The sequence below is a fragment of the Triturus cristatus genome, chromosome 10 (genome assembly GCF_964204655.1).
Source record: "Triturus cristatus chromosome 10, aTriCri1.1, whole genome shotgun sequence".
In the NCBI taxonomy this organism is placed as follows: Eukaryota; Metazoa; Chordata; class Amphibia; order Caudata; family Salamandridae; genus Triturus; species Triturus cristatus.
Window position 1 is genome coordinate 658,294,191 of NC_140593.1, and position 72,089 is coordinate 658,366,279.

Below are 72,089 nucleotides of genomic sequence, written 5' to 3' on the forward strand. Positions count from 1 at the left end.
ACAATGCACCCTGCCCTTGGGCCTACCAGAGGGGTGACTAATATGTAGTTAAGGGAAGGTTTAGGGACTGGCAAGTGGGTGCACTTGCGCAGTCAGCGCGACGGTACCAGACCGCACGCAGGTTCTGCAGTGGCAGATCCTAGACACATTTTACTAGGCCGCTTCTGTGGGTGGCACAACCAGTGCTGCAAGCCCACTAGCGGCATTTGTATTTACAAGCCCTGGCACTCCTGGTGCACTCTACTAGGGGCTGACAGTAAACCAAATGAACCAATCATGGACACCAATCAATGTATACATTTTACCATAGGGAGAGCATATGCACCTTAGCACTGGTCAGCAGTGGTAAGGTGCCCAGAGTCATAAATCAGCCAACACCAGGTCAGAAAAAATACAGGAGGAAGGCAAAAAGTTTAGGGATGACCCTTCAAAAAGGGCCAGGTCCAACACAACCCCCTTCCAGCCAAAACGCAGGGTAGACCAATCACCACCGTGATGGTCTTCCCTGCTTGGGGCGATAGAACAAGGACCTGGCCCGCAACTGCAGGGGCAGACTCCAGTTCTACGCCAATCTGAACCTATTGGACTCCCTCTGTCCATACTCTCAGGGCCCACCAAGCCAATCCATGGGGAACCCTTCTCCTCACCTGTGGACACCACCTGTGCAGCACCTAACCTTAACTGGCCCACAGGTGTGTCCCACCAGAGAGACAGCAAAATGCTACAGTGGCCACTGACAGTAGTCAGGGATGAGACCCAGGCCGTATGCCTCTCAGGGCTCTCAATCCTCTGTGGTGCCAGGGAGCAGGGGCCAGTAGCCCCAGGTGCTTGGCACCCTTTGTCCATTCTCCCCCTTGTCAGGTCAGGTATGACATCCTGGCACTGACCCACCAGCCCCGGGACTGTACCCAGCGGCTGGACCAAAGACTGGGGTGGCCTCTCCCACACCCGGTCCTCCTCCTTGGGGCTCTGTACCCTCCCACCTGGAGTGGCACCCCCTTCCAGAATTGCCACGGCACCTGTGGCAGGTGTCCTGCGCAATTCGCCCACCAGTTCAGGGGTTCTATCCTGCAACTGGGTGCCCAGGTCAGGGGGGACACCCTGAACCTGGCCCTTCAACCTAGGGTCTAAACCCTTCAGTTGAGCCGGGGTCAGAGGCGAGGACTCCCTCCCTCTGCACCCCCTTCCAGAGTACTGCCCACTCCCAACTGGCGTGGTACCCCTAGAAGCAACATGGGTCAGGACACTGATTACAGTGGTCCCACCCTCCAGGTCAGACAACACCTGAACCTGGCTTCCCAACCCTGGGTCCAACCCATGCGGTTGAACGCTCGCCTGGCGCACCAGGACTTCCCGGGGAGCACGCATGCCCCCCCTGAGGGTGACACATAACTCATGTGTCGTGTGACAGTCTGCCTGGCGCTGATCTCCAGACCCCTGTCCATCTGACAGTGCCTGAAGATCCCCCAGGACAGAAGTGGTGTCACCATGGTCACTCACGGGGGACGCAGCCCTTCTGGCTGGCCCCTGACCCACTGGTTCTTCCACTGGGGACTCTTTCCCCCTCTCACCCCTCAATCTGGACCTCTGCACCCTCCCAACTGGAGCGGTACTGCCAGACACCAGAACTGATGGAGGCCTGCTTACAGACACTCCCAGCTCACCAGACACTAGGGGATCCCCCTCAACGGGTGGCCCATCAGGACAGCCTAGGCTCCCCGCCTGGTGTTCCCTTAAAGAACCATCCAGGCTCTGAGACTGGGTTTCGGGCACCTGGGGGCACGCAGCCCCACACTCACTCCTTCTCCACTGAGACAGGACGTGAGCCCCTACACCCCTCCCACTACCATGGGACCTAGCTGGGCTACTCTGCACCACTTCCACCACTCTGGGTTGGAAGATACCTGAGCCACTCCCCACAGGGTCATTCCCCAATGCCTCTCCAGACCCTCTGGAATCCACCAAAAGGTCTACCTCCAATGTGAGCTCTCTGCGGTCAGAGAACTCGGTCTCCAACAGGTGTTGACATAGCTCTGGAAAACAGGGACTTAAAATATGCTCTCCCACAATTGGATCACACAGCCCCCTAGCAGGGTTAACCAAACTAGCCTTCACCTTACCATCCAGTGCCTCACACACGTACTCCACACCACTCTCCTGAGACTGGCAAGACAGTATCTGACTGTCTCTGTCACACAACCCACACTCTTCTGGGCGGTCTTCACACTCACCTACCAGGACTTCAATGTTGGGGGAACCCCTCTCCCTGCGCCTCTCATCTAGAGCCAGTAGAGTGTCCCTCCCGCCACTAGGACTATGAACCCCTGCGCCAGTTACCCTATTCCCTTCAGGGATACTGCGCACTACTGGAGCTACCTCATGCCCTTGAACCTCCTGGTGTGTGTTAACCCCCTCCTTCAAGTCAGGCGCCACATCTCTGGGTGTGCGTACTACTCTTTCAGCACTAGAGAATTCTATACTGCTGCCACCATCTGAGCTGGATTCCTCCTCCCACTCAGAAAAGCTCAATCTCTGAGCTACGCACCTTTCTTGCTGCTGGGCTGAGACACTCATGGCCTCAAGCCTCTCGAGCTCCATATCATATTTCTTCATTAGGAAGTCATGCTCCATCTGAATCTTTCTTTCTTCAAGAGCCATTTTCTTTTCTTCCAGAGCCAGCTTTCTGCTTTCTAGCTCCAATTGGATTTTTAATTCCAGCTTTGCCAATAACACTTCGTGATCCCTGGCGGCCTGTCTGTCTGCCAGCTCCTCTGGCAACAGGCCTCTGCCAAAACTGCGAACGCTTTCCGCTGGTTTCAATGGTGTAACTTCCTTAGTTGCACCCCTTGATTCAATCCAGGCTTTCAGCATCTTGTAGAGATCTGATCTGTTCTTGCATCCTGCATGTGGAACCTTGAGCTTCCTGCAGAAGTACTTGAGTTCAGTTCTCTTGTAGCTGTTCAGTTTTGACTCATCCCATTCAACCTCTCCAGCCTCAGAGGCTTCAGACGCGGTTTTCTCTATGCTGTTTGAGCCCGGCATGGCTTCAAACGCAAGGGATCTTCTTTACTTGGCAAGCGAAATTAAATCATAAAAAGTTCTGTGGCTTAAGCTACTGGACCGTCTACTGTGCAATGGTTAGTAATCACTGCGCAGACACCAAGAACGCAAATCCGTAAATCCGCACCGCTGCCACCAATGTTAGAATCCGGGGTCTCTGGTTGGCGCAGGTATGCACTTGCGACAAGCAGGGACCCTTTTCATCTAAGTCAGGGCAAAGGATCACCTCTTTAAAAATAACCCCTGCTCACCCTCTAGGTAACGTGGCGCGAGCAGTCAGGCTAAATTTCCAGAGGGCATATAGGTTAAGCGTTCAAGTTGTCCCACACAATAATCACCACCCCACCACACAAAGACACAAGGCTGTATTTATGTCCAAAATATAATTCTTTATATAAAAGGTTTTCTTTCAGGCAGGTTGCATAAATACAGTTCTCTTGGTAAAATAATCCAGTTACTCTCAAAATGCTTTACGGGCAGTCCACAGTTGTAAAAATGGCACAGTTCTCTTTAAAATAGGTTTCTTAGGTCTTCTGGGCACTTCGTAGCGCCTTTGGGGTGCCTTTGGCAAGGTTTTTACAGTGCCTTGCCGTTTCCCACGCTTCTCGCGTGAGCCGGAGTACGCTTGCCGAGTCTCACTCTTCTCGAGTGAGCACCGGTAATGCTTTTCAATGCAGTACGGTTAAAACGTAGGTACGGTTCGAACCTTGCTGTTCCCAGGGTAAGTACGGGTCGAACCAAGGCTGTTACGGCTCGAACTCAGCCAAAAGGAGCACTTTTCAAAGCGCCATTATTTCAGCTGGCAGTACGGTGCGAACCAGGCACAAGTATTTACAAGGCGGGTACGAACCAAGGCACTTCACAGGCAGTACGGTGCGAACCAGGCACAAGTATTTACAAGGCGGGTACGAACCAAGGCACTTCACAGGCAGTACGGTGCGAACCAGGCACCCGTAGTTACAAGGCAGGTACGGTTCGTACAAAGGCAAGTACGGGCCGTACTTTTCACGCGCTGGCACAATACCTTGCAGATTTCACGGGGAAGGTTCGTGGCGGCCTCGCGGTCCAGTCCAGGGGTGTCCCACGTCGCGCTGGTGTCCCCAGTGTCCAGGGGGCGGCGGAGCTTCGTGGGGCGCTCGGGCAGGATGCAGGTTGCCACGAAGGGGGTCAGAAGCAGGAGGGCAGCCTCGGGGTGAGATCACAGCGCCGCGCGCTGTTAGCTTCGGCCGGAGACGCGAACCAGGGCACTTTAGTCCTTTGCAGAAGCCTCTACAACCCGGCAGGGGTCACAGGGACTCGGCGCTCAGGCGCGGAGATCTCCACCTTACTTTGCGAGCTACGGCTCGAGGGGGCAACTGTTCACGGTGCTCGGGCTGTCAGGCCTTTACGTTGTTTGCAGCCACGCCAGCAGCAGAAGTCGCGTTGCTCAGCGAGATCAGGGGATGCACAGGTTCTCCGGGGTCAGCTTGCTGAATCACTTCAAGGCACTTCTCCTCTTCTTTCAGGATGGTAGCGCCCACTGTTCCTGGGGCGCAGGTCAGGGGGGCAAGTTCACACGCAAGCCCTTGGAGATTGTTTTAAAGGCACAAGTTGAATCAAAGTCCTTTTCTTCAGGCTTTCCCTCTCCTTCCAGCAGACAGGCACCCACTGCAGGCCAGTCTCTCAGGCAGAGAGACAGTATTCCTCCTTCAGCTTCTCCAGGTCCTTCTCCTTCAGGCAGAGTTTCTTCTTGGCGCAAACAGGATCTAATTTCTTAGGAGCCAGGCTCCTACTTTTATACACCAATTCTTTTGTTCTTTAGCGCCAGGGGGCCTGGGCCTGGCTCAGTCCAGTTTTTGGAGCACTTTGTTGTGGTGACTCTGCGCTTCCCTTTCAGCAGCAGGGCAGAGACATCAGCCGCTCCACAGGGGGCGGCGCCGGCTTTGTGCTGGCAGAGCACAGGTCTATTCAAGAGTCAAGGTGTACTCCTCCCACCCATCCTGGTGTAATCTCTCTACCCACCACCTGGCAGCCAGCCTGTCTCCTGGAATTCCCCAGCCCTGCTCCTTACTGTTGCTAGGCAGAACACACACACACACAGCGCAGAGGCGGACTGAATGGCCAGATCAGTAAATACTAACTTTCTAAAAGTAGTATTTACAAACACAGGATATTAAAATAAACTTTACTAAAAGAAGTATTTTATTATTCTGAGTCCAGGCATACTAAACATGACTTTCTACCATGCTCTATGAGTCCACTGGGGTCACAGCGTGTAGTGACTCCAGCAGCCCATTCTGGCCTATGGAGAGCAGGTAGCCTTCAATAGTGAAAAACGAAAATGGCTGTAATTCACTATTAAGACATGCCACACACATCAGGGCATGTCCTACCTTATGCCTACAATGCACCCTGCCCTTGGGCCTACCAGAGGGGTGACTAATATGTAGTTAAGGGAAGGTTTAGGGACTGGCAAGTGGGTGCACTTGCGCAGTCAGCGCGACGGTACCAGACCGCACGCAGGTTCTGCAGTGGCAGATCCTAGACACATTTTACTAGGCCGCTTCTGTGGGTGGCACAACCAGTGCTGCAAGCCCACTAGCGGCATTTGTATTTACAAGCCCTGGCACTCCTGGTGCACTCTACTAGGGGCTGACAGTAAACCAAATGAACCAATCATGGACACCAATCAATGTATACATTTTACCATAGGGAGAGCATATGCACCTTAGCACTGGTCAGCAGTGGTAAGGTGCCCAGAGTCATAAATCAGCCAACACCAGGTCAGAAAAAATACAGGAGGAAGGCAAAAAGTTTAGGGATGACCCTTCAAAAAGGGCCAGGTCCAACAGGAAACCTAGCAAACCTATACATTTTAGAAATCTAGACACCCAGGGGAATCCAGGATGGGGTGAATTGACTGCCTCCCACCATGGTCTGTTACCCAGAATCCCTTGCAAACGTAAAAAAATTACAAAAAAAACACATTTTCCCCACATTTCTGGGATGGAAAGTTCTGGAATCTGCGTGGATCCACAAATTTCCACCCACCCCGCGTTCCCCAAAGTCTTACGAGAAAAATGGTACCTCACTTGTGCGGGTCGACATAGTGCCCGTGACAGGAAACGGCGCAAAACGCAACGTGGTCACACCTCAATTTTGCAATGAAAAATGACCCTTTTTTGGCAAAGTGACTAGCTGTAGTTTTTGAACCCTAGCCCTGCCGGCACCTAGGGAAACCTAGCAAACCTATACATTTTTGAAAACTAGACACCCAGGGGAATCCAGGATGGGGTAACTTGACTGCCTCCCACCATGGTCTGTTACCCAGAATCCCTTGCAAACGTAAACAAATGACAAAAAAAACACATTTTCCCCACATTTCTGGGATGGAAAGTTCTGGAATCTGTGTAGATCCACAAATTTCCACCCACCCCGCGTCCCCCAAAGTCCTACGAGAAAAATGGTACCCCACTTGTGCGGGTCAGCCTAGTGCCCGCGACAGGAAACGGCGCAAAATGCAATGTGGTCACACCTCAATTTTGCAGTGAAAAATGACCCTTTTTTGGCAAAGTGACTAGCTGTAGTTTTTGAACCCTAGCCCTGCCGGCACCTAGGGAAACCTAGCAAACCTATACATTTTTGAAAACTAGACACCCAGGGGAATCCAGGATGGGGTGACTTGACTGCCTCCCACCATGATCTGTTACCCAGAATCCCTTGCAAACATAAAAAAATGACAAAAAAACACATTTTCCCCAAATTTCTGGGATGGAAAGTTCTGGAATCTGCGTGGATCCACAAATTTCCACCCACCCCGCGTTCCCCAAAGTCCTACGAGAAAAATGGTACCTCACTTGTGCGGGTCGGCCTAGTGCCCGCGACAGGAAACGGCGCAAAACGCAACGTGGTCACACCTCAATTTTGCAGTGAAAAATGACCCCTTTTTGGCAAAGTGACTAGCTGTAGTTTTTGAACCCTAGCCCTGCCGGCACCTAGGGAAACCTAGCAAACCTATACATTTTTGAAAACTAGACACCCAGGGGAATCCAGGATGGGGTGACTTGACTGCCTCCCACCATGGTCTGTTACCCAGAATCCCTTGCAAACGTAAAAAAATGACAAAAAAAACACATTTTCCCCACATTTCTAGGATGGAAAGTTCTGGAATCTGCGTGGATCCACAAATTTCCACCCACCCCACGTTCCCCAAAGTCTTACGAGAAAAATGGTACCTCACTTGTGCGGGTCGACATAGTGCCCGCGACAGGAAACGGCGCAAAACGCAACGTGGTCACACCTCAATTTTTCAGTCAAAAATTACCCTTTTTTGGCAAAGTGACTAGCTGTAGTTTTTGAACCCTAACCCTGCCGGCACCTAGGGAAACCTAGAAAACCTATACATTTTTGAAAACAATACACCCAGGGGAATCCAGGATGGGGTGACTTGACTGCCTCCCACCATGGTCTGTTACCCAGAATCCCTTGCAAACGTAAAAAAATGACAAAAAAAACACATTTTCCCCACATTTCTGGGATGGAAAGTTCTGGAATCTGAGTGGATCCACAAATTTCCACCCACCCCGCGTTCCCCAAAGTCCTACGAGAAAAATGGTACCTCACTTGTGCGGGTCGGCCTAGTGCCCGCGACAGGAAACGGCGCAAAACGCAACGTGGTCACACCTCAATTTTGCAGTCAAAAATAACCCTTTTTTGGCAAAGTGACTAGCTGTAGTTTTTGAACCCTAGCACTGCCGGCACCTAGGGAAACCTAGCAAACCTATACATTTTTGAAAACTAGACACCCAGGGGAATCCAGGATGGGGTGACTTGACTGCCTCCCACTATGGTCTGTTACCCAGAATCCCTTGCACACGTAAAAAAATGACAAAAAAAATACATTTTCCCAACATTTTTGTGATGGAAAGTTCTGGAATCTGCGTGGATCCACAAATTTCCACCCACCCCACGTTCCCCAAAGTCTTACGAGAAAAATGGTACCTCACTTGTGCGGGTCGGCCTATTGCCCACGAAAGGAAACGGCGCAAAACGCAACGTGGTCACACCTCAATTTTGCAGTGAAAAATGACCCCTTTTTGGCAAAGTGACTAGCTGTAGTTTTTTAACCCTAGCCCTGCCGGCACCTAGGGAAACCTAGCAAACCTATACATTTTTGAAAACAATACACCCAGGGGAATCCAGGATGGGGTGACTTGACTGCCTCCCACCATGGTCTGTTACCCAGAATCCCTTGCAAACGTAAAAAAATGACAAAAAAAACACATTTTCCCCACATTTCTGGGACGGAAAGTTCTGGAATCTGCGTGGATCCACAAATTTCCACCCACCCCGCTTCCCCCAAAGACCTACGAGAAAAATGGTACCTCACTTGTGCGGGTCGGCCTATTGCCCGCGACAGGAAACGGCGCAAAACGCAACGTGGTCACACCTCAATTTTGCAGTGAAAAATGACCCCTTTTTGGCAAAGTGACTAGCTGTAGTTTTTGAACCCTAGCCCTGCCGGCACCTAGGGAAACCTAGCAAACCTATACATTTTTGAAAACTAGACACCCAGGGGAATCCAGGATGGGGTGACTTGACTCCCTCCCACCATGGTCTGTTACCCAGAATCCCTTGCAAACGTAAAAAAATGACAAAAAAAACACATTTTCCCCACATTTCTGGGAAGGAAAGTTCTGGAATCTGCGTGGATCCACAAATTTCCACCCACCCCGCGTTCCTCAAAGTCCTACGAGAAAAATGGTACCTCACTTGTGCGGGTCGGCCTAGTGCCCGCGACAGGAAACGGCGCAAAACGCAACGTGGTCACACCTCAATTTTGCAGTCAAAAAATACCCTTTTTTGGCAAAGTGACTAGCTGTAGTTTTTGAACCCTAGCACTGCCGGAACCTAGGGAAACCTAGCAAACCTATAAATTTTTGAAAACTAGACACCCAGGGGAATCCAGGATGGGGTGACTTGACTGCCTCCCACCATGGTCTGTTACCCAGAATCCCTTGCAAACGTAAAAAAATGACAAAAAAATCACATTTTCCCAACATTTTTGTGATGGAAAGCTCTGGAATCTGCGTGGATCCACAAATTTCCACCCACCCCACGTTCCCCAAAGTCTTACGAGAAAAATGGTACCTTACTTGTGCGGGTCGACAAAGTGCCCGCGACAAGAAACGGCGCAAAACGCAACGTGGTCACACCTCAATTTTGCAGTCAAAAATTACCCTTTTTTGGCAAAGTGACTAGCTGTAGTTTTTGAACCCTAACCCTGCCGGCACCTAGGGAAACCTAGCAAACCTATACATTTTTGAAAACTAGACACCCAGGGGAATCCAGGATGGGGTGACTTGACTGCCTCCCACTATGGTCTGTTACCCAGAATCCCTTGCAAACGTAAAAAAATGACAAAAAAAACACATTTTCCCCACATTTCTGGGATGGAAAGTTCTGGAATCTGCGTGGATCCACGAATTTCCACCCACCCCGCGTTCCCCAAAGTCTTACGAGAAAAATGGTACCTCACTTGTGCGGGTCGACATAGTGCCCGCGACAGGAAACGGCGCAAAACGCAACGTGGTCACACCTCAATTTTGCAATGAAAAATGACCCTTTTTTGGCAAAGTGACTAGCTGTAGTTTTTGAACCCTAGCCCTGCCGGCACCTAGGGAAACCTAGCAAACCTATACATTTTTGAAAACTAGACACCCAGGGGAATCCAGGATGGGGTAACTTGACTGCCTCCCACCATGGTCTGTTACCCAGAATCCCTTGCAAACGTACAAAAATGACAAAAAAACACATTTTCCCCACATTTCTGGGATGGAAAGTTCTGGAATCTGTGTGGATCCACAAATTTCCACCCACCCCGCGTCCCCCAAAGTCCTACGAGACAAATGGTACCCCACTTGTGCGGGTCAGCCTAGTGCCCGCGACAGGAAACGGCGCAAAATGCAATGTGGTCACACCTCAATTTTGCAGTGAAAAATGACCCTTTTTTGGCAAAGTGACTAGCTGTAGTTTTTGAACCCTAGCCCTGCCGGCACCTAGGGAAACCTAGCAAACCTATACATTTTTGAAAACTAGACACCCAGGGGAATCCAGGATGGGGTGACTTGACTGCCTCCCACCATGGTCTGTTACCCAGAATCCCTTGCAAACGTAAAAAAATGACAAAAAAAACACATTTTCCCCACATTTCTGGGATGGAAAGTTCTGGAATCTGCGTGGATCCACAAATTTCCACCCACCCCACGTTCCCCAAAGTCTTACGAGAAAAATGGTACCTCACTTGTGCGGGTCGACATAGTGCCCGCGACAGGAAACGGCGCAAAACGCAACGTGGTCACACCTCAATTTTGCAGTGAAAAATGACCCTTTTTTGGCAAAGTGACTAGCTGTAGTTTTTGAACCCTAGCCCTGCCGGCACCTAGGGAAACCTAGCAAACCTATACATTTTAGAAATCTAGACACCCAGGGGAATCCAGGATGGGGTGAATTGACTGCCTCCCACCATGGTCTGTTACCCAGAATCCCTTGCAAACGTAAAAAAATTACAAAAAAAACACATTTTCCCCACATTTCTGGGATGGAAAGTTCTGGAATCTGCGTGGATCCACAAATTTCCACCCACCCCGCGTTCCCCAAAGTCTTACGAGAAAAATGGTACCTCACTTGTGCGGGTCGACATAGTGCCCGTGACAGGAAACGGCGCAAAACGCAACGTGGTCACACCTCAATTTTGCAATGAAAAATGACCCTTTTTTGGCAAAGTGACTAGCTGTAGTTTTTGAACCCTAGCCCTGCCGGCACCTAGGGAAACCTAGCAAACCTATACATTTTTGAAAACTAGACACCCAGGGGAATCCAGGATGGGGTAACTTGACTGCCTCCCACCATGGTCTGTTACCCAGAATCCCTTGCAAACGTAAAAAAATGACAAAAAAAACACATTTTCCCCACATTTCTGGGATGGAAAGTTCTGGAATCTGTGTAGATCCACAAATTTCCACCCACCCCGCGTCCCCCAAAGTCCTACGAGAAAAATGGTACCCCACTTGTGCGGGTCAGCCTAGTGCCCGCGACAGGAAACGGCGCAAAATGCAATGTGGTCACACCTCAATTTTGCAGTGAAAAATGACCCTTTTTTGGCAAAGTGACTAGCTGTAGTTTTTGAACCCTAGCCCTGCCGGCACCTAGGGAAACCTAGCAAACCTATACATTTTTGAAAACTAGACACCCAGGGGAATCCAGGATGGGGTGACTTGACTGCCTCCCACCATGATCTGTTACCCAGAATCCCTTGCAAACATAAAAAAATGACAAAAAAACACATTTTCCCCAAATTTCTGGGATGGAAAGTTCTGGAATCTGCGTGGATCCACAAATTTCCACCCACCCCGCGTTCCCCAAAGTCCTACGAGAAAAATGGTACCTCACTTGTGCGGGTCGGCCTAGTGCCCGCGACAGGAAACGGCGCAAAACGCAACGTGGTCACACCTCAATTTTGCAGTGAAAAATGACCCCTTTTTGGCAAAGTGACTAGCTGTAGTTTTTGAACCCTAGCCCTGCCGGCACCTAGGGAAACCTAGCAAACCTATACATTTTTGAAAACTAGACACCCAGGGGAATCCAGGATGGGGTGACTTGACTGCCTCCCACCATGGTCTGTTACCCAGAATCCCTTGCAAACGTAAAAAAATGACAAAAAAAACACATTTTCCCCACATTTCTGGGATGGAAAGTTCTGGAATCTGCGTGGATCCACAAATTTCCACCCACCCCACGTTCCCCAAAGTCTTACGAGAAAAATGGTACCTCACTTGTGCGGGTCGACATAGTGCCCGCGACAGGAAACGGCGCAAAACGCAACGTGGTCACACCTCAATTTTTCAGTCAAAAATTACCCTTTTTTGGCAAAGTGACTAGCTGTAGTTTTTGAACCCTAACCCTGCCGGCACCTAGGGAAACCTAGAAAACCTATACATTTTTGAAAACAATACACCCAGGGGAATCCAGGATGGGGTGACTTGACTGCCTCCCACCATGGTCTGTTACCCAGAATCCCTTGCAAACGTAAAAAAATGACAAAAAAAACACATTTTCCCCACATTTCTGGGATGGAAAGTTCTGGAATCTGAGTGGATCCACAAATTTCCACCCACCCCGCGTTCCCCAAAGTCCTACGAGAAAAATGGTACCTCACTTGTGCGGGTCGGCCTAGTGCCCGCGACAGGAAACGGCGCAAAACGCAACGTGGTCACACCTCAATTTTGCAGTCAAAAATAACCCTTTTTTGGCAAAGTGACTAGCTGTAGTTTTTGAACCCTAGCACTGCCGGCACCTAGGGAAACCTAGCAAACCTATACATTTTTGAAAACTAGACACCCAGGGGAATCCAGGATGGGGTGACTTGACTGCCTCCCACTATGGTCTGTTACCCAGAATCCCTTGCACACGTAAAAAAATGACAAAAAAAATACATTTTCCCAACATTTTTGTGATGGAAAGTTCTGGAATCTGCGTGGATCCACAAATTTCCACCCACCCCACGTTCCCCAAAGTCTTACGAGAAAAATGGTACCTCACTTGTGCGGGTCGGCCTATTGCCCACGAAAGGAAACGGCGCAAAACGCAACGTGGTCACACCTCAATTTTGCAGTGAAAAATGACCCCTTTTTGGCAAAGTGACTAGCTGTAGTTTTTGAACCCTAGCCCTGCCGGCACCTAGGGAAACCTAGCAAACCTATACATTTTTGAAAACAATACACCCAGGGGAATCCAGGATGGGGTGACTTGACTGCCTCCCACCATGGTCTGTTACCCAGAATCCCTTGCAAACGTAAAAAAATGACAAAAAAAACACATTTTCCCCACATTTCTGGGACGGAAAGTTCTGGAATCTGCGTGGATCCACAAATTTCCACCCACCCCGCTTCCCCCAAAGACCTACGAGAAAAATGGTACCTCACTTGTGCGGGTCGGCCTATTGCCCGCGACAGGAAACGGCGCAAAACGCAACGTGGTCACACCTCAATTTTGCAGTGAAAAATGACCCCTTTTTGGCAAAGTGACTAGCTGTAGTTTTTGAACCCTAGCCCTGCCGGCACCTAGGGAAACCTAGCAAACCTATACATTTTTGAAAACTAGACACCCAGGGGAATCCAGGATGGGGTGACTTGACTGCCTCCCACCATGGTCTGTTACCCAGAATCCCTTGCAAACGTAAAAAAATGACAAAAAAAACACATTTTCCCCACATTTCTGGGAAGGAAAGTTCTGGAATCTGCGTGGATCCACAAATTTCCACCCACCCCGCGTTCCTCAAAGTCCTACGAGAAAAATGGTACCTCACTTGTGCGGGTCGGCCTAGTGCCCGCGACAGGAAACGGCGCAAAACGCAACGTGGTCACACCTCAATTTTGCAGTCAAAAAATACCCTTTTTTGGCAAAGTGACTAGCTGTAGTTTTTGAACCCTAGCACTGCCGGAACCTAGGGAAACCTAGCAAACCTATAAATTTTTGAAAACTAGACACCCAGGGGAATCCAGGATGGGGTGACTTGACTGCCTCCCACCATGGTCTGTTACCCAGAATCCCTTGCAAACGTAAAAAAATGACAAAAAAATCACATTTTCCCAACATTTTTGTGATGGAAAGCTCTGGAATCTGCGTGGATCCACAAATTTCCACCCACCCCACGTTCCCCAAAGTCTTACGAGAAAAATGGTACCTTACTTGTGCGGGTCGACAAAGTGCCCGCGACAGGAAACGGCGCAAAACGCAACGTGGTCACACCTCAATTTTGCAGTCAAAAATTACCCTTTTTTGGCAAAGTGACTAGCTGTAGTTTTTGAACCCTAACCCTGCCGGCACCTAGGGAAACCTAGCAAACCTATACATTTTTGAAAACTAGACACCCAGGGGAATCCAGGATGGGGTGACTTGACTGCCTCCCACTATGGTCTGTTACCCAGAATCCCTTGCAAACGTAAAAAAATGACAAAAAAAACACATTTTCCCCACATTTCTGGGATGGAAAGTTCTGGAATCTGCGTGGATCCACGAATTTCCACCCACCCCGCGTTCCCCAAAGTCTTACGAGAAAAATGGTACCTCACTTGTGCGGGTCGACATAGTGCCCGCGACAGGAAACGGCGCAAAACGCAACGTGGTCACACCTCAATTTTGCAATGAAAAATGACCCTTTTTTGGCAAAGTGACTAGCTGTAGTTTTTGAACCCTAGCCCTGCCGGCACCTAGGGAAACCTAGCAAACCTATACATTTTTGAAAACTAGACACCCAGGGGAATCCAGGATGGGGTAACTTGACTGCCTCCCACCATGGTCTGTTACCCAGAATCCCTTGCAAACGTACAAAAATGACAAAAAAACACATTTTCCCCACATTTCTGGGATGGAAAGTTCTGGAATCTGTGTGGATCCACAAATTTCCACCCACCCCGCGTCCCCCAAAGTCCTACGAGAAAAATGGTACCCCACTTGTGCGGGTCAGCCTAGTGCCCGCGACAGGAAACGGCGCAAAATGCAATGTGGTCACACCTCAATTTTGCAGTGAAAAATGACCCTTTTTTGGCAAAGTGACTAGCTGTAGTTTTTGAACCCTAGCCCTGCCGGCACCTAGGGAAACCTAGCAAACCTATACATTTTTGAAAACTAGACACCCAGGGGAATCCAGGATGGGGTGACTTGACTGCCTCCCACCATGATCTGTTACCCAGAATCCCTTGCAAACATAAAAAAATGACAAAAAAAACACATTTTCCCCAAATTTCTGGGATGGAAAGTTCTGGAATCTGCGTGGATCCACAAATTTCCACCCACCCCGCGTTCCCCAAAATCCTACGAGAAAAATGGTACCTCACTTGTGCGGGTCGGCCTAGTGCCCGCGACAGGAAACGGCGCAAAACGCAACGTGGTCACACCTCAATTTTGCAGTGAAAAATGACCCCTTTTTGGCAAAGTGACTAGCTGTAGTTTTTGAACCCTAGCCCTGCCGGCACCTAGGGAAACCTAGCAAACCTATACATTTTTGAAAACTAGACACCCAGGGGAATCCAGGATCGGGTGACTTGACTGCCTCCCACCATGGTCTGTTACCCAGAATCCCTTGCAAACGTAAAAAAATGACAAAAAAAACACATTTTCCCCACATTTCTGGGATGGAAAGTTCTGGAATCTGCGTAGATCCACAAATTTCCACCCACCCCACGTTCCCCAAAGTCTTACGAGAAAAATGGTACCTCACTTGTGCGGGTCGACATAGTGCCCGCGACAGGAAACGGCGCAAAATGCAACGTGGTCACACCTCAATTTTGCAGTGAAAAATGACCCTTTTTTGGCAAAGTGACTAGCTGTAGTTTTTGAACCCTAGCCCTGCCGGCACCTAGGGAAACCTAGCAAACCTATACATTTTAGAAATCTAGACACCCAGGGGAATCCAGGATGGGGTGAATTGACTGCCTCCCACCATGGTCTGTCACCCAGAATCCCTTGCAAACGTAAAAAAATGACAAAAAAAACACATTTTCCCCACATTTCTGGGATGGAAAGTTCTGGAATCTGCGTGGATCCACAAATTTCCACCCACCCCGCTTCCCCCAAAGACCTACGAGAAAAATGGTACCTCACTTGTGCGGGTCGGCCTATTGCCCGTGACAGGAAACGGCGCAAAACGCAACGTGGTCACACCTCAATTTTGCAGTGAAAAATGACCCCTTTTTGGCAAAGTGACTAGCTGTAGTTTTTGAACCCTAGCCCTGCCGGCACCTAGGGAAACCTAGCAAACCTATAAATTTTTGAAAACTAGCCACCCAGGGGAATCCAGGATGGGGTGACTTGACTGCCTCCCACCATGGTCTGTTACCCAGAATCCCTTGCAAACGTAAAAAAATGACAAAAAAAACACATTTTCCCCACATTTCTGGGAAGGAAAGTTCTGGAATCTGCGTGGATCCACAAATTTCCACCCACCCCGCGTTCCTCAAAGTCCTACGAGAAAAATGGTATCTCACTTGTGCGGGTCGGCCTAGTGCCCGCGACAGGAAACGGCGCAAAACGCAACGTGGTCACACCTCAATTTTGCAGTCAAAAAATACCCTTTTTTGGCGAAGTGACTAGCTGTAGTTTTTTAACCCTAGCACTGCCGGAACCTAAGGAAACCTAGCAAACCTATATATTTTTGAAAACTAGACACCCAGGGGAATCCAGGATGGGGTGACTTGACTGCCTCCCACCATGGTCTGTTACCCAGAATCCCTTGCAAACGTAAAAAAATGACAAAAAAACACATTTTCCCAACATTTTTGTGATGGAAAGTTCTGGAATCTGCGTGGATCCACAAATTTCCACCCACCCCACGTTCCCCAAAGTCTTACGAGAAAAATTGTACCTTACTTGTGCGGGTCGACAAAGTGCCCGCGACAGGAAACGGCGCAAAACGCAACGTGGTCACACCTCAATTTTTCAGTCAAAAATTACCCTTTTTTGGCAAAGTGACTAGCTGTAGTTTTTGAACCCTAACCCTGCCGGCACCTAGGGAAACCTAGAAAACCTATACATTTTTTAAAACAATACACCCAGGGGAATCCAGGATGGGGTGACTTGACTGCCTCCCACCATGGTCTGTTACCCAGAATCCCTTGCAAACGTAAAAAAATGACAAAAAAAACACATTTTCCCCACATTTCTGGGATGGAAAGTTCTGGAATCTGCGTGGATCCACAAATTTCCACCCACCCCGCGTTCCCCAAAGTCCTACGAGAAAAATGGTACCTCACTTGTGCGGGTCGGCCTAGTGCCCGCGACAGGAAACGGCGCAAAACGCAACGTGGTCACACCTCAATTTTGCAGTCAAAAATAACCCTTTTTTGGCAAAGTGACTAGCTGTAGTTTTTGAACCCTAGCACTGCCGGCACCTAGGGAAACCTAGCAAACCTATACATTTTTGAAAACTAGACACCCAGGGGAATCCAGGATGGGGTGACTTGACTGCCTCCCACTATGGTCTGTTACCCAGAATCCCTTGCAAACGTTAAAAAATGACAAAAAAAACACATTTTCCCAACATTTTTGTGATGGAAAGTTCTGGAATCTGCGTGGATCCACAAATTTCCACCCACCCCACGTTCCCCAAAGTCTTACGAGAAAAATGGTACCTCACTTGTGCGGGTCGGCCTATTGCCCGCGACAGGAAACGGCGCAAAACGCAACGTGGTCACACCTCAATTTTGCAGTGAAAAATGACCCCTTTTTGGCAAAGTGACTAGCTGTAGTTTTTGAACCCTAGCCCTGCCGGCACCTAGGGAAACCTAGCAAACCTATAAATTTTTGAAAACTAGACACCCAGGGGAATCCAGGATGGGGTGACTTGACTGCCTCCCACCATGGTCTGTTACCCAGAATCCCTTGCAAACGTAAAAAAATGACAAAAAAAACACATTTTCCCAACATTTTTGTGATGGAAAGCTCTGGAATCTGCGTGGATCCACAAATTTCCACCCACCCCACGTTCCCCAAAGTCTTACGAGAAAAATGGTACCTTACTTGTGCGGGTCGACAAAGTGCCCGCGACAGGAAACGGCGCAAAACGCAACGTGGTCACACCTCAATTTTGCAGTCAAAAATTACCCTTTTTTGGCAAAGTGACTAGCTGTAGTTTTTGAACCCTAACCCTGCCGGCACCTAGGGAAACCTAGCAAACCTATACATTTTTGAAAACTAGACACCCAGGGGAATCCAGGATGGGGTGACTTGACTGCCTCCCACTATGGTCTGTTACCCAGAATCCCTTGCAAACGTAAAAAAATGACAAAAAAAACACATTTTCCCCACATTTCTGGGATGGAAAGTTCTGGAATCTGCGTGGATCCACAAATTTCTACCCACCCCGCGTTCCCCAAAGTCTTACGAGAAAAATGGTACCTCACTTGTGCGGGTCGACATAGTGCCCGCGACAGGAAACGGCGCAAAACGCAACGTGGTCACACCTCAATTTTGCAATGAAAAATGACCCTTTTTTGGCAAAGTGACTAGCTGTAGTTTTTTAACCCTAGCCCTGCCGGCACCTAGGGAAACCTAGCAAACCTATACATTTTTGAAACTAGACACACAGGGGAATCCAGGATGGGGTGACTTGACTGCCTCCCACCATGGTCTGTTACCCAGAATCCCTTGCAAACGTAAAAAAATGACAAAAAAACACATTTTCCCCACATTTCTGGGATGGAAAGTTCTGGAATCTGTGTGGATCCACAAATTTCCACCTACCCCGCGTCCCCCAAAGTCCTACGAGAAAAATGGTACCCCACTTGTGCGGGTCAGCCTAGTGCCCGCGACAGGAAACGGCGCAAAATGCAATGTGGTCACACCTCAATTTTGCAGTGAAAAATGACCCTTTTTTGGCAAAGTGACTAGCTGTAGTTTTTGAACCCTAGCCCTGCCGGCACCTAGGGAAACCTAGCAAACCTATACATTTTTGAAAACTAGACACCCAGGGGAATCCAGGATGGGGTGACTTGACTGCCTCCCACCATGATCTGTTACCCAGAATCCCTTGCAAACATAAAAAAATGACAAAAAAAACACATTTTCCCAAAATTTCTGGGATGGAAAGTTCTGGAATCTGCGTGGATCCACAAATTTCCACCCACCCCGCGTTCCCCAAAGTCCTACGAGAAAAATGGTACCTCACTTGTGCGGGTCGGCCTAGTGCCCGCGACAGGAAACGGCGCAAAACGCAACGTGGTCACACCTCAATTTTGCAGTGAAAAATGACCCCTTTTTGGCAAAGTGACTAGCTGTAGTTTTTGAACCCTAGCCCTGCCGGCACCTAGGGAAACCTAGCAAACCTATACATTTTAGAAATCTAGACACCCAGGGGAGTCCAGGATGGGGTGAATTGACAGCCTCCCACCATGGTCTGTCACCCAGAATCCCTTGCAAACGTAAAAAAATGACAAAAAAAAACACATTTTCCCCACATTTCTGGGATGGAAAGTTCTGGAATCTGCGTGGATCCACAAATTTCCACCCACCCCGCTTCCCCCAAAGACCTACGAGAAAAATGGTACCTCACTTGTGCGGGTCGGCCTAGTGCCCGCGACAGGAAACGGCGCAAAACGCAACGTGGTCACACCTCAATTTTGCAGTGAAAAATGACCCCTTTTTGGCAAAGTGACTAGCTGTAGTTTTTGAACCCTAGCCCTGCCGGCACCTAGGGAAACCTAGCAAACCTATAAATTTTTGAAAACTAGACACCCAGGGGAATCCAGGATGGGGTGACTTGACTGCCTCCCACCATGGTCTGTTACCCAGAATCCCTTGCAAACGTAAAAAAATGACAAAAAAAACACATTTTCCCAACATTTTTGTGATGGAAAGCTCTGGAATCTGCGTGGATCCACAAATTTCCACCCACCCCACGTTCCCCAAAGTCTTACGAGAAAAATGGTACCTTACTTGTGCGGGTCGACAAAGTGCCCGCGACAGGAAACGGCGCAAAACGCAACGTGGTCACACCTCAATTTTGCAGTCAAAAATTACCCTTTTTTGGCAAAGTGACTAGCTGTAGTTTTTGAACCCTAACCCTGCCGGCACCTAGGGAAACCTAGCAAACCTATACATTTTTGAAAACTAGACACCCAGGGGAATCCAGGATGGGGTGACTTGACTGCCTCCCACTATGGTCTGTTACCCAGAATCCCTTGCAAACGTAAAAAAATGACAAAAAAAACACATTTTCCCCACATTTCTGGGATGGAAAGTTCTGGAATCTGCGTGGATCCACAAATTTCTACCCACCCCGCGTTCCCCAAAGTCTTACGAGAAAAATGGTACCTCACTTGTGCGGGTCGACATAGTGCCCGCGACAGGAAACGGCGCAAAACGCAACGTGGTCACACCTCAATTTTGCAATGAAAAATGACCCTTTTTTGGCAAAGTGACTAGCTGTAGTTTTTTAACCCTAGCCCTGCCGGCACCTAGGGAAACCTAGCAAACCTATACATTTTTGAAACTAGACACACAGGGGAATCCAGGATGGGGTGACTTGACTGCCTCCCACCATGGTCTGTTACCCAGAATCCCTTGCAAACGTAAAAAAATGACAAAAAAACACATTTTCCCCACATTTCTGGGATGGAAAGTTCTGGAATCTGTGTGGATCCACAAATTTCCACCTACCCCGCGTCCCCCAAAGTCCTACGAGAAAAATGGTACCCCACTTGTGCGGGTCAGCCTAGTGCCCGCGACAGGAAACGGCGCAAAATGCAATGTGGTCACACCTCAATTTTGCAGTGAAAAATGACCCTTTTTTGGCAAAGTGACTAGCTGTAGTTTTTGAACCCTAGCCCTGCCGGCACCTAGGGAAACCTAGCAAACCTATACATTTTTGAAAACTAGACACCCAGGGGAATCCAGGATGGGGTGACTTGACTGCCTCCCACCATGATCTGTTACCCAGAATCCCTTGCAAACATAAAAAAATGACAAAAAAAACACATTTTCCCAAAATTTCTGGGATGGAAAGTTCTGGAATCTGCGTGGATCCACAAATTTCCACCCACCCCGCGTTCCCCAAAGTCCTACGAGAAAAATGGTACCTCACTTGTGCGGGTCGGCCTAGTGCCCGCGACAGGAAACGGCGCAAAACGCAACGTGGTCACACCTCAATTTTGCAGTGAAAAATGACCCCTTTTTGGCAAAGTGACTAGCTGTAGTTTTTGAACCCTAGCCCTGCCGGCACCTAGGGAAACCTAGCAAACCTATACATTTTAGAAATCTAGACACCCAGGGGAGTCCAGGATGGGGTGAATTGACAGCCTCCCACCATGGTCTGTCACCCAGAATCCCTTGCAAACGTAAAAAAATGACAAAAAAAAACACATTTTCCCCACATTTCTGGGATGGAAAGTTCTGGAATCTGCGTGGATCCACAAATTTCCACCCACCCCGCTTCCCCCAAAGACCTACGAGAAAAATGGTACCTCACTTGTGCGGGTCGGCCTAGTGCCCGCGACAGGAAACGGCGCAAAACGCAACGTGGTCACACCTCAATTTTGCAGTGAAAAATGACCCCTTTTTGGCAAAGTGACTAGCTGTAGTTTTTGAACCCTAGCCCTGCCGGCACCTAGGGAAACCTAGCAAACCTATAAATTTTTGAAAACTAGACACCCAGGGGAATCCAGGATGGGGTGACTTGACTGCCTCCCACCATGGTCTGTTACCCAGAATCCCTTGCAAACGTAAAAAAATGACAAAAAAATCACATTTTCCCAACATTTTTGTGATGGAAAGCTCTGGAATCTGCGTGTATCCACAAATTTCCACCCACCCCACGTTCCCCAAAGTCTTACGAGAAAAATGGTACCTTACTTGTGCGGGTCGACAAAGTGCCCGCGACAGGAAACGGCGCAAAACGCAACGTGGTCACACCTCAATTTTGCAGTCAAAAATTACCCTTTTTTGGCAAAGTGACTAGCTGTAGTTTTTGAACCCTAACCCTGCCGGCACCTAGGGAAACCTAGCAAACCTATACATTTTTGAAAACTAGACACCCAGGGGAATCCAGGATGGGGTGACTTGACTGCCTCCCACTATGGTCTGTTACCCAGAATCCCTTGCAAACGTAAAAAAATTACAAAAAAAACACATTTTCCCCACATTTCTGGGATGGAAAGTTCTGGAATCTGCGTGGATCCACAAATTTCCACCCACCCCGCGTTCCCCAAAGTCTTACGAGAAAAATGGTACCTCACTTGTGCGGGTCGACATAGTGCCCGCGACAGGAAACGGCGCAAAACGCAACGTGGTCACACCTCAATTTTGCAATGAAAAATGACCCTTTTTTGGCAAAGTGACTAGCTGTAGTTTTTGAACCCTAGCCCTGCCGGCACCTAGGGAAACCTAGCAAACCTATACATTTTTGAAAACTAGACACCCAGGGGAATCCAGGATGGGGTAACTTGACTGCCTCCCACCATGGTCTGTTACCCAGAATCCCTTGCAAACGTAAAAAAATGACAAAAAAAACACATTTTCCCCACATTTCTGGGATGGAAAGTTCTTAATCTGTGTGGATCCACAAATTTCCACCCACCCCGCGTCCCCCAAAGTCCTACGAGAAAAATGGTACCCCACTTGTGCGGGTCAGCCTAGTGCCCGCGACAGGAAACGGCGCAAAATACAATGTGGTCACACCTCAATTTTGCAGTGAAAAATGACCCTTTTTTGGCAAAGTGACTAGCTGTAGTTTTTGAACCCTAGCCCTGCCGGCACCTAGGGAAACCTAGCAAACCTATACATTTTTGAAAACTAGACACCCAGGGGAATCCAGGATGGGGTGACTTGACTGCCTCCCACCATGATCTGTTACCCAGAATCCCTTGCAAACATAAAAAAATGACAAAAAAAACACATTTTCCCCAAATTTCTGGGATGGAAAGTTCTGGAATCTGCGTGGATCCACAAATTTCCACCCACCCCGCGTTCCCCAAAGTCCTACGAGAAAAATGGTACCTCACTTGTGCGGGTCGGCCTAGTGCCCGCGACAGGAAACGGCGCAAAACGCAACGTGGTCACACCTCAATTTTGCAGTGAAAAATGACCCCTTTTTGGCAAAGTGACTAGCTGTAGTTTTTGAACCCTAGCCCTGCCGGCACCTAGGGAAACCTAGCAAACCTATACATTTTTGAAAACTAGACACCCAGGGGAATCCAGGATGGGGTGACTTGACTGCCTCCCACCATGGTCTGTTACCCAGAATCCCTTGCAAACGTAAAAAAATGACAAAAAAAAACACATTTTCCCCACATTTCTGGGATGGAAAGTTCTGGAATCTGCGTGGATCCACAAATTTCCACCCACCCCACGTTCCCCAAAGTCTTACGAGAAAAATGGTACCTCACTTGTGCGGGTCGACATAGTGCCCGCGACAGGAAACGGCGCAAAACGCAACGTGGTCACACCTCAATTTTGCAGTGAAAAATGACCCTTTTTTGGCAAAGTGACTAGCTGTAGTTTTTGAACCCTAGCCCTGCCGGCACCTAGGGAAACCTTGCAAACCTATACATTTTAGAAATCTAGACACCCAGGGGAATCCAGGATGGGGTGAATTGACTGCCTCCCACCATGGTCTGTCACCCAGAATCCCTTGCAAACGTAAAAAAATGACAAAAAAAACACTTTTTCCCCACATTTCTGGGATGGAAAGTTCTGGAATCTGCGTGGATCCACAAATTTCCACCCACCCCGCTTCCCCCAAAGACCTATGAGAAAAATGGTACCTCACTTGTGCGGGTCGGCCTATTGCCCGTGACAGGAAACGGCGCAAAATGCAACGTGGTCACACCTCAATTTTGCAGTGAAAAATGACCCCTTTTTGGCAAAGTGACTAGCTGTAGTTTTTGAACCCTAGCCCTGCCGGCACCTAGGGAAACCTAGCAAACCTATAAATTTTTGAAAACTAGACACCCAGGGGAATCCAGGATGGGGTGACTTGACTACCTCCCACCATGGTCTGTTACCCAGAATCCCTTGCAAACGTAAAAAAATGACAAAAAAAACACATTTTCCCCACATTTCTGGGAAGGAAAGTTCTGGAATCTGCGTGGATCCACAAATTTCCACCCACCCCGCGTTCCTCAAAGTCCTACGAGAAAAATGGTATCTCACTTGTGCGGGTCGGCCTAGTGCCCGCGACAGGAAACGGCGCAAAACGCAACGTGGTCACACCTCAATTTTGCAGTCAAAAAATACCCTTTTTTGGCAAAGTGACTAGCTGTAGTTTTTTAACCCTAGCACTGCCGGAACCTAAGGAAACCTAGCAAACCTATACATTTTTGAAAACTAGACACCCAGGGGAATCCAGGATGGGGTGACTTGACTGCCTCCCACCATGGTCTGTTACCCAGAATCCCTTGCAAACGTAAAAAAATGACAAAAAAAACACATTTTCCCAAAATTTTTGTGATGGAAAGTTCTGGAATCTGCGTGGATCCACAAATTTCCACCCACCCCGCGTTCCCCAAAGTCCTACGAGAAAAATGGTACCTCACTTGTGCGGGTCGGCCTAGTGCCCGCGACAGGAAACGGCGCAAAACGCAACGTGGTCACACCTCAATTTTGCAGTCAAAAATAACCCTTATTTGGCAAAGTGACTAGCTGTAGTTTTTGAACCCTAGCACTGCCGGCACCTAGGGAAACCTAGCAAACCTATACATTTTTGAAAACTAGACACCCAGGGGAATCCAGGATGGGGTGACTTGACTGCCTCCCACTATGGTCTGTTACCCAGAATCCCTTGCAAACGTAAAAAAATGACAAAAAAAACACATTTTCCCAACATTTTTGTGATGGAAAGTTCTGGAATCTGCGTGGATCCACAAATTTCCACCCACCCCACGTTCCCCAAAGTCTTACGAGAAAAATGGTACCTCACTTGTGCGGGTCGGCCTATTGCCCGCGACAGGAAACGGCGCAAAACGCAACGTGGTCACACCTCAATTTTGCAGTGAAAAATGACCCCTTTTTGGCAAAGTGACTAGCTGTAGTTTTTGAACCCTAGCCCTGCCGGCACCTAGGGAAACCTAGCAAACCTATACATTTTTGAAAACAATACACCCAGGGGAATCCAGGATGGGGTGACTTGACTGCCTCCCACCATGGTCTGTTACCCAGAATCCCTTGCAAACGTAAAAAAATGACAAAAAAAACACATTTTCCCCACATTTCTGGGATGGAAAGTTCTGGAATCTGCGTGGATCCACAAATTTCCACCCACCCCGCGTTCCCCAAAGTCCTACGGGAAAAATGGTACCTCACTTGTGCGGGTCGGCCTAGTGCCCGCGACAGGAAACGGCGCAAAACGCAACGTGGTCACACCTCAATTTTGCAGTCAAAAATTACCCTTTTTTGGCAAAGTGACTAGCTGTAGTTTTTTAACCCTAGCACTGCCAGCACCTAGGGAAACCTAGCAAACCTATACATTTTTGAAAACTAGACACCCAGGGGAATCCAGGATGGGGTGACTTGACTGCCTCCCACCATGGTCTGTTACCCAGAATCCCTTGCAAACGTAAAAAAATGACAAAAAAACCACATTTTCCCAATATTTTTGTGATGGTAAGTTCTGGAATCTGCGTGGATCCACAAATTTCCACCCACCCCACGTTCCCCAAAGTCTTACGAGAAAAATGGTACCTCACTTGTGCGGGTCGACATAGTGCCCGCGACAGGAAACGGCGCAAAACGCAACGTGGTCACACCTCAATTTTGCAGTGAAAAATGACCCTTTTTTGGCAAAGTGACTAGCTGTAGTTTTTTAACCCTAGCCCTGCCGGCACCTAGGGAAACCTAGCAAACCTATACATTTTAGAAATCTAGACACCCAGGGGAGTCCAGGATGGGGTGAATTGACTGCCTCCCACCATGGTCTGTCACCCAGAATCCCTTGCAAACGTAAAAAAATGACAAAAAAAACACATTTTCCCCACATTTCTGGGATGGAAAGTTCTGGAATCTGCGTGGATCCACAAATTTCCACCCACCCCGCTTCCCCCAAAGACCTACGAGAAAAATGGTACCTCACTTGTGCGGGTCGGCCTATTGCCCGCGACAGGAAACGGCGCAAAACGCAACGTGGTCACACCTCAATTTTGCAGTGAAAAATGACCCCTTTTTGGCAAAGTGACTAGCTGTAGTTTTTGAACCCTAGCCCTGCCGGCACCTAGGGAAACCTAGCAAACCTATAAATTTTTGAAAACTAGACACCCAGGGGAATCCAGGATGGGGTGACTTGACTGCCTCCCACAATGGTCTGTTACCCAGAATCCCTTGCAAACGTAAAAAAATGACAAAAAAAACACATTTTCCCCACATTTCTGGGAAGGAAAGTTCTGGAATCTGCGTGGATCCACAAATTTCCACCCACCCCGCGTTCCTCAAAGTCCTACGAGAAAAATGGTATCTCACTTGTGCGGGTCGGCCTAGTGCCCGCGACAGGAAACGGCGCAAAACGCAACGTGGTCACACCTCAATTTTGCAGTCAAAAAATACCCTTTTTTGGCAAAGTGACTAGCTGTAGTTTTTTAACCCTAGCACTGCCGGAACCTAAGGAAACCTAGCAAACCTATACATTTTTGAAAACTAGACACCCAGGGGAATCCAGGATGGGGTGACTTGACTGCCTCCCACCATGGTCTGTTACCCAGAATCCCTTGCAAACGTAAATAAATGACAAAAAAATCACATTTTCCCAACATTTTTGTGATGGAAAGCTCTGGAATCTGCGTGGATCCACAAATTTCCACCCACCCCACGTTCCCCAAAGTCTTACGAGAAAAATGGTACCTTACTTGTGCGGGTCGACAAAGTGCCCGCGACAGGAAACGGCGCAAAACGCAACGTGGTCACACCTCAATTTTGCAGTCAAAAATTACCCTTTTTTGGCAAAGTGACTAGCTGTAGTTTTTGAACCCTAACCCTGCCGGCACCTAGGGAAACCTAGCAAACCTATACATTTTTGAAAACTAGACACCCAGGGGAATCCAGGATGGGGTGACTTGACTGCCTCCCACTATGGTCTGTTACCCAGAATCCCTTGCAAACGTAAAAAAATGACAAAAAAACCACATTTTCCCAATATTTTTGTGATGGAAAGTTCTGGAATCTGCGTGGATCCACAAATTTCCACCCACCCCACGTTCCCCAAAGTCTTACGAGAAAAATGGTACCTCACTTGTGCGGGTCGACATAGTGCCCGCGACAGGAAACGGCGCAAAACGCAACGTGGTCACACCTCAATTTTGCAGTGAAAAATGACCCTTTTTTGGCAAAGTGACTAGCTGTAGTTTTTGAACCCTAGCCCTGCCGGCACCTAGGGAAACCTAGCAAACCTATACATTTTAGAAATCTAGACACCCAGGGGAGTCCAGGATGGGGTGAATTGACTGCCTCCCACCATGGTCTGTCACCCAGAATCCCTTGCAAACGTAAAAAAAAGACAAAAAAAACACATTTTCCCCACATTTCTGGGATGGAAAGTTCTGGAATCTGCGTGGATCCACAAATTTCCACCCACCCCGCTTCCCCCAAAGACCTACGAGAAAAATGGTACCTCACTTGTGCGGGTCGGCCTATTGCCCGCGACAGGAAACGGCGCAAAACGCAACGTGGTCACACCTCAATTTTGCAGTGAAAAATGACCCCTTTTTGGCAAAGTGACTAGCTGTAGTTTTTTAACCCTAGCCCTGCCGGCACCTAGGGAAACCTAGCAAACCTATAAATTTTTGAAAACTAGACACCCAGGGGAATCCAGGATGGGGTGACTTGACTGCCTCCCACCATGGTCTGTTACCCAGAATCCCTTGCAAACGTAAAAAAATGACAAAAAAAACACATTTTCCCCATATTTCTGGGAAGGAAAGTTCTGGAATCTGCGTGGATCCACAAATTTCCACCCACCCCGCGTTCCTCAAAGTCCTACGAGAAAAATGGTATCTCACTTGTGCGGGTCGGCCTAGTGCCCGCGACAGGAAACGGCGCAAAACGCAACGTGGTCACACCTCAATTTTGCAGTCAAAAAATACCCTTTTTTGGCAAAGTGACTAGCTGTAGTTTTTTAACCCTAGCACTGCCGGAACCTAAGGAAACCTAGCAAACCTATACATTTTTGAAAACTAGACACCCAGGGGAATCCAGGATGGGGTGACTTGACTGCCTCCCACCATGGTCTGTTACCCAGAATCCCTTGCAAACGTAAATAAATGACAAAAAAATCACATTTTCCCAACATTTTTGTGATGGAAAGCTCTGGAATCTGCGTGGATCCACAAATTTCCACCCACCCCACGTTCCCCAAAGTCTTACGAGAAAAATGGTACCTTACTTGTGCGGGTCGACAAAGTGCCCGCGACAGGAAACGGCGCAAAACGCAACGTGGTCACACCTCAATTTTGCAGTCAAAAATTACCCTTTTTTGGCAAAGTGACTAGCTGTAGTTTTTGAACCCTAACCCTGCCGGCACCTAGGGAAACCTAGCAAACCTATACATTTTTGAAAACTAGACACCCAGGGGAATCCAGGATGGGGTGACTTGACTGCCTCCCACTACGGTCTGCTACCCAGAATCCCTTGCAAACGTAAAAAAATGACAAAAAAAAACACATTTTCCCCACATTTCTGGGATGGAAAGTTCTGGAATCTGCGTGGATCCACAAATTTCCACCCACCCCGCGTTCCCCAAAGTCTTACGAGAAAAATGGTACCTCACTTGTGCGGGTCGACATAGTGCCCGCGACAGGAAACGGCGCAAAACGCAACGTGGTCACACCTCAATTTTGCAATGAAAAATGACCCTTTTTTGGCAAAGTGACTAGCTGTAGTTTTTGAACCCTAGCCCTGCCGGCACCTAGGGAAACCTAGCAAACCTATACATTTTTGAAAACTAGACACCCAGGGGAATCCAGGATGGGGTAACTTGACTGCCTCCCACCATGGTCTGTTACCCAGAATCCCTTGCAAACGTAAAAAAATGACAAAAAAAACACATTTTCCCCACATTTCTGGGATGGAAAGTTCTGGAATCTGTGTGGATCCACAAATTTCCACCCACCCCGCGTCCCCCAAAGTCCTACGAGAAAAATGGTACCCCACTTGTGCGGGTCAGCCTAGTGCCCGCGACAGGAAACGGCGCAAAATGCAATGTGGTCACACCTCAATTTTGCAGTGAAAAATGACCCTTTTTTGGCAAAGTGACTAGCTGTAGTTTTTGAACCCTAGCCCTGCCGGCACCTAGGGAAACCTAGCAAACCTATACATTTTTGAAAACTAGACACCCAGGGGAATCCAGGATGGGGTGACTTGACTGCCTCCCACCATGATCTGTTACCCAGAATCCCTTGCAAACATAAAAAAATGACAAAAAAAACACATTTTCCCCAAATTTCTGGGATGGAAAGTTCTGGAATCTGCGTGGATCCACAAATTTCCACCCACCCCGCGTTCCCCAAAGTCCTACGAGAAAAATGGTACCTCACTTGTGCGGGTCGGCCTAGTGCCCGCGACAGGAAACGGCGCAAAACGCAACGTGGTCACACCTCAATTTTGCAGTGAAAAATGACCCCTTTTTGGCAAAGTGACTAGCTGTAGTTTTTGAACCCTAGCCCTGCCGGCACCTAGGGAAACCTAGCAAACCTATACATTTTTGAAAACTAGACACCCAGGGGAATCCAGGATGGGGTGACTTGACTGCCTCCCACCATGGTCTGTTACCCAGAATCCCTTGCAAACGTAAAAAAATGACAAAAAAACACATTTTCCCCACATTTCTGGGATGGAAAGTTCTGGAATCTGCGTGGATTCACAAATTTCCACCCACCCCACGTTCCCCAAAGTCTTACGAGAAAAATGGTACCTCACTTGTGCGGGTCGACATAGTGCCCGCGACAGGAAACGGCGCAAAACGCAACGTGGTCACACCTCAATTTTGCAGTGAAAAATGACCCTTTTTTGGCAAAGTGACTAGCTGTAGTTTTTGAACCCTAGCCCTGCCGGCACCTAGGGAAACCTAGCAAACCTATACATTTTAGAAATCTAGACACCCAGGGGAATCCAGGATGGGGTGAATCGACTGCCTCCCACCATGGTCTGTCACCCAGAATCCCTTGCAAACGTAAAAAAATGACAAAAAAAACACATTTTCCCAACATTTCTGGGATGGAAAGTTCTGGAATCTGCGTGGATCCACAAATTTCCACCCACCCCGCTTCCCCCAAAGACCTACGAGAAAAATGGTACCTCACTTGTGCGGGTCGGCCTATTGCCCGTGACAGGAAACGGCGCAAAACGCAACGTGGTCACACCTCAATTTTGCAGTGAAAAATGACCCCTTTTTGGCAAAGTGACTAGCTGTAGTTTTTGAACCCTAGCCCTGCCGGCACCTAGGGAAACCTAGCAAACCTATAAATTTTTGAAAACTAGACACCCAGGGGAATCCAGGATGGGGTGACTTGACTGCCTCCCACCATGGTCTGTTACCCAGAATCCCTTGCAAACGTAAAAAAATGACAAAAAAAACACATTTTCCCCACATTTCTGGGAAGGAAAGTTCTGGAATCTGCGTGGATCCACAAATTTCCACCCACCCCGCGTTCCTCAAAGTCCTACGAGAAAAATGGTATCTCACTTGTGCGGGTCGGCCTAGTGCCCGCGACAGGAAACGGCGCAAAACGCAACGTGGTCACACCTCAATTTTGCAGTCAAAAAATACCCTTTTTTGGCAAAGTGACTAGCTGTAGTTTTTTAACCCTAGCACTGCCGGAACCTAAGGAAACCTAGCAAACCTATACATTTTTGAAAACTAGACACCCAGGGGAATCCAGGATGGGGTGACTTGACTGCCTCCCACCATGGTCTGTTACCCAGAATCCCTTGCAAACGTAAAAAAATGACAAAAAAAACACATTTTCCCAACATTTTTGTGATGGAAAGTTCTGGAATCTGCGTGGATCCACAAATTTCCACCCACCCAACGTTCCCCAAAGTCTTACGAGAAAAATGGTACCTTACTTGTGCGGGTCGACAAAGTGCCCGCGACAGGAAACGGCGCAAAACGCAACGTGGTCACACCTCAATTTTTCAGTCAAAAATTACCCTTTTTTGGCAAAGTGACTAGCTGTAGTTTTTGAACCCTAACCCTGCCGGCACCTAGGGAAACCTAGAAAACCTATACATTTTTGAAAACAATACACCCAGGGGAATCCAGGATGGGGTGACTTCACTGCCTCCCACCATGGTCTGTTACCCAGAATCCCTTGCAAACGTAAAAAAATGACAAAAAAAACACATTTTCCCCACATTTCTGGGATGGAAAGTTCTGGAATCTGCGTGGATCCACAAATTTCCACCCACCCCGCGTTCCCCAAAGTCCTACGAGAAAAATGGTACCTCACTTGTGCGGGTCGGCCTAGTGCCCGCGACAGGAAACGGCGCAAAACGCAACGTGGTCACACCTCAATTTTGCAGTCCAAAATAACCCTTTTTTGGCAAAGTGACTAGCTGTAGTTTTTGAACCCTAGCACTGCCGGCACCTAGGGAAACCTAGCAAACCTATACATTTTTGAAAACTAGACACCCAGGGGAATCCAGGATGGGGTGACTTGACTGCCTCCCACTATGGTCTGTTACCCAGAATCCCTTGCAAACGTAAAAAAATGACAAAAAAAACACATTTTCCCAACATTTTTGTGATGGAAAGTTCTGGAATCTGCGTGGATCCACAAATTTCCACCCACCCCACGTTCCCCAAAGTCTTACGAGAAAAATGGTACCTCACTTGTGCGGGTCGGCCTATTCCCGCGACAGGAAACGGCGCAAAACGCAACGTGGTCACACCTCAATTTTGCAGTGAAAAATGACCCCTTTTTGGCAAAGTGACTAGCTGTAGTTTTTGAACCCTAGCCCTGCCGGCACCTAGGGAAACCTAGCAAACCTATAAATTTTTGAAAACTAGACACCCAGGGGAATCCAGGATGGGGTGACTTGACTGCCTCCCACCATGGTCTGTTACCCAGAATCCCTTGCAAACGTAAAAAAATGACAAAAAAAACACATTTTCCCCACATTTCTGGGAAGGAAAGTTCTGGAATCTGCGTAGATCCACAAATTTCCACCCACCCCGCGTTCCTCAAAGTCCTACGAGAAAAATGGTACCTCACTTGTGCGGGTCGGCCTAGTGCCCGCGACAGGAAACGGCGCAAAACGCAACGTGGTCACACCTCAATTTTGCAGTCAAAAAATACCCTTTTTTGGCAAAGTGACTAGCTGTAGTTTTTGAACCCTAGCACTGCCGGAACCTAGGGAAACCTAGCAAACCTATAAATTTTTGAAAACTAGACACCCAGGGGAATCCAGGATGGGGTGACTTGACTGCCTCCCACCATGGTCTGTTACCCAGAATCCCTTGCAAACGTAAAAAAATGACAAAAAAAACATATTTTCCCAACATTTTTGTGATGGAAAGCTCTGGAATCTGCGTGGATCCACAAATTTCCACGCACCCCACGTTCCCCAAAGTCTTACGAGAAAAATGGTACCTTACTTGTGCGGGTCGACAAAGTGCCCGCGACAGGAAACGGCGCAAAACGCAACGTGGTCACACCTCAATTTTGCAGTCAAAAATTACCCTTTTTTGGCAAAGTGACTAGCTGTAGTTTTTGAACCCTAACCCTGCCGGCACCTAGGGAAACCTAGCAAACCTATACATTTTTGAAAACTAGACACCCAGGGGAATCCAGGATGGGGTGACTTGACTGCCTCCCACTATGGTCTGTTACCCAGAATCCCTTGCAAACGTAAAAAAATGACAAAAAAAACACATTTTCCCCACATTTCTGGGATGGAAAGTTCTGGAATCTGCGTGGATCCACAAATTTCCACCCACCCCGCGTTCCCCAAAGTCTTACGAGAAAAATGGTACCTCACTTGTGCGGGTCGACATAGTGCCCGCGACAGGAAACGGCGCAAAACGCAACGTGGTCACACCTCAATTTTACAATGAAAAATGACCCTTTTTTGGCAAAGTGACTAGCTGTAGTTTTGGAACCCTAGCCCTGCCGGCACCTAGGGAAACCTAGCAAACCTATACATTTTTGAAAACTAGACACCCAGGGGAATCCAGGATGGGGTGACTTGACTGCCTCCCACCATGGTCTGTTACCCAGAATCCCTTGCAAACGTAAAAAAATGACAAAAAAAACACATTTTCCCCACATTTCTGGGATGGAAAGTTCTGGAATCTGTGTGGATCCACAAATTTCCACCTACCCCGCGTCCCCCAAAGTCCTACGAGAAAAATGGTACCCCACTTGTGCGGGTCAGCCTAGTGCCCGCGACAGGAAACGGCGCAAAATGCAATGTGGTCACACCTCAATTTTGCAGTGAAAAATGACCCTTTTTTGGCAAAGTGACTAGCTGTAGTTTTTGAACCCTAGCCCTGCCGGCACCTAGGGAAACCTAGCAAACCTATACATTTTTGAAAACTAGACACCCAGGGGAATCCAGGATGGGGTGACTTGACTGCCTCCCACCATGATCTGTTACCCAGAATCCCTTGCAAACATAAAAAAATGACAAAAAAAACACATTTTCCCAAAATTTCTGGGATGGAAAGTTCTGGAATCTGCGTGGATCCACAAATTTCCACCCACCCCGCGTTCCCCAAAGTCCTACGAGAAAAATGGTACCTCACTTGTGTGGGTCGGCCTAGTGCCCGCGACAGGAAACGGCGCAAAACGCAACGTGGTCACACCTCAATTTTGCAGTGAAAAATGACCCCTTTTTGGCAAAGTGACTAGCTGTAGTTTTTGAACCCTAGCCCTGCCGGCACCTAGGGAAACCTAGCAAACCTATAAATTTTTGAAAACTAGACACCCAGGGGAATCCAGGATGGGGTGACTTGACTGCCTCCCACCATGGTCTGTCACCCAGAATCCCTTGCAAACGTAAAAAAATGACAAAAAAAACACATTTTCCCACATTTCTGGGATGGAAAGTTCTGGAATCTGCGTGGATCCACAAATTTCCACCCACCCCGCGTTCCTCAAAGTCCTACGAGAAAAATGGTATCTCACTTGTGCGGGTCGGCCTAGTGCCCGCGACAGGAAACGGCGCAAAACGCAACGTGGTCACACCTCAATTTTGCAGTCAAAAAATACCCTTTTTTGGCAAAGTGACTAGCTGTAGTTTTTTAACCCTAGCACTGCCGGAACCTAAGGAAACCTAGCAAACCTATACATTTTTGAAAACTAGACACCCAGGGGAATCCAGGATGGGGTGACTTGACTGCCTCCCACCATGGTCTGTTACCCAGAATCCCTTGCAAACGTAAAAAAATGACAAAAAAAACACATTTTCCCAACATTTTTGTGATGGAAAGTTCTGGAATCTGCGTGGATCCACAAATTTCCACCCACCCCACGTTCCCCAAAGTCTTACGAGAAAAATGGTACCTTACTTGTGCGGGTCGACAAAGTGCCCGCGACAGGAAACGGCGCAAAACGCAACGTGGTCACACCTCAATTTTGCAGTCAAAAATTACCCTTTTTTGGCGAAGTGACTAGCTGTAGTTTTTGAACCCTAACCCTGCCGGCACCTAGGGAAACCTAGAAAACCTATACATTTTTGAAAACAATACACCCAGGGGAATCCAGGATGGGGTGACTTGACTGCCTCCCACCATGGTCTGTTACCCAGAATCCCTTGCAAACGTAAAAAAATGACAAAAAAAACACATTTTCCCCACATTTCTGGGATGGAAAGTTCTGGAATCTGCGTGGATCCACAAATTTCCACCCACCCCGCGTTCCCCAATGTCCTACGAGAAAAATGGTACCTCACTTGTGCGGGTCGGCCTAGTGCCCGCGACAGGAAACGGCGCAAAACGCAACGTGGTCACACCTCAATTTTGCAGTCAAAAATAACCCTTTTTTGGCAAAGTGACTAGCTGTAGTTTTTGAACCCTAGCACTGCCGGCACCTAGGGAAACCTAGCAAACCTATACATTTTTGAAAACTAGACACCCAGGGGAATCCAGGATGGGGTGACTTGACTGCCTCCCACTATGGTCTGTTACCCAGAATCCCTTGCAAACGTAAAAAAATGACAAAAAAAACATATTTTCCCAACATTTTTGTGATGGAAAGTTCTGGAATCTGCGTGGATCCACAAACTTCCACCCACCCCACGTTCCCCAAAGTCTTACGAGAAAAATGGTACCTCACTTGTGCGGGTCGGCCTAGTGCCCGTGACAGGAAATGGCGCAAAACGCAACGTGGTCACACCTCAATTTTGCAGTGAAAAATGACCCTTTTTTCGCAAAGTGACTAGCTGTAGTTTTTGAACCCTAGCCCTGCCGGCACCTAGGGAAACCTAGCAAACCTATACATTTTTGAAAACTAGACACCCAGGGGAATCCAGGATGGGGTGACTTGACTGCCTCCCACCATGGTCTGTTACCCAGAATCCCTTGCAAACGTAAAAAAATGACAAAAAAAACACATTTTCCCCACATTTCTGGGATGGAAAGTTCTGGAATCTGCGTGGATCCACAAATTTCCACCCACCCCGCGTTCCCCAAAGTCCTACGAGAAAAATGGTACCTCACTTGTGCGGGTCGGCCTAGTGCCCACGACAGGAAACGGCGCAAAACGCAACGTGGTCACACCTCAATTTTGCAGTCAAAAATTACCCTTTTTTGGCAAAGTGACTAGCTGTAGTTTTTTAACCCTAGCACTGCCGGCACCTAGGGAAACCTAGCAAACCTATACATTTTTGAAAACTAGATACCCAGGGGAATCCAGGATGGGGTGACTTGACTGCCTCCCACCATGGTCTGTTACCCAGAATCCCTTGCAAACGTAAAAAAAGGACAAAAAAACCACATTTTCCCAACATTTTTGTGATGAAAAGTTCTGGAATCTGCGTGGATCCACAAATTTTCACCCACCCCACGTTCCCCAAAGTCTTACGAGAAAAATGGTACCTCACTTGTGCGGGTCGACATAGTGCCCGCGACAGGAAACGGCGCAAAACGCAACGTGGTCACACCTCAATTTTGCAGTGAAAAATGACCCTTTTTTGGCAAAGTGACTAGCTGTAGTTTTTGAACCCTAGCCCTGCCGGCACCTAGGGAAACCTAGCAAACCTATACATTTTAGAAATCTAGACACCCAGGGGAGTCCAGGATGGGGTGAATTGACTGCCTCCCACCATGGTCTGTCACCCAGAATCCCTTGCAAACGTAAAAAAATGACAAAAAAAACACATTTTCCCCACATTTCTGGGATGGAAAGTTCTGGAATCTGCGTGGATCCACAAATTTCCACCCACCCCGCGTTCCCCAAAGTCCTACGAGAAAAATGGTACCTCACTTGTGCGGGTCGGCCTAGTGCCCGCAACAGGAAACGGCGCAAAACGCAACGTGGTCACACCTCAATTTTGCAGTCAAAAATAACCCTTTTTTGGCAAAGTGACTAGCTGTAGTTTTTGAACCCTAGCACTGCCGGCACCTAGGGAAACCTAGCAAACCTATACATTTTTGAAAACTAGACACCCAGGGGAATCCAGGATGGGGTGACTTGACTGCCTCCCACTATGGTCTGTTACCCAGAATCCCTTGCAAACGTAAAAAAAGGACAAAAAAAACACATTTTCCCAACATTTTTGTGATGGAAAGTTCTGGAATCTGCGTGGATCCACAAATTTCCACCCACCCCACGTTCCCCAAAGTCTTACGAGAAAAATGGTACCTCACTTGTGCGGGTCGGCCTATTGCCCGCGACAGGAAACGGCGCAAAACGCAACGTGGTCACACCTCAATTTTGCAGTGAAAAATGACCCCTTTTTGGCAAAGTGACTAGCTGTAGTTTTTGAACCCTAGCCCTGCCGGCACCTAGGGAAACCTAGCAAACCTATACATTTTTGAAAACAATACACCCAGGGGAATCCAGGATGGGGTGACTTGACTGCCTCCCACCATGGTCTGTTACCCAGAATCCCTTGCAAACGTAAAAAAATGACAAAAAAAACACATTTTCCCCACATTTCTGGGATGGAAAGTTCTGGAATCTGCGTGGATCCACAAATTTCCACCCACCCCGCGTTCCCCAAAGTCCTACGGGAAAAATGGTACCTCACTTGTGCGGGTCGGCCTAGTGCCCGCGACAGGAAACGGCGCAAAACGCAACGTGGTCACACCTCAATTTTGCAGTGAAAAATGACCCCTTTTTGGCAAAGTGACTAGCTGTAGTTTTTGAACCCTAGCCCTGCCGGCACCTAGGGAAACCTAGCAAACCTATAAATTTTTGAAAACTAGACACCCAGGGGAATCCAGGATGGGGTGACTTGACTGCCTCCCACCATGGTCTGTTACCCAGAATCCCTTGCAAACGTAAAAAAATGACAAAAAAAACACATTTTCCCCACATTTCTGGGAAGGAAAGTTCTGGAATCTGCGTGGATCCACAAATTTCTACCCACCCCGCGTTCCTCAAAGTCCTACGAGAAAAATGGTATCTCACTTGTGCGGGTCGGCCTAGTGCCCGCGACAGGAAACGGCGCAAAACGCAACGTGGTCACACCTCAATTTTGCAGTCAAAAAATACCCTTTTTTGGCAAAGTGACTAGCTGTAGTTTTTTAACCCTAGCACTGCCGGAACCTAAGGAAACCTAGCAAACCTATACATTTTTGAAAACTAGACACCCAGGGGAATCCAGGATGGGGTGACTTGACTGCCTCCCACCATGGGCTGTTACCCAGCTCCAAACGTAAATAAATGACAAAAAAATCACATTTTCCCAACATTTTTGTGATGGAAAGCTCTGGAATCTGCGTGGATCCACAAATTTCCACCCACCCCACGTTCCGCCAAAGTCTTACGAGAAAAATGGTACCTTACTTGTGCGGGTCGACAAAGTGCCCGCGACAGGAAACGGCGCAAAACGCAACGTGGTCACACCTCAATTTTGCAGTCAAAAATTACCCTTTTTTGGCAAAGTGACTAGCTGTAGTTTTTGAACCCTAACCCTGCCGGCACCTAGGGAAACCTAGCAAACCTATACATTTTTGAAAACTAGACACCCAGGGGAATCCAGGATGGGGTGACTTGACTGCCTCCCACTATGGTCTGTTACCCAGAATCCCTTGCAAACGTAAAAAAATGACCAAAAAAAACACATTTTCCCCACATTTCTGGGATGGAAAGTTCTGGAATCTGCGTGGATCCACAAATTTCCACCCACCCCGCGTTCCCCAAAGTCTTACGAGAAAAATGGTACCTCACTTGTGCGGGTCGACATAGTGCCCGCGACAGGAAACGGCGCAAAATGCAATGTGGTCACACCTCAATTTTGCAGTGAAAAATGACCCTTTTTTGGCAAAGTGACTAGCTGTAGTTTTTGAACCCTAGCCCTGCCGGCACCTAGGGAAACCTAGCAAACCTATACATTTTTGAAAACTAGACACCCAGGGGAATCCAGGATGGGGTGACTTGACTGCCTCCCACCATGATCTGTTACCCAGAATCCCTTGCAAACATAAAAAAATGACAAAAAAAACACATTTTCCCCAAATTTCTGGGATGGAAAGTTCTGGAATCTGCGTGGATCCACAAATTTCCACCCACCCCGCGTTCCCCAAAGTCCTACGAGAAAAATGGTACCTCACTTGTGCGGGTCGGCCTAGTGCCCGCGACAGGAAACGGCGCAAAACGCAACGTGGTCACACCTCAATTTTGCAGTGAAAAATGACCCCTTTTTGGCAAAGTGACTAGCTGTAGTTTTTGAACCCTAGCCCTGCCGGCACCTAGGGAAACCTAGCAAACCTATAAATTTTTGAAAACTAGACACCCAGGGGAATCCAGGATGGGGTGACTTGACTGCCTCCCACTATGGTCTGTTACCCAGAATCCCTTGCAAACGTAAAAAAATGACAAAAAAAACCACATTTTCCCCACATTTCTGGGATGGAAAGTTCTGGAATCTGCGTGGATCCACAAATTTCCACCCACCCCGCGTTCCCCAAAGTCTTACGAGAAAAATGGTACCTCACTTGTGCGGGTCGACATAGTGCCCGCGACAGGAAACGGCGCAAAACGCAACGTGGTCACACCTCAATTTTGCAGTCAAAAATTACCCTTTTTTGGCAAAGTGACTAGCTGTAGTTTTTGAACCCTAACCCTGCCGGCACCTAGGGAAACCTAGCAAACCTATACATTTTTGAAAACTAGACACCCAGGGGAATCCAGGATGGGGTGACTTGACTGCCTCCCACTATGGTCTGTTACCCAGAATCCCTTGCAAACGTAAAAAAATGACAAAAAAAAACACATTTTCCCACATTTCTGGGATGGAAAGTTCTGGAATCTGCGTGGATCCACAAATTTCCACCCACCCCGCGTTCCCCAAAGTCTTACGAGAAAAATGGTACCTCACTTGTGCGGGTCGACATAGTGCCCGCGACAGGAAACGGCGCAAAATGCAATGTGGTCACACCTCAATTTTGCAGTGAAAAATGACCCTTTTTTGGCAAAGTGACTAGCTGTAGTTTTTGAACCCTAGCCCTGCCGGCACCTAGGGAAACCTAGCAAACCTATACATTTTTGAAAACTAGACACCCAGGGGAATCCAGGATGGGGTGACTTGACTGCCTCCCACCATGATCTGTTACCCAGAATCCCTTGCAAACATAAAAAAATGACAAAAAAAACACATTTTCCCCAAATTTCTGGGATGGAAAGTTCTGGAATCTGCGTGGATCCACAAATTTCCACCCACCCCGCGTTCCCCAAAGTCCTACGAGAAAAATGGTACCTCACTTGTGCGGGTCGGCCTAGTGCCCGCGACAGGAAACGGCGCAAAACGCAACGTGGTCACACCTCAATTTTGCAGTGAAAAATGACCCCTTTTTGGCAAAGTGACTAGCTGTAGTTTTTGAACCCTAGCCCTGCCGGCACCTAGGGAAACCTAGCAAACCTATACATTTTTGAAAACTAGACACCCAGGGGAATCCAGGATGGGGTGACTTGACTGCCTCCCACTATGGTCTGTTACCCAGAATCCCTTGCAAACGTAAAAAAATGACAAAAAAAAACACATTTTCCCCACATTTCTGGGATGGAAAGTTCTGGAATCTGCGTGGATCCACAAATTTCCACCCACCCCGCGTTCCCCAAAGTCTTACGAGAAAAATGGTACCTCACTTGTGCGGGTCGACATAGTGCCCGCGACAGGAAACGGCGCAAAACGCAACGTGGTCACACCTCAATTTTGCAATGAAAAATGACCCTTTTTTGGCAAAGTGACTAGCTGTAGTTTTTGAACCCTAGCCCTGCCGGCACCTAGGGAAACCTAGCAAACCTATACATTTTTGAAAACTAGACACCCAGGGGAATCCAGGATGGGGTAACTTGACTGCCTCCCACCATGGTCTGTTACCCAGAATCCCTTGCAAACGTAAAAAAATGACAAAAAAAACACATTTTCCCCACATTTCTGGGATGGAAAGTTCTGGAATCTGTGTGGATCCACAAATTTCCACCCACCCCGCGTCCCCCAAAGTCCTACGAGAAAAATGGTACCCCACTTGTGCGGGTCAGCCTAGTGCCCGCGACAGGAAACGGCGCAAAATGCAATGTGGTCACACCTCAATTTTGCAGTGAAAAATGACCCTTTTTTGGCAAAGTGACTAGCTGTAGTTTTTGAACCCTAGCCCTGCCGGCACCTAGGGAAACCTAGCAAACCTATACATTTTTGAAAACTAGACACCCAGGGGAATCCAGGATGGGGTGACTTGACTGCCTCCCACCATGATCTGTAACCCAGAATCCCTTGCAAACATAAAAAAATGACAAAAAAAACACATTTTCCCCAAATTTCTGGGATGGAAAGTTCTGGAATCTGCGTGGATCCACAAATTTCCACCCACCCCGCGTTCCCCAAAGTCCTACGAGAAAAATGGTACCTCACTTGTGCGGGTCGGCCTAGTGCCCGCGACAGGAAACGGTGCAAAACGCAACGTGGTCACACCTCAATTTTGCAGTGAAAAATGACCCCTTTTTGGCAAAGTGACTAGCTGTAGTTTTTGAACCCTAGCCCTGCCGGCACCTAGGGAAACCTAGCAAACCTATACATTTTTGAAAACTAGACACCCAGGGGAATCCAGGATGGGGTGACTTGACTGCCTCCCACCATGGTCTGTTACCCAGAATCCCTTGCAAACGTAAAAAAATGACAAAAAAAACACATTTTCCCCACATTTCTGGGATGGAAAGTTCTGGAATCTGCGTGGATCCACAAATTTCCACCCACCCCACGTTCCCCAAAGTCTTACGAGAAAAATGGTACCTCACTTGTGCGGGTCGACATAGTGCCCGCGACAGGAAACGGCGCAAAACGCAACGTGGTCACACCTCAATTTTGCAGTGAAAAATGACCCTTTTTTGGCAAAGTGACTAGCTGTAGTTTTTGAACCCTAGCCCTGCCGGCACCTAGGGAAACCTAGCAAACCTATACATTTTAGAAATCTAGACACCCAGGGGAATCCAGGATGGGGTGAATTGACTGCCTCCCACCATGGTCTGTCACCCAGAATCCCTTGCAAACGTAAAAAAATGACAAAAAAAACACATTTTCCCCACATTTCTGGGATGGAAAGTTCTGGAATCTGCGTGGATCCACAAATTTCCAACCACCCCGCTTCCCCCAAAGACCTACGAGAAAAATGGTACCTCACTTGTGCGGGTCGGCCTATTGCCCGTGACAGGAAACGGCGCTAAACGCAACGTGGTCACACCTCAATTTTGCAGTGAAAAATGACCCCTTTTTGGCAAAGTGACTAGCTGTAGTTTTTGAACCCTAGCCCTGCCGGCACCTAGGGAAACCTAGCAAACCTATAAATTTTTGAAAACTAGACACCCAGGGGAATCCAGGATGGGGTGACTTGACTGCTTCGCACCATGGTCTGTTACCCAGAATCCCTTGCAAACGTAAAAAAATGACAAAAAAAACACATTTACCCCACATTTCTGGGAAGGAAAGTTCTGGAATCTGCGTGGATCCACAAATTTCCACCCACCCCGCGTTCCTCAAAGTCCTACGAGAAAAATGGTATCTCACTTGTGCGGGTCGGCCTAGTGCCCGCGACAGGAAACGGCGCAAAACGCAACGTGGTCACACCTCAATTTTGCAGTCAAAAAATACCCTTTTTTGGCAAAGTGACTAGCTGTAGTTTTTTAACCCTAGCACTGCCGGAACCTAAGGAAACCTAGCAAACCTATACATTTTTGAAAACTAGACACCCAGGGGAATCCAGGATGGGGTGACTTGACTGCCTCCCACCATGGTCTGTTACCCAGAATCCCTTGCAAACGTAAACAAATGACAAAAAAAACACATTTTCCCAACATTTTTGTGATGGAAAGTTCTGGAATCTGCGTGGATCCACAAATTTCCACCCACCCCACGTTCCCCAAAGTCTTACGAGAAAAATGGTACCTTACTTGTGCGGGTCGACAAAGTGCCCGCGACAGGAAACGGCGCAAAACGCAACGTGGTCACACCTCAATTTTTCAGTCAAAAATGACCCTTTTTTGGCAAAGTGACTAGCTGTAGTTTTTGAACCCTAACCCTGCCGGCACCTAGGGAAACCTAGAAAACCTATACATTTTTGAAAACAATACACCCAGGGGAATCCAGGATGGGGTGACTTGACTGCCTCCCACCATGGTCTGTTACCCAGAATCCCTTGCAAACGTAAAAAAATGACAAAAAAAACACATTTTCCCCACATTTCTGGGATGGAAAGTTCTGGAATCTGCGTGGATCCACAAATTTCCACCCACCCCGCGTTCCCCAAAGTCCTACGAGAAAAATGGTACCTCACTTGTGCGGGTCGGCCTAGTGCCCGCGACAGGAAACGGCGCAAAACGCAACGTGGTCACACCTCAATTTTGCAGTCAAAAATAACCCTTTTTTGGCAAAGTGACTAGCTGTAGTTTTTGAACCCTAGCACTGCCGGCACCTAGGGAAACCTAGCAAACCTATACATTTTTGAAAACTAGACACCCAGGGGAATCCAGGATGGGGTGACTTGACTGCCTCTCACTATGGTCTGTTACCCAGAATCCCTTGCAAACGTAAAAAAATGACAAAAAAAACACATTTTCCCAACATTTTTGTGATGGAAAGTTCTGGAATCTGCGTGGATCCACAAATTTCCACCCACCCCACGTTCCCCAAAGTCTTACGAGAAAAATGGTACCTCACTTGTGCGGGTCGGCCTATTGCCCGCGACAGGAAACGGCGCAAAACGCAACGTGGTCACACCTCAATTTTGCAGTGAAAAATGACCCCTTTTTGGCAAAGTGACTAGCTGTAGTTTTTGAACCCTAGCCCTGCCGGCACCTAGGGAAACCTAGCAAACCTATAAATTTTTGAAAACTAGACACCCAGGGGAATCCAGGATGGGGTGACTTGACTGCCTCCCACCATGGTCTGTTACCCAGAATCCCTTGCAAACGTAAAAAAATGACAAAAAAAACACATTTTCCCCACATTTCTGGGAAGGAAAGTTCTGGAATCTGCGTAGATCCACAAATTTCCACCCACCCCGCGTTCCTCAAAGTCCTACGAGAAAAATGGTACCTCACTTGTGCGGGTCGGCCTAGTGCCCGCGACAGGAAACGGCGCAAAACGCAACGTGGTCACACCTCAATTTTGCAGTCAAAAAATACCCTTTTTTGGCAAAGTGACTAGCTGTAGTTTTTGAACCCTAGCACTGCCGGAACCTAGGGAAACCTAGCAAACCTATAAATTTTTGAAAACTAGACACCCAGGGGAATCCAGGATGGGGTGACTTGACTGCCTCCCACCATGGTCTGTTACCCAGAATCCCTTGCAAACGTAAAAAAATGACAAAAAAAACATATTTTCCCAACATTTTGTGATGGAAAGCTCTGGAATCTGCGTGGATCCACAAATTTCCACCCACCCCACGTTCCCCAAAGTCTTACGAGAAAAATGGTACCTTACTTGTGCGGGTCGACAAAGTGCCCGCGACAGGAAACGGCGCAAAACGCAACGTGGTCACACCTCAATTTTGCAGTCAAAAATTACCCTTTTTTGGCAAAGTGACTAGCTGTAGTTTTTGAACCCTAACCCTGCCGGAACCTAGGGAAACCTAGCAAACCTATACATTTTTGAAAACTAGACACCCAGGGGAATCCAGGAGGGGTGACTTGACTGCCTCCCACTATGGTCTGTTACCCAGAATCCCTTGCAAACGTAAAAAAATGACAAAAAAAACACATTTTCCCCACATTTCTGGGATGGAAAGTTCTGGAATCTGCGTGGATCCACAAATTTCCACCCACCCCGCGTTCCCCAAAGTCTTACGAGAAAAATGGTACCTCACTTGTGCGGGTCGACATAGTGCCCGCGACAGGAAACGGCGCAAAACGCAACGTGGTCACACCTCAATTTTGCAATGAAAAATGACCCTTTTTTGGCAAAGTGACTAGCTGTAGTTTTTTAACCCTAGCCCTGCCGGCACCTAGGGAAACCTAGCAAACCTATACATTTTTGAAAACTAGATACCCAGGGGAATCCAGGATGGGGTGACTTGACTGCCTCCCACCATGGTCTGTTACCCAGAATCCCTTGCAAACGTAAAAAAATGACAAAAAAAACACATTTTCCCCACATTTCTGGGATGGAAAGTTCTGGAATCTGTGTGGATCCACAAATTTCCACCTACCCCGCGTCCCCCAAAGTCCTACGAGAAAAATGGTACCCCACTTGTGCGGGTCAGCCTAGTGCCCGCGACAGGAAACGGCGCAAAATGCAATGTGGTCACACCTCAATTTTGCAGTGAAAAATGACCCTTTTTTGGCAAAGTGACTAGCTGTAGTTTTTGAACCCTAGCCCTGCCGGCACCTAGGGAAACCTAGCAAACCTATACATTTTTGAAAACTAGACACCGAGGGGAATCCAGGATGGGGTGACTTGACTGCCTCCCACCATGATCTGTTACCCAGAATCCCTTGCAAACATAAAAAAATGACAAAAAAAACACATTTTCCCAAAATTTCTGGGATGGAAAGTTCTGGAATCTGCGTGGATCCACAAATTTCCACCCACCCCGCGTTCCCCAAAGTCCTACGAGAAAAATGGTACCTCACTTGTGCGGGTCGGCCTAGTGCCCGCGACAGGAAACGGCGCAAAACGCAACGTGGTCACACCTCAATTTTGCAGTGAAAAATGACCCCTTTTTGGCAAAGTGACTAGCTGTAGTTTTTGAACCCTAGCCCTGCCGGCACCTAGGGAAACCTAGCAAACCTATACATTTTTGAAAACTAGACACCCAGGGGAATCCAGGATGGGGTGACTTGACTGCCTCCCACCATGGTCTGTTACCCAGAATCCCTTGCAAACGTCAAAAAATGACAAAAAAAACACATTTCCCCACATTTCTGGGATGGAAAGTTCTGGAATCTGCGTGGATCCACAAATTTCCACCCACCCCACGTTCCCCAAAGTCTTACGAGAAAAATGGTACCTCACTTGTGCGGGTCGACATAGTGCCCGCGACAGGAAACGGCGCAAAACGCAACGTGGTCACACCTCAATTTTGCAGTGAAAAATGACCCTTTTTTGGCAAAGTGACTAGCTGTAGTTTTTGAACCCTAGCACTGCCGGAACCTAGGGAAACCTAGCAAACCTATAAATTTTTGAAAACTAGACACCCAGGGGAATCCAGGATGGGGTGACTTGACTGCCTCCCACCATGGTCTGTTACCCAGAATCCCTTGCAAACGTAAAAAAATGACAAAAAAAACATATTTTCCCAACATTTTGTGATGGAAAGCTCTGGAATCTGCGTGGATCCACAAATTTCCACCCACCCCACGTTCCCCAAAGTCTTACGAGAAAAATGGTACCTTACTTGTGCGGGTCGACAAAGTGCCCGCGACAGGAAACGGCGCAAAACGCAACGTGGTCACACCTCAATTTTGCAGTCAAAAATTACCCTTTTTTGGCAAAGTGACTAGCTGTAGTTTTTGAACCCTAACCCTGCCGGCACCTAGGGAAACCTAGCAAACCTATACATTTTTGAAAACTAGACACCCAGGGGAATCCAGGATGGGGTGACTTGACTGCCTCCCACTATGGTCTGTTACCCAGAATCCCTTGCAAACGTAAAAAAATGACAAAAAAAACACATTTTCCCCACATTTCTGGGATGGAAAGTTCTGGAATCTGCGTGGATCCACAAATTTCCACCCACCCCGCGTTCCCCAAAGTCTTACGAGAAAAATGGTACCTCACTTGTGCGGGTCGACATAGTGCCCGCGACAGGAAACGGCGCAAAACGCAACGTGGTCACACCTCAATTTTGCAATGAAAAATGACCCTTTTTTGGCAAAGTGACTAGCTGTAGTTTTTTAACCCTAGCCCTGCCGGCACCTAGGGAAACCTAGCAAACCTATACATTTTTGAAAACTAGATACCCAGGGGAATCCAGGATGGGGTGACTTGACTGCCTCCCACCATGGTCTGTTACCCAGAATCCCTTGCAAACGTAAAAAAATGACAAAAAAACACATTTTCCCCACATTTCTGGGATGGAAAGTTCTGGAATCTGTGTGGATCCACAAATTTCCACCTACCCCGCGTCCCCCAAAGTCCTACGAGAAAAATGGTACCCCACTTGTGCGGGTCAGCCTAGTGCCCGCGACAGGAAACGGCGCAAAATGCAATGTGGTCACACCTCAATTTTGCAGTGAAAAATGACCCTTTTTTGGCAAAGTGACTAGCTGTAGTTTTTGAACCCTAGCCCTGCCGGCACCTAGGGAAACCTAGCAAACCTATACATTTTTGAAAACTAGACACCGAGGGGAATCCAGGATGGGGTGACTTGACTGCCTCCCACCATGATCTGTTACCCAGAATCCCTTGCAAACATAAAAAAATGACAAAAAAAACACATTTTCCCAAAATTTCTGGGATGGAAAGTTCTGGAATCTGCGTGGATCCACAAATTTCCACCCACCCCGCGTTCCCCAAAGTCCTACGAGAAAAATGGTACCTCACTTGTGCGGGTCGGCCTAGTGCCCGCGACAGGAAACGGCGCAAAACGCAACGTGGTCACACCTCAATTTTGCAGTGAAAAATGACCCCTTTTTGGCAAAGTGACTAGCTGTAGTTTTTGAACCCTAGCCCTGCCGGCACCTAGGGAAACCTAGCAAACCTATACATTTTTGAAAACTAGACACCCAGGGGAATCCAGGATGGGGTGACTTGACTGCCTCCCACCATGGTCTGTTACCCAGAATCCCTTGCAAACGTAAAAAAATGACAAAAAAAACACATTTCCCCACATTTCTGGGATGGAAAGTTCTGGAATCTGCGTGGATCCACAAATTTCCACCCACCCCACGTTCCCCAAAGTCTTACGAGAAAAATGGTACCTCACTTGTGCGGGTCGACATAGTGCCCGCGACAGGAAACGGCGCAAAACGCAACGTGGTCACACCTCAATTTTGCAGTGAAAAATGACCCTTTTTTGGCAAAGTGACTAGCTGTAGTTTTTGAACCCTAGCCCTGCCGGCACCTAGGGAAACCTAGCAAACCTATACATTTTAGAAATCTAGACACCCAGGGGAATCCAGGATGGGGTGAATTGACTGCCTCCCACCATGGTCTGTCACCCAGAATCCCTTGCAAACGTAAAAAAATGACAAAAAAAACACATTTTCCCACATTTCTGGGATGGAAAGTTCTGGAATCTGCGTGGATCCACAAATTTCCACCCACCCCGCTTCCCCCAAAGACCTACGAGAAAAATGGTACCTCACTTGTGCGGGTCGGCCTATTGCCCGTGACAGGAAACGGCGCAAAACGCAACGTGGTCACACCTCAATTTTGCAGTGAAAAATGACCCCTTTTTGGCAAAGTGACTAGCTGTAGTTTTTGAACCCTAGCCCTGCCGGCACCTAGGGAAACCTAGCAAACCTATAAATTTTTGAAAACTAGACACCCAGGGGAATCCAGGATGGGGTGACTTGACTGCCTCCCACCATGGTCTGTTACCCAGAATCCCTTGCAAACGTAAAAAAATGACAAAAAAAACACATTTTCCCCACATTTCTGGGAAGGAAAGTTCTGGAATCTGCGTGGATCCACAAATTTCCACCCACCCCGCGTTCCTCAAAGTCCTACGAGAAAAATGGTATCTCACTTGTGCGGGTCGGCCTAGTGCCCGCGACAGGAAACGGCGCAAAACGCAACGTGGTCACACCTCAATTTTGCAGTCAAAAAATACCCTTTTTTGGCAAAGTGACTAGCTGTAGTTTTTTAACCCTAGCACTGCCGGAACCTAAGGAAACCTAGCAAACCTATACATTTTTGAAAACTAGACACCCAGGGGAATCCAGGATGGGGTGACTTGACTGCCTCCCACCATGGTCTGTTACCCAGAATCCCTTGCAAACGTAAAAAAATGACAAAAAAAACACATTTTCCCAACATTTTTGTGATGGAAAGTTCTGGAATCTGCGTGGATCCACAAATTTCCACCCACCCCACGTTCCCCAAAGTCTTACGAGAAAAATGGTACCTTACTTGTGCGGGTCGACAAAGTGCCCGCGACAGGAAACGGCGCAAAACGCAACGTGGTCACACCTCAATTTTGCAGTCAAAAATTACCCTTTTTTGGCAAAGTGACTAGCTGTAGTTTTTGAACCCTAACCCTGCCGGCACCTAGGGAAACCTAGCAAACCTATACATTTTTGAAAACTAGACACCCAGGGGAATCCAGGATGGGGTGACTTGACTGCCTCCCACTATGGTCTGTTACCCAGAATCCCTTGCAAACGTAAAAAAATGACAAAAAAAACACATTTTCCCCACATTTCTGGGATGGAAAGTTCTGGAATCTGCGTGGATCCACAAATTTCCACCCACCCCGCGTTCCCCAAAGTCTTACGAGAAAAATGGTACCTCACTTGTGCGGGTCGACATAGTGCCCGCGACAGGAAACGGCGCAAAACGCAACGTGGTCACACCTCAATTTTGCAATGAAAAATGACCCTTTTTTGGCAAAGTGACTAGCTGTAGTTTTTTAACCCTAGCCCTGCCGGCACCTAGGGAAACCTAGCAAACCTATACATTTTTGAAAACTAGATACCCAGGGGAATCCAGGATGGGGTGACTTGACTGCCTCCCACCATGGTCTGTTACCCAGAATCCCTTGCAAACGTAAAAAAATGACAAAAAAAACACATTTTCCCCACATTTCTGGGATGGAAAGTTCTGGAATCTGTGTGGATCCACAAATTTCCACCTACCCCGCGTCCCCCAAAGTCCTACGAGAAAAATGGTACCCCACTTGTGCGGGTCAGCCTAGTGCCCGCGACAGGAAACGGCGCAAAATGCAATGTGGTCACACCTCAATTTTGCAGTGAAAAATGACCCTTTTTTGGCAAAGTGACTAGCTGTAGTTTTTGAACCCTAGCCCTGCCGGCACCTAGGGAAACCTAGCAAACCTATACATTTTTGAAAACTAGACACCGAGGGGAATCCAGGATGGGGTGACTTGACTGCCTCCCACCATGATCTGTTACCCAGAATCCCTTGCAAACATAAAAAATGACAAAAAAAACACATTTTCCCAAAATTTCTGGGATGGAAAGTTCTGGAATCTGCGTGGATCCACAAATTTCCACCCACCCCGCGTTCCCCAAAGTCCTACGAGAAAAATGGTACCTCACTTGTGCGGGTCGGCCTAGTGCCCGCGACAGGAAACGGCGCAAAACGCAACGTGGTCACACCTCAATTTTGCAGTGAAAAATGACCCCTTTTTGGCAAAGTGACTAGCTGTAGTTTTTGAACCCTAGCCCTGCCGGCACCTAGGGAAACCTAGCAAACCTATACATTTTTGAAAACTAGACACCCAGGGGAATCCAGGATGGGGTGACTTGACTGCCTCCCACCATGGTCTGTTACCCAGAATCCCTTGCAAACGTAAAAAAATGACAAAAAAAACACATTTCCCCACATTTCTGGGATGGAAAGTTCTGGAATCTGCGTGGATCCACAAATTTCCACCCACCCCACGTTCCCCAAAGTCTTACGAGAAAAATGGTACCTCACTTGTGCGGGTCGACATAGTGCCTGCGACAGGAAACGGCGCAAAACGCAACGTGGTCACACCTCAATTTTGCAGTGAAAAATGACCCTTTTTTGGCAAAGTGACTAGCTGTAGTTTTTGAACCCTAGCCCTGCCGGCACCTAGGGAAACCTAGCAAACCTATACATTTTAGAAATCTAGACACCCAGGGGAATCCAGGATGGGGTGAATTGACTGCCTCCCACCATGGTCTGTCACCCAGAATCCCTTGCAAACGTAAAAAAATGACAAAAAAAACACATTTTCCCACATTTCTGGGATGGAAAGTTCTGGAATCTGCGTGGATCCACAAATTTCCACCCACCCCGCTTCCCCCAAAGACCTACGAGAAAAATGGTACCTCACTTGTGCGGGTCGGCCTATTGCCCGTGACAGGAAACGGCGCAAAACGCAACGTGGTCACACCTCAATTTTGCAGTGAAAAATGACCCCTTTTTGGCAAAGTGACTAGCTGTAGTTTTTGAACCCTAGCCCTGCCGGCACCTAGGGAAACCTAGCAAACCTATAAATTTTTGAAAACTAGACACCCAGGGGAATCCAGGATGGGGTGACTTGACTGCCTCCCACCATGGTCTGTTACCCAGAATCCCTTGCAAACGTAAAAAAATGACAAAAAAAACACATTTTCCCCACATTTCTGGGAAGGAAAGTTCTGGAATCTGCGTGGATCCACAAATTTCCACCCACCCCGCGTTCCTCAAAGTCCTACGAGAAAAATGGTATCTCACTTGTGCGGGTCGGCCTAGTGCCCGCGACAGGAAACGGCGCAAAACGCAACGTGGTCACACCTCAATTTTGCAGTCAAAAAATACCCTTTTTTGGCAAAGTGACTAGCTGTAGTTTTTTAACCCTAGCACTGCCGGAACCTAAGGAAACCTAGCAAACCTATACATTTTTGAAAACTAGACACCCAGGGGAATCCAGGATGGGGTGACTTGACTGCCTCCCACCATGGTCTGTTACCCAGAATCCCTTGCAAACGTAAAAAAATGACAAAAAAAACACATTTTCCCAACATTTTTGTGATGGAAAGTTCTGGAATCTGCGTGGATCCACAAATTTCCACCCACCCCACGTTCCCCAAAGTCTTACGAGAAAAAAGGTACCTTACTTGTGCGGGTCGACAAAGTGCCCGCGACAGGAAACGGCGCAAAACGCAACGTGGTCACACCTCAATTTTGCAGTCAAAAATTACCCTTTTTTGACAAAGTGACTAGCTGTAGTTTTTGAATCCTAGCACTGCCGGCACCTAGGGAAACCTAGAAAACCTATACATTTTTGAAAACAATACACCCAGGGGAATCCAGGATGGGGTGACTTGACTGCCTCCCACCATGGTCTGTTACCCAGAATCCCTTGCAAACGTAAAAAAATGACAAAAAAAACACATTTTCCCCACATTTCTGGGATGGAAAGTTCTGGAATCTGCGTGGATCCACAAATTTCCACCCACCCCGCGTTCCCCAAAGTCCTACGAGAAAAATGGTACCTCACTTGTGCGGGTCGACCTAGTGCCCGCGACAGGAAACGGCGCAAAACGCAACGTGGTCACACCTCAATTTTGCAGTCAAAAATAACCCTTTTTTGGCAAAGTGACTAGCTGTAGTTTTTGAACCCTAGCACTGCCGGCACCTAGGGAAACCTAGCAAACCTATACATTTTTGAAAACTAGACACCCAGGGGAATCCAGGATGGGGTGACTTGACTGCCTCCCACTATGGTCTGTTACCCAGAATCCCTTGCAAACGTAAAAAAATGACAAAAAAAACCACATTTTCCCAACATTTTTGTGATGGAAAGTTCTGGAATCTGCGTGGATCCACAAACTTCCACTCACCCCACGTTCCCCAAAGTCTTACGAGAAAAATGGTACCTCACTTGTGCGGGTCGGCCTAGTGCCCGCGACAGGAAATGGCGCAAAACGCAACGTGGTCACACCTCAATTTTGCAGTGAAAAATGACCCTTTTTTCGCAAAGTGACTAGCTGTAGTTTTTGAACCCTAGCCCTGCCGGCACCTAGGGAAACCTAGCAAACCTATACATTTTTGAAAACTAGACACCCAGGGGAATCCAGGATGGGGTGACTTGACTGCCTCCCACCATGGTCTGTTACCCAGAATCCCTTGCAAACGTAAAAAAATGACAAAAAAAACACATTTTCCCCACATTTCCGGGATGGAAAGTTCTGGAATCTGCGTGGATCCACAAATTTCCACCCACCCCGCGTTCCCCAAAGTCCTACGAGAAAAATGGTACCTCACTTGTGCGGGTCGGCCTAGTGCCCACGACAGGAAACGGCGCAAAACGCAACGTGGTCACACCTCAATTTTGCAGTCAAAAATTACCCTTTTTTGGCAAAGTGACTAGCTGTAGTTTTTTAACCCTAGCACTGCCGGCACCTAGGGAAACCTAGCAAACCTATACATTTTTGAAAACTAGATACCCAGGGGAATCCAGGATGGGGTGACTTGACTGCCTCCCACCATGGTCTGTTACCCAGAATCCCTTGCAAACGTAAAAAAAGGACAAAAAAACCACATTTTCCCAACATTTTTGTGATGGAAAGTTCTGGAATCTGCGTGGATCCACAAATTTTCACCCACCCCACGTTCCCCAAAGTCTTACGAGAAAAATGGTACCTCACTTGTGCGGGTCGACATAGTGCCCGCGACAGGAAACGGCGCAAAACGCAACGTGGTCACACCTCAATTTTGCAGTGAAAAATGACCCTTTTTTGGCAAAGTGACTAGCTGTAGTTTTTGAATCCTAGCCCTGCCGGCACCTAGGGAAACCTAGCAAACCTATACATTTTAGAAATCTAGACACCCAGGGGAGTCCAGGATGGGGTGAATTGACTGCCTCCCACCATGGTCTGTCACCCAGAATCCCTTGCAAACGTAAAAAAATGACAAAAAAAACACATTTTCCCCACATTTCTGGGATGGAAAGTTCTGGAATCTGCGTGGATCCACAAATTTCCACCCACCCCGCGTTCCCCAAAGTCCTACGAGAAAAATGGTACCTCACTTGTGCGGGTCGGCCTAGTGCCCGCAACAGGAAACGGCGCAAAACGCAACGTGGTCACACCTCAATTTTGCAGTCAAAAATAACCCTTTTTTGGCAAAGTGACTAGCTGTAGTTTTTGAACCCTAGCACTGCCGGCACCTAGGGAAACCTAGCAAACCTATACATTTTTGAAAACTAGACACCCAGGGGAATCCAGGATGGGGTGACTTGACTGCCTCCCACTATGGTCTGTTACCCAGAATCCCTTGCAAACGTAAAAAAATGACAAAAAAAACACATTTTCCCAACATTTTTGTGATGGAAAGTTCTGGAATCTGCGTGGATCCACAAATTTCCACCCACCCCACGTTCCCCAAAGTCTTACGAGAAAAATGGTACCTCACTTGTGCGGGTCGGCCTATTGCCCGCGACAGGAAACGGCGCAAAACGCAACGTGGTCACACCTCAATTTTGCAGTGAAAAATGACCCCTTTTTGGCAAAGTGACTAGCTGTAGTTTTTGAACCCTAGCCCTGCCGGCACCTAGGGAAACCTAGCAAACCTATACATTTTTGAAAACAATACACCCAGGGGAATCCAGGATGGGGTGACTTGACTGCCTCCCACCATGGTCTGTTACCCAGAATCCCTTGCAAACGTAAAAAAATGACAAAAAAAACACATTTTCCCCACATTTCTGGGATGGAAAGTTCTGGAATCTGCGTGGATCCACAAATTTCCACCCACCCCGCGTTCCCCAAAGTCCTACGGGAAAAATGGTACCTCACTTGTGCGGGTCGGCCTAGTGCCCGCGACAGGAAACGGCGCAAAACGCAACGTGGTCACACCTCAATTTTGCAGTGAAAAATGACCCCTTTTTGGCAAAGTGACTAGCTGTAGTTTTTTAACCCTAGCCCTGCCGGCACCTAGGGAAACCTAGCAAACCTATAAATTTTTGAAAACTAGACACCCAGGGGAATCCAGGATGGGGTGACTTGACTGCCTCCCACCATGGTCTGTTACCCAGAATCCCTTGCAAACGTAAAAAAATGACAAAAAAAACACATTTTCCCCACATTTCTGGGAAGGAAAGTTCTGGAATCTGCGTGGATCCACAAATTTCCACCCACCCCGCGTTCCTCAAAGTCCTACGAGAAAAATGGTATCTCACTTGTGCGGGTCGGCCTAGTGCCCGCGACAGGAAACGGCGCAAAACGCAACGTGGTCACACCTCAATTTTGCAGTCAAAAAATACCCTTTTTTGGCAAAGTGACTAGCTGTAGTTTTTTAACCCTAGCACTGCCGGAACCTAAGGAAACCTAGCAAATCTATACATTTTTGAAAACTAGACACCCAGGGGAATCCAGGATGGGGTGACTTGACTGCCTCCCACCATGGTCTGTTACCCAGAATCCCTTGCAAACGTAAATAAATGACAAAAAAATCACATTTTCCCAACATTTTTGTGATGGAAAGCTCTGGAATCTGCGTGGATCCACAAATTTCCACCCACCCCACGTTCCGCCAAAGTCTTACGAGAAAAATGGTACCTTACTTGTGCGGGTCGACAAAGTGCCCGCGACAGGAAACGGCGCAAAACGCAACGTGGTCACACCTCAATTTTGCAGTGAAAAATTACCCCTTTTTGGCAAAGTGACTAGCTGTAGTTTTTGAACCCTAGCCCTGCCGGCACCTAGGGAAACCTAGCAAACCTATACATTTTTGAAAACTAGACACCCAGGGGAATCCAGGATGGGGTGACTTGACTGCCTCCCACTATGGTCTGTTACCCAGAATCCCTTGCAAAAGTAAAAAAATGACAAAAAAAAACACATTTTCCCCACATTTCTGGGATGGAAAGTTCTGGAATCTGCGTGGATCCACAAATTTCCACCCACCCCGCGTTCCCCAAAGTCTTACGAGAAAAATGGTACCTCACTTGTGCGGGTCGACATAGTGCCCGCGACAGGAAACGGCGCAAAACGCAACGTGGTCACACCTCAATTTTGCAATGAAAAATGACCCTTTTTTGGCAAAGTGACTAGCTGTAGTTTTTGAACCCTAGCCCTGCCGGCACCTAGGGAAACCTAGCAAACCTATACATTTTTGAAAACTAGACACCCAGGGGAATCCAGGATGGGGTAACTTGACTGCCTCCCACCATGGTCTGTTACCCAGAATCCCTTGCAAACGTAAAAAAATGACAAAAAAAAACACATTTTCCCCACATTTCTGGGATGGAAAGTTCTGGAATCTGTGTGGATCCACAAATTTCCACCCACCCCGCGTCCCCCAAAGTCCTACGAGAAAAATGGTACCCCACTTGTGCGGGTCAGCCTAGTGCCCGCGACAGGAAACGGCGCAAAATGCAATGTGGTCACACCTCAATTTTGCAGTGAAAAATGACCCTTTTTTGGCAAAGTGACTAGCTGTAGTTTTTGAACCCTAGCCCTGCCGGCACCTAGGGAAACCTAGCAAACCTATACATTTTTGAAAACTAGACACCCAGGGGAATCCAGGATGGGGTGACTTGACTGCCTCCCACCATGATCTGTTACCCAGAATCCCTTGCAAACATAAAAAAATGACAAAAAAAACACATTTTCCCCAAATTTCTGGGATGGAAAGTTCTGGAATCTGCGTGGATCCACAAATTTCCACCCACCCCGCGTTCCCCAAAGTCCTACGAGAAAAATGGTACCTCACTTGTGCGGGTCGGCCTAGTGCCCGCGACAGGAAACGGTGCAAAACGCAACGTGGTCACACCTCAATTTTGCAGTGAAAAATGACCCCTTTTTGGCAAAGTGACTAGCTGTAGTTTTTGAACCCTAGCCCTGCCGGCACCTAGGGAAACCTAGCAAACCTATACATTTTTGAAAACTAGACACCCAGGGGAATCCAGGATGGGGTGACTTGACTGCCTCCCACCATGGTCTGTTACCCAGAATCCCTTGCAAACGTAAAAAAATGACAAAAAAAACACATTTTCCCCACATTTCTGGGATGGAAAGTTCTGGAATCTGCGTGGATCCACAAATTTCCACCCACCCCACGTTCCCCAAAGTCTTACGAGAAAAATGGTACCTCACTTGTGCGGGTCGGCCTATTGCCCGCGACAGGAAACGGCGCAAAACGCAACGTGGTCACACCTCAATTTTGCAGTGAAAAATGACCCCTTTTTGGCAAAGTGACTAGCTGTAGTTTTTGAACCCTAGCCCTGCCGGCACCTAGGGAAACCTAGCAAACCTATACATTTTTGAAAACAATACACCCAGGGGAATCCAGGATGGGGTGACTTGACTGCCTCCCACCATGGTCTGTTACCCAGAATCCCTTGCAAACGTAAAAAAATGACAAAAAAAACACATTTTCCCCACATTTCTGGGATGGAAAGTTCTGGAATCTGCGTGGATCCACAAATTTCCACCCACCCCGCGTTCCCCAAAGTCCTACGGGAAAAATGGTACCTCACTTGTGCGGGTCGGCCTAGTGCCCGCGACAGGAAACGGCGCAAAACGCAACGTGGTCACACCTCAATTTTGCAGTGAAAAATGACCCCTTTTTGGCAAAGTGACTAGCTGTAGTTTTTGAACCCTAGCCCTGCCGGCACCTAGGGAAACCTAGCAAACCTATAAATTTTTGAAAACTAGACACCCAGGGGAATCCAGGATGGGGTGACTTGACTGCCTCCCACCATGGTCTGTTACCCAGAATCCCTTGCAAACGTAAAAAAATGACAAAAAAAACACATTTTCCCCACATTTCTGGGAAGGAAAGTTCTGGAATCTGCGTGGATCCACAAATTTCCACCCACCCCGCGTTCCTCAAAGTCCTACGAGAAAAATGGTATCTCACTTGTGCGGGTCGGCCTAGTGCCCGCGACAGGAAACGGCGCAAAACGCAACGTGGTCACACCTCAATTTTGCAGTCAAAAAATACCCTTTTTTGGCAAAGTGACTAGCTGTAGTTTTTTAACCCTAGCACTGCCGGAACCTAAGGAAACCTAGCAAATCTATACATTTTTGAAAACTAGACACCCAGGGGAATCCAGGATGGGGTGACTTGACTGCCTCCCACCATGGTCTGTTACCCAGAATCCCTTGCAAACGTAAATAAATGACAAAAAAATCACATTTTCCCAACATTTTTGTGATGGAAAGCTCTGGAATCTGCGTGGATCCACAAATTTCCACCCACCCCACGTTCCGCCAAAGTCTTACGAGAAAAATGGTACCTTACTTGTGCGGGTCGACAAAGTGCCCGCGACAGGAAACGGCGCAAAACGCAACGTGGTCACACCTCAATTTTGCAGTGAAAAATGACCCCTTTTTGGCAAAGTGACTAGCTGTAGTTTTTGAACCCTAGCCCTGCCGGCACCTAGGGAAACCTAGCAAACCTATACATTTTTGAAAACTAGACACCCAGGGGAATCCAGGATGGGGTGACTTGACTGCCTCCCACTATGGTCTGTTACCCAGAATCCCTTGCAAAAGTAAAAAAATGACAAAAAAAACCACATTTTCCCCACATTTCTGGGATGGAAAGTTCTGGAATCTGCGTGGATCCACAAATTTCCACCCACCCCGCGTTCCCCAAAGTCTTACGAGAAAAATGGTACCTCACTTGTGCGGGTCGACATAGTGCCCGCGACAGGAAACGGCGCAAAACGCAACGTGGTCACACCTCAATTTTGCAATGAAAAATGACCCTTTTTTGGCAAAGTGACTAGCTGTAGTTTTTGAACCCTAGCCCTGCCGGCACCTAGGGAAACCTAGCAAACCTATACATTTTTGAAAACTAGACACCCAGGGGAATCCAGGATGGGGTAACTTGACTGCCTCCCACCATGGTCTGTTACCCAGAATCCCTTGCAAACGTAAAAAAATGACAAAAAAAACACATTTTCCCCACATTTCTGGGATGGAAAGTTCTGGAATCTGTGTGGATCCACAAATTTCCACCCACCCCGCGTCCCCCAAAGTCCTACGAGAAAAATGGTACCCCACTTGTGCGGGTCAGCCTAGTGCCCGCGACAGGAAACGGCGCAAAATGCAATGTGGTCACACCTCAATTTTGCAGTGAAAAATGACCCTTTTTTGGCAAAGTGACTAGCTGTAGTTTTTGAACCCTAGCCCTGCCGGCACCTAGGGAAACCTAGCAAACCTATACATTTTTGAAAACTAGACACCCAGGGGAATCCAGGATGGGGTGACTTGACTGCCTCCCACCATGATCTGTTACCCAGAATCCCTTGCAAACATAAAAAAATGACAAAAAAAACACATTTTCCCCAAATTTCTGGGATGGAAAGTTCTGGAATCTGCGTGGATCCACAAATTTCCACCCACCCCGCGTTCCCCAAAGTCCTACGAGAAAAATGGTACCTCACTTGTGCGGGTCGGCCTAGTGCCCGCGACAGGAAACGGTGCAAAACGCAACGTGGTCACACCTCAATTTTGCAGTGAAAAATGACCCCTTTTTGGCAAAGTGACTAGCTGTAGTTTTTGAACCCTAGCCCTGCCGGCACCTAGGGAAACCTAGCAAACCTATACATTTTTGAAAACTAGACACCCAGGGGAATCCAGGATGGGGTGACTTGACTGCCTCCCACCATGGTCTGTTACCCAGAATCCCTTGCAAACGTAAAAAAATGACAAAAAAAACACATTTTCCCCACATTTCTGGGATGGAAAGTTCTGGAATCTGCGTGGATCCACAAATTTCCACCCACCCCACGTTCCCCAAAGTCTTACGAGAAAAATGGTACCTCACTTGTGCGGGTCGACATAGTGCCCGCGACAGGAAACGGCGCAAAACGCAACGTGGTCACACCTCAATTTTGCAGTGAAAAATGACCCTTTTTTGGCAAAGTGACTAGCTGTAGTTTTTGAACCCTAGCCCTGCCGGCACCTAGGGAAACCTAGCAAACCTATACATTTTAGAAATCTAGACACCCAGGGGAATCCAGGATGGGGTGAATTGACTGCCTCCCACCATGGTCTGTCACCCAGAATCCCTTGCAAACGTAAAAAAATGACAAAAAAAACACATTTTCCCCACATTTCTGGGATGGAAAGTTCTGGAATCTGCGTGGATCCACAAATTTCCACCCACCCCGCTTCCCCCAAAGACCTACGAGAAAAATGGTACCTCACTTGTGCGGGTCGGCCTATTGCCCGTGACAGGAAACGGCGCAAAACGCAACGTGGTCACACCTCAATTTTGCAGTGAAAAATGACCCCTTTTTGGCAAAGTGACTAGCTGTAGTTTTTGAACCCTAGCCCTGCCGGCACCTAGGGAAACCTAGCAAACCTATACATTTTTGAAAACTAGACACCCAGGGGAATCCAGGATGGGGTGACTTGACTGCTTCGCACCATGGTCTGTTACCCAGAATCCCTTGCAAACGTAAAAAAATGACAAAAAAAACACATTTACCCCACATTTCTGGGAAGGAAAGTTCTGGAATCTGCGTGGATCCACAAATTTCCACCCACCCCGCGTTCCTCAAAGTCCTACGAGAAAAATGGTATCTCACTTGTGCGGGTCGGCCTAGTGCCCGCGACAGGAAACGGCGCAAAACGCAACGTGGTCACACCTGAATTTTGCAGTCAAAAAATACCCTTTTTTGGCAAAGTGACTAGCTGTAGTTTTTTAACCCTAGCACTACCGGAACCTAAGGAAACCTAGCAAACCTATACATTTTTGAAAACTAGACACCCAGGGGAATCCAGGATGGGGTGACTTGACTGCCTCCCACCATGGTCTGTTACCCAGAATCCCTTGCAAACGTAAACAAATGACAAAAAAAACACATTTTCCCAACATTTTTGTGATGGAAAGTTCTGGAACCTGCGTGGATCCACAAATTTCCACCCACCCCACGTTCCCCAAAGTCTTACGAGAAAAATGGTACCTTACTTGTGCGGGTCGACAAAGTGCCCGCGACAGGAAACGGCGCAAAACGCAACGTGGTCACACCTCAATTTTTCAGTCAAAAATGACCCTTTTTTGGCAAAGTGACTAGCTGTAGTTTTTGAACCCTAACCCTGCCGGCACCTAGGGAAACCTAGAAAACCTATACATTTTTGAAAACAATACACCCAGGGGAATCCAGGATGGGGTGACTTGACTGCCTCCCACCATGGTCTGTTACCCAGAATCCCTTGCAAACGTAAAAAAATGACAAAAAAAACACATTTTCCCCACATTTCTGGGATGGAAAGTTCTGGAATCTGCGTGGATCCACAAATTTCCACCCACCCCGCGTTCCCCAAAGTCCTACGAGAAAAATGGTACCTCACTTGTGCGGGTCGGCCTAGTGCCCGCGACAGGAAACGGCGCAAAACGCAACGTGGTCACACCTCAATGTTGCAGTCAAAAATAACCCTTTTTTGGCAAAGTGACTAGCTGTAGTTTTTGAACCCTAGCACTGCCGGCACCTAGGGAAACCTAGCAAACCTATACATTTTTGAAAACTAGACACCCAGGGGAATCCAGGATGGGGTGACTTGACTGCCTCCCACTATGGTCTGTTACCCAGAATCCCTTGCAAACGTAAAAAAATGACAAAAAAAACACATTTTCCCAACATTTTTGTGATGGAAAGTTCTGGAATCTGCGTGGATCCACAAATTTCCACCCACCCCACGTTCCCCAAAGTCTTACGAGACAAATGGTACCTCACTTGTGCGGGTCGGCCTATTGCCCGCGACAGGAAACGGCGCAAAACGCAACGTGGTCACACCTCAATTTTGCAGTGAAAAATGACCCCTTTTTGGCAAAGTGACTAGCTGTAGTTTTTGAACCCTAGCCCTGCCGGCACCTAGGGAAACCTAGCAAACCTATAAATTTTTGAAAACTAGACACCCAGGGGAATCCAGGATGGGGTGACTTGACTGCCTCCCACCATGGTCTGTTACCCAGAATCCCTTGCAAACGTAAAAAAATGACAAAAAAAACACATTTTCCCCACATTTCTGGGAAGGAAAGTTCTGGAATCTGCGTAGATCCACAAATTTCCACCCACCCCGCGTTCCTCAAAGTCCTACGAGAAAAATGGTACCTCACTTGTGCGGGTCGGCCTAGTGCCCGCGACAGGAAACGGCGCAAAACGCAACGTGGTCACACCTCAATTTTGCAGTCAAAAAATACCCTTTTTTGGCAAAGTGACTAGCTGTAGTTTTTGAACCCTAGCACTGCCGGAACCTAGGGAAACCTAGCAAACCTATAAATTTTTGAAAACTAGACACCCAGGGGAATCCAGGATGGGGTGACTTGACTGCCTCCCACCATGGTCTGTTACCCAGAATCCCTTGCAAACGTAAAAAAATGACAAAAAAAACATATTTTCCCAACATTTTTGTGATGGAAAGCTCTGGAATCTGCGTGGATCCACAAATTTCCACCCACCCCACGTTCCCCAAAGTCTTACGAGAAAAATGGTACCTTACTTGTGCGGGTCGACAAAGTGCCCGCGACAGGAAACGGCGCAAAACGCAACGTGGTCACACCTCAATTTTGCAGTCAAAAATTACCCTTTTTTGGCAAAGTGACTAGCTGTAGTTTTTGAACCCTAACCCTGCCGGCACCTAGGGAAACCTAGCAAACCTATACATTTTTGAAAACTAGACACCCAGGGGAATCCAGGATGGGGTGACTTGACTGCCTCCCACTATGGTCTGTTACCCAGAATCCCTTGCAAACGTAAAAAAATGACAAAAAAAACACATTTTCCCCACATTTCTGGGATGGAAAGTTCGGGAATCTGCGTGGATCCACAAATTTCCACCCACCCCGCGTTCCCCAAAGTCTTACGAGAAAAATGGTACCTCACTTGTGCGGGTCGACATAGTGCCCGCGACAGGAAACGGCGCAAAACGCAACGTGGTCACACCTCAATTTTGCAATGAAAAATGACCCTTTTTTGGCAAAGTGACTAGCAGTAGTTTTTTAACCCTAGCCCTGCCGGCACCTAGGGAAACCTAGCAAACCTATACATTTTTGAAAACTAGATACCCAGGGGAATCCAGGATGGGGTGACTTGACTGCCTCCCACCATGGTCTGTTACCCAGAATCCCTTGCAAACGTAAAAAAATGACAAAAAAAACACATTTTCCCCACATTTCTGGGATGGAAAGTTCTGGAATCTGTGTGGATCCACAAATTTCCACCTACCCCGCGTCCCCCAAAGTCCTACGAGAAAAATGGTACCCCACTTGTGCGGGTCAGCCTAGTGCCCGCGACAGGAAACGGCGCAAAATGCAATGTGGTCACACCTCAATTTTGCAGTGAAAAATGACCCTTTTTTGGCAAAGTGACTAGCTGTAGTTTTTGAACCCTAGCCCTGCCGGCACCTAGGGAAACCTAGCAAACCTATACATTTTTGAAAACTAGACACCGAGGGGAATCCAGGATGGGGTGACTTGACTGCCTCCCACCATGATCTGTTACCCAGAATCCCTTGCAAACATAAAAAAATGACAAAAAAAACACATTTTCCCAAAATTTCTGGGATGGAAAGTTCTGGAATCTGCGTGGATCCACAAATTTCCACCCACCCCGCGTTCCCCAAAGTCCTACGAGAAAAATGGTACCTCACTTGTGCGGGTCGACATAGTGCCCGCGACAGGAAACGGCGCAAAACGCAACGTGGTCACACCTCAATTTTGCAGTGAAAAATGACCCTTTTTTGGCAAAGTGACTAGCTGTAGTTTTTGAACCCTAGCCCTGCCGGCACCTAGGGAAACCTAGCAAACCTATACATTTTAGAAAACTAGACACCCAGGGGAATCCAGGATGGGGTGACATGACTGCTTCGCACCATGGTCTGTTACCCAGAATCCCTTGCAAACGTAAAAAAATGACAAAAAAAACACATTTACCCCACATTTCTGGGAAGGAAAGTTCTGGAATCTGCGTGGATCCACAAATTTCCACCCACCCCACGTTCCCCAAAGTCTTACGAGAAAAATGGTACCTTACTTGTGCGGGTCGACAAAGTGCCCGCGACAGGAAACGGCGCAAAACGCAACGTGGTCACACCTCAATTTTTCAGTCAAAAATGACCCTTTTTTGGCAAAGTGACTAGCTGTAGTTTTTGAACCCTAACCCTGCCGGCACCTAGGGAAACCTAGAAAACCTATACAGTTTTTGAAAACAATACACCCAGGGGAATCCAGGATGGGGTGACTTGACTGCCTCCCACCATGGTCTGTTACCCAGAATCCCTTGCAAACGTAAAAAAATGACAAAAAAACCACATTTTCCCCACATTTCTGGGATGGAAAGTTCTGGAATCTGCGTGGATCCACAAATTTCCACCCACCCCGCGTTCCCCAAAGTCCTACGAGAAAAATGGTACCTCACTTGTGCGGGTCGGCCTAGTGCCCGCGACAGGAAACGGCGCAAAACGCAACGTGGTCACACCTCAATTTTGCAGTGAAAAATAACCCTTTTTTGGCAAAGTGACTAGCTGTAGTTTTTGAACCCTAGCCCTGCCGGCACCTAGGGAAACCTAGCAAACCTATACATTTTAGAAAACTAGACACCCAGGGGAATCCAGGATGGGGTGACATGACTGCTTCGCACCATGGTCTGTTACCCAGAATCCCTTGCAAACGTAAAAAAATGACAAAAAAAACACATTTACCCCACATTTCTGGGAAGGAAAGTTCTGGAATCTGCGTGGATCCACAAATTTCCACCCACCCCACGTTCCCCAAAGTCTTACGAGAAAAATGGTACCTTACTTGTGCGGGTCGACAAAGTGCCCGCGACAGGAAACGGCGCAAAACGCAACGTGGTCACACCTCAATTTTTCAGTCAAAAATGACCCTTTTTTGGCAAAGTGACTAGCTGTAGTTTTTGAACCCTAACCCTGCCGGCACCTAGGGAAACCTAGAAAACCTATACAGTTTTTGAAAACAATACACCCAGGGGAATCCAGGATGGGGTGACTTGACTGCCTCCCACCATGGTCTGTTACCCAGAATCCCTTGCAAACGTAAAAAAATGACAAAAAAACCACATTTTCCCCACATTTCTGGGATGGAAAGTTCTGGAATCTGCGTGGATCCACAAATTTCCACCCACCCCGCGTTCCCCAAAGTCCTACGAGAAAAATGGTACCTCACTTGTGCGGGTCGGCCTAGTGCCCGCGACAGGAAACGGCGCAAAACGCAACGTGGTCACACCTCAATTTTGCAGTCAAAAATAACCCTTTTTTGGCAAAGTGACTAGCTGTAGTTTTTGAACCCTAGCACTGCCGGCACCTAGGGAAACCTAGCAAACCTATACATTTTTGAAAACTAGACACCCAGGGGAATCCAGGATGGGGTGACTTGACTGCCTCCCACTATGGTCTGTTACCCAGAATCCCTTGCAAACGTAAAAAAATGACAAAAAAAACACATTTTCCCAACATTTTTGTGATGGAAAGTTCTGGAATCTGCGTGGATCCACAAATTTCCACCCACCCCACGTTCCCCAAAGTCTTACGAGAAAAATGGTACCTCACTTGTGCGGGTCGGCCTATTGCCCGCGACAGGAAACGGCGCAAAACGCAACGTGGTCACACCTCAATTTTGCAGTGAAAAATGACCCCTTTTTGGCAAAGTGACTAGCTGTAGTTTTTGAACCCTAGTGTGGAAATATGGATTTTTCTGATCAGTTATGTCCCCTATCTTGGACCCCAACGGTTTCATGTATGAATCACAAGTACATGTATGTTCCCTCCAGTTCCAGTTATGAAGACGCAAACACATGTGCGTCCACCGTCAACATGTCCTCTGTCAGATCCGCCATGAATAGGCCGGATATTCCATTCCTAAGTATGAAAGGCTACCGGCTTTATATGGTTCACTTATCCCATTTTTCAGTCCAGGCGAGTAGGCCCTGATTCTGTCATCAAGCCTTTTCCTGCCTTCTGCCTCTGAGAGCTCCAGTCTGAGCCTGCATCTGTATCCATGAACTTTGTCCTCATTCTCTGCGCAGCTAACAGTGCCTGATCCAGCCCGTCGCCTGCCAAGAACTGTATTTCACCTTCAAGATTATCTCCTCCGTCCCTGCCCAATGCATTCCTGTCTAGTAGTTTAAGTAAACATCCTGCCAGCTACCGAGCAAAGGGCCCGGCTTCTCTGTCTTTATGCAAGTAATTCATAGCCCTGTTACCATGGAATATTCCTACCCCCTCGCATTTAGTGTAGACACTTAGACGCTTGTACACGCACTCACAGTCAGTATAGAATAGATTTTGTTCGAGAGACCTTTCTTTTTGGATAACACAGTTCTTTAAACATAGGATATTAGATATGATTTGGGATTAGGTTGACATAACCCCAGACTTTTGTCTCCACATGTAGAGCTAAATGTCAAGTCCCTTTCTCCCTCTAGTTGCACGTCTATCACACGTCATGCGACTGCGCACGCATCTCTGCCAAATATTTCTGCTGACATTGCAGGATTCTCCAGGTATCCACCCACACATGACAAATTACCCATTATCATCAAGTGGACGCCCACATGGACGCCCACCTTCACGCCTACTTACACGCCCACATGCTCTTATCTCATTCTCTCTTGCTCTTTTGCTTACGTACAATTGAGAAATGTATATATACTGTACTCTGTGAATAATGTTTTGAGAATATTGAGAATACTTTTGAGCCCCTTTCCAGATCCAATTTTGGTGATGGAAATATTCTCCCTTTGACTCGAGTTAATGGAATAAATCCCTTTATGAACCTGATACCACAGACTCAGCCTCTTGCTTTATGCATGATCCTATTTATATTTTAAAAGTCTGACAGCGTAATATTTTATTTACAACATAATGGCGCCCGAACAGTTTAATCTCTTTCCCCACACGCCGGAGATGAAGGTCCAGTTTTGCCCCCTTCCATAGCCATGATGGACTTCAAGCGCGCACGTCGCGGGTCTTCCCGCCAACTCCCTCAGGCCAACGAAGGGGACAGACTGCGACCAGGCATCCATACGAGGCGGTGAGGAACGCAGATTGTCCTACCCAGAGCCCACCTGCGAGAGAGCTGTGTCCGAGGTATACAGAGGCCCACCAGATTCCGAAGTTCCGAAGTATCCAAGTCACGAGTCGAGTCCAGTCCAGTCCAGTTTAGTCCAGTCCAGTTCAGTTCCGAGGCCTTCCGTTCCGAGCTACCCGGTGAGTACCATTGCCGGGGAGGCGTTCTGACGTGCACATAGGTTGTGCCGGTCAAGACGGGTTTGGGTACACAAATCCGGTCTGCACTGTTTCAGCAGTGTATCTGTACTGTTTAGCAGTATATCTAGTATGTCTAGTATATAATTCAGAATCATCTAGTTAGTGTCGAGTATTATGCTAAGTGATTAGTTCCCAAATGATCATTGTTGTTCGTTAAATGTTAAATGTTAAATGTTTTAAGTACGTTCTGCATATTGTGGTGTGAATGACTGTTCATTATTGTGTTTATCGTATTAAGTTTGTTCAAGATCAAGTATCAGATCAGTTCTCAATATGCCGCTCTTTTCGAAATTAAGACAGATCACAACTAGAAAAGGGGTACTCGAAGAAGCTGTTCCTATTCCTCCTAGGGACACTCCAGGGTACTTCATGTATCATAAACACGGCTTAGACGCTATGTTATTTCTTGATTTATGGGTAGACTACACCAGGGATTTACCAGAAAGTCAGAGGTGGCCCGCAGTTGGGACATGGGATGCAGATTGCATCATGAGAGTGGAAGAAGAATTATGGAAAAAGATAGCCAGACAGTAACAGACAGATGCCATTGAATTATGGCGTAAAGAATAGCATAGACGCACAGAGTAAGCGCTCAGAAAAGAAGAGAAAAGTAGGGAGGATTCAGACAAAGCCCGAGAAAACGTGTTAGTTGAGGAAGGTATACGAGTAAAAGCAGAACAAGTAGATGGACAACGAAACACTCTTATGAAAGAGAAAATGTAGACCAGCTTGGAAGGATGCCATTGAGTTTTGGCGCAAGGAGTCACATAGTAGGTCAGAGTAAGTGTTTCACGAAGCAGAGAGGAGTAGACTGGAGTCTGGAAAAGCCAAGGAACAGATGTTACAGGAGTAATTGGAGTAGGTAAAATGAGCGCAGGCTGACAGAGAAAGAAATATTGACGTTGCTGGTATTTATCCCGTCCTTTCAGAGAACCTAGCAAGAGTGGCCCCAGTAGAAAGACCAGTTAGAGTGCCACCGCAAGTACCTGGATACATATAATAATGATATAGTAGCCCAAAGGTTCTTGAGCCTCCCACCAAACGAACAGCGCATGGCTGGTGTTTTCATGGTCCCACATTTGTTCACGTTGTTAAAAGGGAATTGGGAGGGGTGTAGCTAGAGAAAGAGCAACACCTGTGATTTGATGACACCCCTAATGTACAAAGTGCTAACGAAAAAGTAATTTTTGAAAAGTTTAGCTTGAAAAAAAAAAAAAAAAAAAAAAAAAAAAAAAAGAATTGTGGGTATTTCGAATTTGCAAATTGTTCAAGAATACAGGGTTGTGTTCTTGGTGGTCCAGTGAGCCAATGTGCTGGGTCAAGTCGGTGAGATTATGACCCCCTGAGAGCAAATTGTATATAAAAATAATTTTTCAATTGAGCGAATTATTGCAGTTTTTATGGAATTGAGTAGTCTTTTTGTCTTTGACAGCTTCAGAGTGAGGAGAAGGTGGGGGCTGTGTAGAGCAGTATGTGATACAGAAATCGGAGACAGATTCTGACCTTGTAGCCAGCGTAGGTGGGGGCCGGTGAGAGGAGCAGAACAGAGGCACTGCTTAGAAAGCTTCTCTGACATCGCATCTGTGTAATGCCTGCAGCCGGAACAACGAAAAAAGTTGGCTGGCAGCCCAGGCTCAGGCCGCGCTGAGGGGCTATTTTTAACTTCTCTGATAAGACAGGGCAGCTGAGAAATGTAAGTCGAGAAAGATTCCCTTGTTCAATTCTGTGCGAAACAAGTGCCCCGAGGAAATGTCTATGGAGAAGATTTGTTTTATTTTTTAGCAAATGTTATATTGCTTCTGGCCAGAAAGTAAAATGTTGCTCTTGCTTGGAATTTTAAGGGCTATGTGCCTATATAAAAACGATTTTCAAATTCAGACATTTTTGAATTGTGGCCACAAGCTGCCACCAGTTGCATTGGATAAATGATCCAGTGGTTAAAAGTCTGTGAGGAGAGATGAGAGGTGCGTCTTCGTCTGGGACATTAGGGTACATTGTGTTGACGAAGATGCATAGCTCATTTTTATAAAAGAAAACAAACAGGTTCGTGTGTTCTTCGTTTTTGATTATTATTGCTGATTCTGTTTTTATAAAAGAAACCAAACAGGTTCGTGTGTTCTTCGTTTTTGATTATTCTTGCTGATTCTGTGTGTCAGACTTGACACGGTGATTTCAGATGGGGGTGTATAGGGCAGGTAAATAAATTATTGATTAAAAGCCTGACAAATTAAGCAGGCCAGAATGTTCGCCTCTGAGCTGTAGGTACTGTAATTGCGCATCGCTGCTCATTTATATATGTTAGTGCAATTGTCTATGCTTTCTGTGCTTGGTATACTGATGGCTTGGCATATGTATTTTATATATGTTTTGTTTTTGTGTTGTATTGACCAGTCTGTTTAGCGTTTAATACCAAGTTCTCCTGTGCAAGTACAGAGATAGTCGTGACGACGGCGATCTTTGCACAGCGCTTGGCTGGAACTTGTTCACAATTACTAAATTTCACAGACGTGATATTACCTTTATCATGCTGTCAAAATAGCAGACAACACGTTATCAGTGTATGTCTAATTGGTGTTGGAGATGAATGAAATAAAAGGAAAAATTATGCAAGACTAAAATATTTTTCACATGACTGCCTTTCTCTTATAGACAGGCAGCCTCGGTCATATGTTTCCAGATTGGACATTGAGGAACAATTATGATCTGTACACTCGCATCTTAACTCTTGAAAGGCCTGTTTTAAATAAGGACTGCCACCACAGAGTGACAAATGAGGCTCGGTATTTAGGGTAATGAGAAAATATCTGACAGGATTTCCTTTTTAAAGTTTGCTTTAGTAAGCTCATTCTTGTAAGTGGTGGCCCCAAAAGTTGACTTGTTTTTAAATTAGGCTATTTATTGTATAGGTGGAAATTATTGCAAAATGACTGATTTCTTTAGCAGATAAATTATTAATTATCAACATTAACAACTGTTCTTGAACTTGGTTTTCCGAATATTTAGGTAATTTAGCATTCCTATTAGGGCCTACTAGCATTAATATTGACTTCAGGTTGGTGTAGGTTCATGTAATAGGGACATTTGCATATGAGATGTCATTTGGCCAGCTTATGAGCTAACACAATGAGGTTTGTACATTAATTTGAAGGATTTCTCGCCGTTTCAAATACGCTGTGTATCTCCTATAATTTTGCTTACGCCCAGTAGCTACACACAGGGATTAATAGTGTTGACAAGACACAGGGATTAATAGTGTTGACAAGACACAGGGTTTGATAGTGTTTGACAGCAGTGAAATCTGTTTCAGATTTCCTCCTGTCAAAAAGGGGGGGAAGGAGGAGAATATTGGCTTTCTGCTGGCCCCTGAGGAGGTTCGCTTCCCGCTAGCCCCTTAAGAAATTAAGCCCCTTAGAAATTAGCCCCCTTAGAAATTAAGCCAAGGAAATAGGTATGGTGCTTTCCCCTTTTTCTCATGTTTTATTGTGATCTTTCAGGGGAATTAGTTGTGGGCACCGGAACGTATTCAATTGATTTCTGGTTTTTCCCAGCCCAAGACACAAAAAGACTAAAGTCCTCCCTTGGACACAAGAACACACTGTGGCATTTGAAGAATTAAAGAGAGCTCTATGTCAAGCACCAGTTTTAGCAAACCCTGATTACAACAAATCGTTTATGTTTTTTGTGACAGAGCGGGATGGAACAGCACTATCTGTCCTAACACAAGATCATGCAGGAAAACACGAGCCCTGTGCTTATTTTTCTAGTACATTAGACCCAGTAGCACAGGCTTTGCCTGCGTGCCTAAAATCAGTTGCAGCAACGGCCTTAGCCATAAGACAAAGTGACTTGATAGTGCTGGGCCACCCTCTGACAGTACAAGTACCACACGCAGTAGAGGTTCTCTTGAACCGGACACAAACACAACACCTGACTGTAGCTAGACTGACAGGCTATGAGCAAACGTTATTTCAACCACACATAGAGATCAGACGATGCAACATACTGAATCCTGCTACCCTTTTGCCCTCCAGTACAGAAAGCGTTTCACCACACGACTGTGTTGAAGTAATACATACCGTGACTAAACCAAGACAAGACTTGACAGACGTTGCACTCCCAGACCCCGACCTAACACTATATGTTGACGGCTCATGCATGAGGACAGGGGCGGGAGAATTAGTGGCAGCATATGCAGTGACTACTGATACTGTAATAATAGAGACTAAAAGAATAGACATATTGTCAGCACAAGCAGCAGAGCTCATCGCCCTGACACAAGCGTGCATAAGAGCTAAGCACCTAAGAGTAAACATTTACACCGATTCTCTGGCGAGAAAGAGGTTTCTTGACCTCTCATGGGGCCAAGATACAGCATGGCCCCCATATTCAAGCCCTACTGGAAGCAATACATTTACCAACAGCCATAGCTATCCTAAAATGTAAAGCACATACTAGAGCCACAGATACCATTTCCCAAGGCAATGATCTGGCAGACCGAACTGCTAAACAGACAGCTCAGACCCCACTAGACATGACAAAGTTACAGGTTCAATAAGTGTCCAAAGCCATGACAGTTAGGGATCCTTCCAAGGATGTACAAGACATACAGACACATGCTACTGTAGACGAATTAAAGAAATGATCGGAACAAGGAGGGGTACTGACTGATCAGGGTTGGATGAATAAGGGCAAATCCATATGGTTTTCTTTCTGATTCAATGGTACAAATAATCATAAATACCGCACATAGTCCTGCACACTTAGGAGAGAAAGCAATGATAGATAGCTTACAGAATATATGGTTCAACAAGCACCTGCGTGCAGCAGCGAAACAAAAGGTCAGAATATGTATGATCTGTTGCCAATTCAATCCAGGTAAAGGCATTCCGATGGAACAAGGTGGATTCCATCCACCTGACCACCCTTTTGAAGTGCTCCAAATGGATTATATCCAAATAAACAGATGTAGAGGTTACAAATATGTTCTGGTACTAATGAAGCAGGTGTCCCTTCTGTTAGGGTATACCTGGAAATTCCATTGTGTGCGACATCCTGAAGCAGCAGGCCTTGTAGAAAGACATAATCAGACATTAAAAATTTGCGCAGACAAAGGTATAGATTGGATGGTAGCCCTGCCGGTTGCCCTCTTTTACATGCGAATGGTAGCTCATTCTAGAACAGGCTTATCTCCCTATGAAGTGGTCTTTGGTAGACCACCAAATATGTGGGCACTCCAATGCCTAAAAGATTACTGATGCTGACAGATTACCTGGCTTCCTTGATGTCTGCACTACTCTCTTGTTGTTCGCAGGTTGCTGCCGCCTTCCCTGACAACACCCAGGTCAAAGAATACTCCATCGCTCCTGGATGGAAGGCGCCAAAGTCAGTGCTCTGGACCACGGGGACGGCCGTTAAAGTCAAAGTGCACCTTCACCACTCTTTTACAAAGGAAAAAGACTTTAAACTTGGATTTTGGATTTTGAACACCATTTTCTAGAGGAGACTCCCCAGAAGTTTCCACAAAGCTAAACTTTGATCTAAGAAGTCAGAACCCGTTTGATCAATTAAGTCCACTAGGTGGTGAAGCGGTTGAACATGTATTCTGGCTCGCATAAGATCTTGGACAATAATATTGATAAAAAAAGAGCAAGATGTGCATCACGATAATATGTATCAGCTTAATACTACATGCTATTTTTCCTCCTATTGCCTCACTCTTATACTCCTCCACTAATGATACCCTAAAGCACACATTTAGTGATCTGCCATCCTATGAGCTATCATATCGACTTGCCTTACGCAACAATACCTTTATTCAGATGCTGCACCATTCACATCAGACTAGCAATGCTACAGACTGCTGGGTCTGTGGCCGACTCCCCCCCTATCAGAACTATAAGGGAGTTTTGCCCCTCTTTCTCTATCCGTTCACACACAATGGCTCCTGTGGAGCATGGTTTAGTTTGATTAATTCCCTAGATTCGAATTCCGCAGTTTATCAAGACAACTGGGTATGGGGAAACCTGAACTTAGTTT